Source organism: Gossypium hirsutum, chromosome D10 (genome assembly GCF_007990345.1).
Source record: "Gossypium hirsutum isolate 1008001.06 chromosome D10, Gossypium_hirsutum_v2.1, whole genome shotgun sequence".
In the NCBI taxonomy this organism is placed as follows: Eukaryota; Viridiplantae; Streptophyta; class Magnoliopsida; order Malvales; family Malvaceae; genus Gossypium; species Gossypium hirsutum.
Genome location: NC_053446.1, coordinates 12,225,413 through 12,295,572, shown reverse-complemented (window position 1 = coordinate 12,295,572; position 70,160 = coordinate 12,225,413). Strand labels below are relative to the sequence as shown.

Below are 70,160 nucleotides of genomic sequence, written 5' to 3'. Positions count from 1 at the left end.
GTCTATAGCTTCACAAATACACATACAGGAAAAACAAGCAACATCTCTTTATCATTGCTCTGGCTTCCACTTGCACTAAGGTGAGTTTTCTCTTCCCCTTCCCTCCTAACCTGGTTTCCCACTTCCCGTATCATGATCAAGTTCAAAATTAATATAAAAAAGAACAAAAAAAAATCCTACATCTTTATGAAAGAAAATTCAAAAGCATACTTAAAATTAAGTCTAATTATGCATAATCTTTTTCTTTTTGGTGGTGGGTGGGGTACATAGAAAAGTCTGGTCGATATGTTTTGCATATCTTTCGTCTTGGACTGCAAGTTTCACGGTGATGCCACTATAAAAAAAAACCCTTTTCATCCCTTAATTGTTCTTTTTTATCTTAATTGACCTCTGGTAAATCGTTTCTAACCATTTATATCATTGTGATAAGTTTCTACGTAAACCCGTGCTGTTTTGCTGTTTCTTTATCTTAATTGACCTGCTTGACTTAATTTCTGTTTCTTTAATCAGGTTACCATCTGTTGAATGGGGACTGAAGCAGTGGAGGCTCCATCGTATCCTTGTTCCTTTCAGGTAAAATGGTAAATTTTGTCGATCAGTTTTCATATAAAGGATCATAACATTCACTGCTTTAAGGTGTCTGATATGCTTACTACTGCGGCACCGCTGAATGATTGTAGGTGCATTGCTTGATGTGCACAGAACTTACGAAGTTTGTTGAAAGGATTATGAATATATTTCCAGAAATTGAAGCTGCTCGACCAAGATGCTCCTTGGGAATAAAGGCACTCTGCTCATTGAACAGTGCAATTGAGAGAGCAAAGTTACTTCTTCAGTACTGCAGTGAATCCAGCAAACTTTATCTGGTGCCCCTTTTTTTTTTGTAATTAATCACATATTTTTGTGATTATTGCAATGATTGTGTGTTTATGATCCTTTTTTTCCTTTTCATCTATTTTGTCTCACTCATTTGATTTACTTTTCAGGCTATAACCACTGATTCCATGGTTGCAAGATTTCAAAAAATAAAGAATTTGTTGGAACAAGGTTTATGCCAAATTCAGAGTATGGTTCCAGTTACGCTGGTTGCTGAGGTTCGTAAAATCCCATGTGCTTTTCAATAGCTTGTTCTTGATAAAATCATAACTTATTTTCTACAAGCTTATGTTGAAATGTTATTGCAGATATGTCAAATTGTCGATGATCTGCGAGCTGCAAATTTTGTCCCTGATAAATTTGATGAAGAGGCCGGGAAAGTTGTGCGCGAATTACTCCATCGAGGTGCTGCGGCATCTGATTCAATGGAATACGCCGAAATGAAAGCTCTTCAATCTGCAGCATCACGACTTCATATTACGTCTCCGAAAGCTATCTTGATAGAGAAAAGATCTATAAAGAAGTTGCTGGAGAAAGTCAGTGACTGTGACCAACCAAAGAAAAAGATCTTAAAATATCTTTACTACCTGTTAAGGAAGTATGCTAACTTGATTATTGGAGCTCAAACAGACAACGAAAGAGCCTTTGCAGTTAAAAGCCCGAGTACCAGTTTTACACATGCTCGCTCTGCCAATGTCGAACCTCATACAGAGTATAAGCAGTCCAGTGTTCAAGCTGATATGTTAAATAGAGCTATACCTCCTGAGGAATTTAAGTGCCCCATATCTTCAAGGTTGATGTATGATCCTGTTGTCATTGCTTCTGGACAAACATTTGAAAGGACATGGATCCAGAAGTGGTTTGATGATGGTAACGATACGTGCCCGAAAACTAAGATGAAACTGGACCATCTGTCATTGACCCCAAATGCTGCCATGAAGGATCTGATATCAAAGTGGTGTATGAAGTATAAAATCACCATTCAGGACCCAAGCATGCAACCAGATGTGCTTCAATCATTGGAAACTTCTTCCGCTTCCATAGCTAGTTTTGGCATTTCTATGAATGATCTGTGCTTTCCGGTAGACATCAGCAGTATATCAATTGGATCTTTAGATACGAGTTATACTTCGGACGGATCTCATAACAGGATTGCAGGTGGCTTAAGTTTGATGCCTGAGCAGACCGGTGATGATTGTTTGCAACAACAATCGGTCTGCAGCACAAGAAGTAAGATTGATTTGGAGTGTCTATCTAGCCTTGCCATGCTCGATCGAGAAGCACAATACAAGATGGTTGAAGACAAGAAAAACCTTTTGAAATGTGATGATCTAGATTGTGTTTCTTTGTCATCCAAGAATTTCATTGAGCCTCTGCTTAAGTTTTTGAGCAGTGCTCATGATTCACATGATATAAGAGCACAGAAAGCTGGATTTCAGTTGTTATCAACCTTTCTGAGCAAAAGCAGGTAATTGTCGTTCCATGTGCAGCTGGATTTCATTATATTTTACTTGACCTTATTTATGATCATGGATATTTTGAAATAGAGGACTTAATGCTAGCCTTTTTGTTTGTTTTTTGAGCTTCTTGCAGGGATGGCATACGATACTTGGACCAAAACGCATATAGTATGCTATCGTTGTTTATAGACTCGGAAGTAACTAGAGAGGTTCTTGACATTATGGAAGTATTGTCTGAACATAGCAGCTGTAAATCTAAGATTTCAGCATCTGGTGCTCTTGTTTCCATGTTAAACATTCTCGATTCGAACATCAAAGATTTCCAGGATCAAATCATCAAAATTTTGGGCAATCTGTCCTCTTCAAGCACCGATTTTTGTTCCGATTTGGTGTCTCCAGAATGCATCCCGAAACTTATTCCGTATTTACAAGACACCTCTCTTGCAAAACACTGCATAGTGGTGCTGAGAAACTTGTGTAATAATCAAGAGGGTAGGACTTGGATCACTCAAACACCTGGCTGCATTGCTTCGATTGCTATGTTACTCGAGACTGGTGGTTTTGAGGATCAAGAGAATGCACTGGCTATTCTCCTTACGTTGTGCTCACAAAGTATAGAATACTGTCACTTAGTTATGGATGAGTGTTGCATATTTCCTGTCCTTTTTGATGTATCTGTTGAGGGGAATGAGAAAGGAAAGGCAAGTGCACTAGAATTGCTACGGCTCCTTAGGGATACCAAACATGATGCTGATGATGATGATGCTGATAAACAAGAATGCTCAAACTCCAACGATGTCGAATCCGAAGATGCTAACAACTATTCCAAAGACAAGGTGTCTCATAAGATATTGTTTGGGGTGAAATTACCAAAGTTCTCAAGATCCACGGCACCAAAAAAGAAGAAATGAAACTTGGAATTATCTGCTTTCTCTATCAATTGTGCTTATCAAATGGGATTTGGCAAAGATATCTTCATACTGTAAGTAAATGTAGTTAGTAAATGATTTTGTCCGGTCCCAACACTTACTTTCATGATCTATTTTTCTTAGAATGATGTATCTGCAGCCATTTTCTGTATTCTATGTTGCTTCTGACTCTTTTCTTTTTTGTTGGAGTTTTAAGTAAAGGAAAGAAGAAAATAAAAATATTTCATATGCAAATCTTTCATCCAATTCAACCGCTAAAATTTAGAATTAAGCAGCTAACATTACACGTGATTTCATGATCAACAAAGAACCTAATTCAAAACAACAATACAAGACCCCTAACAATCCCAAAAGTCCAATAAAACCAACATATGGTCTTAAATCATGCCCTAAGCCATCAAACCAGCATGATCCCAAAGCAGGACATATCCGCAACCACGATGAATCGGTGCGAACACAGCCAAACAACCAACCTTTCTGAGTCCAGTAAGGAATTTCCACCACCCCCTCCAACTCAGAGAAAACAATCCTCCTACATTTCCATGTGAAGTCGATTTCAACCAATTTCTTAATAATATCCTCTTTATTTCTGATCTCCCTCAAACCCAATTTTTTTCGAGCTCCCAAGCCTCATAAGCTTCTTTCCACAAAATCTTCTTCCGATTTCCCCCAAAAAACATGGGAAAAACTAGCAAAGTTGCTTTGACTTTTCTTTCTACAGTAGCTCAGGCAATTTTCCAAGATTATGTTCGAGCTCGAGAAATAAAGTTTATAGCTTTCCACCCTAATCTTCAAGAGTCTTGTATATGCCATATAAAACACAAATCTAGTTTATGTCCCGTAAGAATGCAGAAAAGAAATTTTCAGCCCCCATAGAGTAGGCTATGTAACCTTTCCTTTTACCCTATCTTGCATAAACCTTCTATCACTTTCACCTCACTTTCGGAGCTCAATGCTTCCTTACGAAATAATTATAAAGCTACATACGTTCAAGTTCTCACGCATGATATTCATGTGTGATATGTAATGGGACATAGGTATGAAGTTGATTTCTCTTTCAAGTTCTCATATATGATATTCATGTGTGATATATTGTCGGACATAGGTGGAAGTTCCAATCGTCAAAAGATTCTTTGAATACAACTTACCGAACATAAGGATGCACCATATGGCATTTGGGATCAGCAACTAAACTTTAATAGGCAATTTGCTGTTAATTCATTTTTTATTCTAATTAAGGTGACCAAACAACATACAAGTAAGATTGCATGACGCACTGAAAAGCTAGAAATCAGCCGAGCAAAGTCCTTACAAGAAACGCTTCCATCCGAATACAAACACTAGTAATTGGAATACAGGAAGCATTCAATCTGAGAAAGATGTGCATCTCCCATCTACAACCTGCTACCATTTACATGCCAGCCGGTTTGCCAGTTAGGCATAAAGCTGCTCTGGTAGGTTGAGACTTACAATGGCTTGCAAAATGAAAACAAGGAACGATGGCACTAATCCATGGCACATCAATGAATCTCCTTCCGGTGGCATCATTCACAAGCCGGTTTGGTGTCAAAGCTGCTTAGACAGATTGCAAAGGCTTGGAACGCAGAAAGAGGGTATTGATAATCCATGGTGAAGATGTCCTTACCAATTTTCCCAAACTGTAAGATTACCTTCTCCTGATCTTCAGGTGATACATTATGTTCTGGCTCAACAGCTGCTACAAGCTGGAAATTCTTAACAGAGGCCACCGTCACACGACCCTTGAAGTTAAGGCACCAGCACTGTAACTGTTCATGCCATCTAGGAGCCTTGTTTTTAAGGGTTAATGGCTCTCCTGAGCCTGGCGAAAATAAAGGTGTGACTGCTGGGCTCGTGGAGCTGGTGTCCATCAGTGGTTGCTTTCCTTTTGAACTAGGTAAAGGAGAAAGTTGCTCATCAAAGGATTGCGGTAATGCCAACAGCGTTGGGGCAGTGCCTCCTTCCTGAATAGCAGAGACAGGAATTGAATGCAAAACGCAATGCATTCTCCTTGGTCCTCGGGTTCGCAGAACATTGAGCTCATAGGTAATGGTACCTATGCTGTAGTTGCATGCAGGTAATCTTGGAGATACCTGCTTAGAGTGGAATCTTCGGTGGGTGGTCAATGGGATCATGGAGTCACATGGAGGTTGACTATCATATACGGTGAACTTGGTACCCAAAAAGTTAGACCTGAAAAAGAACCCAGCATGTCATCATTGACATGAAGCAACTGTAATCAGGGAAACATAAAATATCGAATCACAAGACTTGCCTTAGTTTACCAACATACGTATAGCTGGCCCTAGCAAAATCATCGGCAGCCAAAGATATAACAAAGTCAGTGCATGTTGCCCTTCTGACCTTTCTTGCTGCCAATAGCAATTTATCACCCTCTCCCTCAGCTGTATATCAAAGAAGCAACACAAGTCATTACATCTCAAAACATAAGGAAACTTCATATTCAACGTATTTGGAGGCTCCTTGAGAAGCCATATTATATCCCCATATATTCGAATGTGTCAGATATGAATAATTCAAGAAAAATGAAGAGTAGAAGCAACACAACACAAAACCTTCAAAAATCAACAATAAGTTCAAAACAACACAATGACTGGGACAATTATTTTTCAGATAATAATGAGAAGTATAAATTTATCACAAATTATAGAAAATAAAGACGTATAATGGAGACAACTTACAAGGTACCAGACCATAGAACAAAAGATATGTAGACGTTGCTCTGTCCCTTCTAATATAGCATTGAATCGGAGACTCGCGAGGACCAGGCTGTTCATGGGCACAAACAAAAGACCTAAACTTTTTAGGATGAGAAACAAGAAAATAGTAATTCCCATTATTTATACGGACATGAGACTTATCGTCAAATGCCAACTTACACAGCAGGAAACGAAAATTTAGATTTAGCTTTATGTGCTGCATTTGAAAGTTTTTATCAAGCAACTATCACCCCAATGATCATTTCATGATAGAAATGCCAGAGCAAGACATATTAAATTACAAAAATTTAGTAAGTTCTTGACATAGATGCATATTGTTGATGGTCTTCTTCGAAGATTGTACAAACAGTAGAGGAAAGTCGATGGGCACTGGAGTGGATACTCCGAAACATGCTCTAATGCTCAAGTCCGCAAATATTAGAAGGAGCACTTCCCCGATATCCGCTGACTTAAATCAGAGCACGCCCGGGAATACCAACTCAGGCAACCCAACTAACTTTCTTCAACCTTATGCAGCTTTGTTTATCCTGTATTCGAAGGGACCAAAACACATATAGGAGTGTTTCTTTTCCCTCCCCTTAATATAAATTACCTACAAATCCTGTAGTTTGGATTGGAATCAAAATGGAAAAATTTTCAATAGGAAAAGTGTATAACCTGCTTCAATGAGATTGGAAAGGTGAGCCTCCCACATTGCTCGGGAGTCTTCACAATCTCCTTTGTAATTTCCCTCCAAGACCTACAAACTGCAGCACAAAAAACAACAGCAGCTCGAGCAGGCCAAGCTGTTTCACTCTCTTCCACTCTGTGGATAATATCTAAGAGCAATTCCGGGGGCAGATTCGCCCACGGGCTTTGCTCGGCAGATTCCTGTGGCTGGTCCGGAACGACATGGGAACTTGTCCGGCTTCGCCAAAGCTTGCTTTCTCCACCTCTCTTTGATATGTTCCCAATCCCATCTTTCATTTCCTTCAACTCTCGCATCATAATCTTCAGTGACATCTTTTATAAGCATACCAAAGCCAATCTCTATATAATCAACTGCGTATATATAACAAGAGAAAACCAAAAAGATAAAATTTCTGAATTATTTTATATCTCAGCTAAACTAAAAGCAAATTCCTATCAAATCAAACTCCATAGATCAAAATTTTGCAACTTTAGTAACAATAACACCCAGAAAACAGAAAGAACTGAAACCCAAAGATCAAAACACCAACAATGACATAAAAGTAGACACAAACGAATCTCCTTTTACCTGAATCACCAACCCAAAAAGATAAAAGCTCGAGAATAAAGAAATGTGGAAACCAGTTCTAAGCCCACCGGTTCAAATCAATCAACCCAAAACAGAACCAGCTCAGATACATCCCCACACGGCCCACAGTATAATCAATACGTCAAACCAATAGGAATATATATATATATATATAGCAGTGAAAGAAATTGTTATTAATGGTAAAAAAAAAAAAACGCCAACTTTTCTTCTTTTTTTTTTTATCAGTGGGAATCATAAGATGGCTAGGTCATTGCAAGCCCCTGCGCCACCCTTCAACCACCGTCAGAGCCGGCGTTCCAACAACCCCTGCGCGACCACCTCAACCACCAGCTTTCTCCCAGATCAGACAGTCAAAGTGCTGTCTCTCTCTCTCTTTTCAGTTACTTAAAAGCAGATCCATAGTTTTTTTTTTCTTTTAGGGTTTAGAATAATAATATTATTATTTTGGATGAGTTTTTGGTTAATTGTTGCAATGGAGGATGATATGTCAGTCTTATCACTCACACTGACCATTTTTTGAGAGTTAAAAGTATGATGTTAAAACACGTGGCAATGAATCAATCATGTGTTGATAATAATTCTTCCAATCCGATCAGTATGTGATGGGACATCTTTTTTTAAAAAAAGCTTTCAAATCAATGTTTTCCTCCTTCCCTAAATTCATTTTTCAAATTTATTAAAATAGAAGAAAATCTCTTTTCTCAAAATATCCCTTAGCGTATTTCGACTGTTTTAGATTTGGATATGGTTTTTTAAAATTATGTAAATTAATTGATAATACACATATAAATTAATTTATGTGGATTAAGTTTTAGCTCGATTGGTATTAAAATTATGTCCAATATAGGAGGATATGAATTTGAATATATTAAAGCGCATTATTTCCGAACTTTTTAATCTTTTAACCGTTAATCGAAGTGAAATTTATATATTTTTGTTTGTTTGGTTAAAAAAAGTATAAAACATATAAAAAAATAAATTATCTTCATTTGACCGAATTAAAATTACATATAATTTATATTATTAATTATAAAGTTCAGTTAATTCGATCAATTACTCGATTTTGAATCGAATTAACCGATTGCTGAACTTTCCAAAAAACATTAACGGACCTTCAATCGAATTAGATCGATTAACCGAATTAAATTAGTTTAATCAATTAATTTAATTTTAACCGATATTTAAATACCCTAATAAACATCACAACTTAAACTTAAATTTTAAACTGAAAAACTTCTTAAAACCCTTTGATTCAACTCATAAACACCTTTACACCCAATTTAGATAAAAAAAAAAAAAAACTGGTTGCTTGACCTTGCTTTTACGTCTAAAAGCGATGCTTAGGCCTTAATGCGAAAAGACACAAAATTTTAGTTTTCTTGTTTATATTTTTATAGATCCATAAATTAAATTACTTCGTTAAATAATCTCCTTATACTTTTGTTGTACCCAAATAAGCCCCTAATATTTTGATTTAATTTAGCTTTATTTTAAACAAAATATTGATTTTTATTTAGGTATAAAATAACTTTTAATTTAAGGGATTACTTAGATAAAATTTAAAAAATTAAAAGGTTTATTTGGATTCTAATTAAAGTTCAAAGCTTAGTTAAGTGTAATATAATGATTTATTTATCTGTGTTTGATTGAGGTAATGTTATAAGTCAATTAAACATCAATTTAGGGTGTATTTGTTAAAGCATTAAAAATTTTCAATATTTAATATTTTAAATATATTTGATAATCATTCTAATTTTTTATACTTAATATAAAATTTCCAACAAAAAATAATAAATATGGAGGTAGCTACTTATTAGAAAATATTATGCTGATTTTATTTTATTAAAAAAATTAAAAAATATATATTCTTTATTTTAAAATGAGATATTTAAATTACCATATTTATATTTTATCCAAAATAATATCATATATTATATTAATCAGTTTAAAATTAAAAACTAAATAATTTTTACTTTTATCAAACAATATAATTATATTCGATACTTATATTTACTAGTTTATCAAAAAAAATTCTAATATAAATTCAGCACTTATAAAATTTAGCAATAAAAATTCAATACTTAATTTTTTCAGTTTATCAAACACACCCTTAGTTGGAGAATGACTAAAAATCCATTCTTTTATAAAGTAACAAATATTATTATGAGATTTTTTTATACATTTTTATATAAAATCTATAAGAGTTAATTCAAACTAGAATACCCACACATAATGGAACTTAATCTTAGGGACATCATAATTGTAATAGGCCAATTTAGCCCGGGCTCATAAAAAAATAATAAACCCAAAATAATAAAACAAATTCCAAAATTATATCATTTTGCCCGATCGGGATGACTCATTACTTGAAAAGGTTGAAGGTCTATCTACAAGTTTGATGCATAAGGAAACATAATCTTCAAGGATATGCAATCTTAGATATGATATGTAATCTTAGATATGATATGCAATCTTAGAAGTTATGATTTTGTAATCTTAGAGATTTAATTTGTAGATACCTTTTAATCTTAGCCGTTGATGTAATTAATCTGTACCATTAGATTTGGGGAGGCTCAACTATAAATAGATGCCTCTCCCTTCATTGTAAAGGGCTGAAAGTGGGGAGTAATAATAATTCTTAAGAGTATTTATTCAAATTTCTCTTTCTCTTGCGTTCTTATTTTGTTGATTTGTATATAATTTATTTATTGATTTGTATATTGTTGATTTCAAATCTCTTTTTCCCTTATTATTCATTTTCAAATTCATTATTTTCAAATTTGTTTACATTTTATTTGGCCTTATATTTTTTTTATTTTATACTCTTTGTTTTAAATTCATTGGTCTTTGATTATTGATGCTATTTAATCCTCTATTTGTTATTTTAGTTTTTTTATTATTAAATTAATTATTTTAATATTATTAATACTATTATGTGGCATCATTAATCTTGTATCATTATTATTATTATTTATTATTATTATTTTATTCATGCGCATGCATCGTTTTTATGTAATATATATATTGTTTTATATATAGTATACATATGCTTATATATATATATTTTATACATATGTTTTTATTTTTATTTTACTTCCTAACTATTATATACATATATATACTTTTATATTTAGTTTCAATTTTTTTTTACTTTTGTATATATGTACATGTATGTATTTATATATTTTTCTAATGAATATTTATATATATATACGCACATGTCTATGTTTTTTATTGCTTAAATACAAACTTATATTTTCAACACATATGTTATAATATATATGTATATTTATATATATTTCTTTATTTTCATAAATGCATTATATATAATTTGTTATAAATTTTATAGTCCAAAATTTTATATGTAAACCCATGTGTATGTCTTTTATTCTTTATAATTTCATGTATATATTTTGTACCTTTTTTTCTCTTTATATTTTTTTGTTTATTTCCTTCATTTGCTTATTCATTTATGTTTTCATTTATATTTTGTTCATTTGATACTTTACATGTCGTTGTTTTTTATGTACATTAATTTCGTTTATTTCTATGCCATTGTTGTATTTATTATTGTATCTTACACTTAATGTAGCATTACATCATTTTTTTACTCGATTTTAAAATTTTTAAAATTGAGATAATACTCGTATTTAGGATTTTCAAGGAAATTGAGCCCTAACGTATTGAGTTCCAATTTTCTTCGTTAAATCTAACAATCGAGAATTGCTCATTAATCAAAAAATAAAATGAAAAGCTTGTTGTCGGGAATTTAATATGTTGTATCCTAACGTATTGGATGTGACGTATTGATTTCTCGAGACAAAGATTTTTTTTAAAAAATAATAACAAAGGAAATATTCCAAGTTTAGGATTTTGAGAAATTGTGCCCTAACGTATTGGGCCGCGATTTCTTTATAAATATTAAACAAATGAATATTCTTTTAAATTTTATTACACGAGTATTTTGGACTAATTCATTTTTGAGGAATTAGAATGTTGTGCCCTAACGCATTGGGTGTGACATTTTCTTTCTCCGAAATGATAAGAGTCTTAATAAGTAATGTTTTTTAAGTTTTTATTAAGGATCATTTTTTTAAATTTTCGACATTAAAACACTAATTAATTAACTAGGTACCAATTTTGGGCGTTACGAGGGTACTAATCCTTCCTCGTACATAACCGACTCCCGGATCCATTTTTATAAAACTTGTAAATCAAAGCTATTTTTTAGGTGATCCAATCACCTCAAAAAAAAATTGGTGGCAACCCTCAATTTTTGTTTTTTTTAAAGTCGACAACTAATTTTTATTTTTTTCCAAAATAAAAATTGGTTTAGACAATAATCTTCAAAGTCTCAATTTTATCATTTAAACTAAAATCTCACTTGTTTTTCATATTATTATTTTTTAAGTATATTTGTTGCAAAAAAAAATTAACTACTAGAATCTAATTTAAATATATCAGCAGAATTTAATGAGTTATTTATTATATTATCCATTTTTATTTAAATACACAAAACATTTATTTAACTCAAATTTTGAAAACAGAAACTATCATCCATGCCTCTAAAATTATGCTAAAATAGAAGTTATTGTTAGGATCGACTTGTATAAATAACGAATAAGTAAAATAGAAAAAATTAAATACACAAATATTTATATGAAAAATCTTCGATTAAAGAAAAATATCTTTTTCGATAAGTTGTTGAATGTCTTTCTAAATACTTACAAAATATATGAAAAATGTAAGACACACTCTACAATTATAATTTTAAAAAAAAAGGAACGGACAAAATGATACCATTATTTAAATAATGCATAATTTAAAATTTCAATTTCGAATACTTACCAGAAGATGTAAAACAAAAGTTCAAATTGACATCTACAAATACAATCAATGTAAAAAAAATGAAAAATAAAAAATCTGAAAATCCCAATAATTTCTGTGATCTTGTCTTGAAATAATCTTAAACAATCGAAAATGTGTGGTTGGTTTATGGAACCAAATCCAAGCCTAGCCCCATTGATAGGAGACAATGGTGTAGTCTAGCCCTGGCCTAGCCACCCCACCCCACCCTTTGGTGAATTCATGGCAGCCAGAGCCCCGGCCCCATCAGCCAGCCTTGAGGATGAACCCTGGCTCAACCACCATAACCAGTGGTGGACCACCTTTTTGTAAAAGCCAACACGTTATCCCTTCACAAGTTTCTAAGAACCTGTTTTTATATGATCTGATCCGTATTTAAACACAATTTTTTATTCATATTTCTTATTAAAAAAAGTTTGGGTTTTAATTGAACTTTAATTGATTCTTTATTTATATTTTGGTAAACTATCATTAAATTATTAAATTTACGTTTTAATAATTTAATTTTAAAAAATTACAAAATGATTATAGAATTATTCGAAAGTTTTTATTTAAATTACTAAATTATTTAAAAATTTTATTTAAGCGATTTGATTATTACTTTTAAAAAAAGTCAAGATAACGAGCTCCAAACGATGATTGATATGATAGATTAGTACCCATCAGCTATTAGAAGAACTTTCCAATCATGGTCCTTACAGATCAAGTCATTCATATAATATACAAAAAGAAACTCTAGATATTTGATATCTTTCTCTTTAAATGAGATTTCCATTCTAACGACAGTTTCATTAAATATCTTACAACTAGAATCCCTCTTTTTTTTGATTCAGCTCCTCCACCATCGCGAACCCCGATTAGATTCAAGCATGATACAGTTTTTAGTTATTGAGAAAACCCAAGTACACTTTTTCAGTTCCAAGAAACAATTTTCAGAAAATTTTTTTTCCTTTTGGAAGATATAGGAGCGAAATAATCAACCTATAGATATTGGAAGACCCAAAAGATTCAAGTCGATCTGACGGTTAGTATTAGCGATTAGAGAAGAAAGTTGCTTAAATTTTAGTTCGCAAATTTGTGACATTCAAAGTCGTTTCATGAAAAAAAACTAAACTATAGAAGAGAAAGGAATGAGACCTTTTGATTGGTGTAGGTGGTGCGAACAAATTGGTATGGTAACGATTTTAACAGTCCTGATTTAAACGAAAATTTTCGATGATTTTTTATATTTTTAAAGTTAACTCGTGACGTTTTTCTAAAGTTTTTGTGACATTTGTGAAACGTCACTAAAGATCATTTCTAGTGTAACCACGAAAGTCTTGCAAATATATATATTTATATATTTACCAATATTTGTCTTTTATTAAATAATTTTTTATTTTATTTTTCAAAATAAAAAATAGGTTGGCAAAGTCTTGGGTGTACTACTCAATCAAATACAAGAAATTTAAGGCCAAAAACGAGCTATGTAATTAGAGTGAAGACCGAAAAGATTAATTGTAACTAGTGGGTGTGGAAGATGTCTCCATGCATGATTGTATGTGTAGGGATTTGAATGTTTACACACACTTCCATTTAAAGTAATATTATTTTAAGGGTATGTGAAAGGATTCATTATTCTTCAATTTCTCTCAAGTTGCATTTCGCAAGTATTGTGAGAACCTTATTTATATTGTTTTCTTTAAACATTTATTCATTTTTCAAAGTTGTCGCTAAAAGTATACTTTTTCATATTCCGACCTAAGACCTCCTTCTAAATCGAAAAAGAGACTTTTATATAGGCAGGTTCAAGAGTTTGAACTTGAAGAGATATGCCATTGGGTAACAACAGTGGACACTTGAAGACAACAATGTGTCATTATAGCACATCTTTTAATCTTTAAGAACTTGTCATTTGGGTCTTATATCATTTATAACATTTGTAATTCAAACTAAAAGTAAGTTATTTTAGAGTGATAAATTTGGTTCGAGGAGGTGAGATGTTGTTAGGGATCAACTCGTATAAACAACGAAATAGAAAAGATAGAAAAGACCGAATACACAAATATTTACATGGAAAACTCCTCCGAGAAAATCACGGGCAAAGGAGGCTTCGGCTTTTTACTAATTGAGTAAATAAACGAGAGTACAATTTTGAAAAAAATAAACCTAAATGTACTAAACGTACAAACTCAAACCCCAAAAATAAAGTCCCAACTCGGGAACAAAATTTTCTCTATAGCTATCACGAAAACTCTCACCAAAACTCATATGCGACTACATCTTTTCGCCCCCAAAAGAAAAGTCTTGTAATACTACATCTTTAATTGCCCTTCAATTAGCCTCTCAAAATTGAGATATAAGACCCCTTTAAATAGGTTAAGTTTAGAGGTCTAATCATAATAAAATATATTTAGAGTAATCAGAGTTTAACTGAGAAAAGATAACAGAGTTCAACTTAGAGAAGAAACCTGACTTAATAGGGAATATGTTGCCACGTCACAACCTCGAAAAACTTTTTGTCGTAACGTTGTCGTTCGACCGAAAATATGAGACACACCTCACATATGTCCAAGTTAATTTAATTTAATTGAATGTGGATCCCGTGGCTTTAGGTTTTTCTTCATGAGTTCTCTCAAATATATAATTTAAGAAAAAATAATTGAATGAAAGGGGGACTACTCAAAGGTTCAAGCTCCAACTCTCCTCATTTTGTGTGTGAATTTGGATTAGCTTTTTTGGATAAGGTTAGGTACCCATTCCCTCCATTCTATTATATTCATGCGCTGAATTCCAAAAAGGCTAAAAAAATAAAAATCATATTCATGCCCTATGGTCATGGGCACATCTTCAATTGGGAGATGAATTATAAAAATCTTATAATATTAATTTTTTTAAAAATAATAATTTATTAATCATTAAAATCAATCATTAAATTGAATAATATAAATAATTCAAATGTAAAATTTTAAAAATTTCAAACCTGTCACTAAATTAATTATGAATACAATAAAATAAAATTTCACTTTATGCCATCATTTAAAAGAAATAGTGTGTTTATTGTGAGAATCATAAAAAAGTTTTAGGGAAACAAACTTAGTTTTGCAAAAAGGCAACAAAAGAAATGTCTCCAATGCAATCTCTTTAAATTAATGGCTATGGATTAAGGAGAGAACTGAAATCTTTTGCTTAATTAATTGAGGTTTTATATAATTAATTCACGATTTAATCTATATTTTTGTCACATTAATATTTATTTATTTTATCCAATTTAGTACTTTAAAGTACCATTTGGTCCAATTTAACGCAATGTGACATTTTTAATAAAAAATACAAAAATTCTTTTATTTAAATATATATAAATTTTAAAAATTTATAAAAAATAGAAACAAAAATATCAAAAGGTATATAAATAGAAAATTTTAAAAATATTTATAAACTCTAAATCTATATGAAGTAATTAAAGTTTTTAACCAAAAAGATTAAAAATGTAAATAATTTATGGGTTTTGAACCCAAATCTGAAATTTGGTACACACTTTTGCATATCAAATATCACAATCCATAGAAAAAGCTATTAACCAACGAAATTTTGAAATGGTTTTAATTATTTAGAAAATGTCAAAAAAATCTATTAATTTAACATTGAGCTCAAAATTTCAAGAATGTTATTGTTGTTCTTTAAGCTTCTTAGGAAGCAAATAAGAAAACATGGGTGTCCATCCAGAACACGCATTTTGCTTTTCTTCTTCGTTCAAGTCAAGAGTGGGAGATGAAATGTATTCCAACTTGCAGTTTAAACTCAAGATCAATTTTGTTAGGATTTGGGAACCGATAGTCCGTAACCGATAGGATCCGGACCTCCGACCTAAAAGAAGAATGTTCGCCTATAGACACAGTCAGCTAAGGACCTCATGGGAATGCAAGATGTTCGCAGAGAGAGCTCGCGTAAGCCTAGCACAAATGAGGTCGCAAGAGGAGAGCTCGCGTAAACCTCGCAGGGACGAAGTCGTGAGCCCTGTCTGCGAAGAGAATCCCCACTCTTGACTGGCAGGTGCGAGGTTTGCTGGGAGAGTCAGTCCCAGGGTTAGAAAGGACCGCGTGCTCCGCAGACAAGCGTGCAATAAACCAAAGGAGGCCCAGAGAGTGTTAGCACCAGGAACAGGGAATGTTAGTATCCTCGACCCAAAGATCAAGACAGAACAATGGGTCCTATTGTGAACTGTAATAGTAACAGTAGGAATGTATATAAATGCCTCTGTGTTTTCCTTAATATAACATAAGAAAATATTACTTAACAAATCACAAATTTAAAAACCTTCACCGTTGAAGCAGAGTGAGAAAAGAAGATGATTTTAAAATAATATTAGTGATATGGAAAAGGGACGTTGGGAACTTGGGATAGATAGAATTTGAATTTCGATTAATTAAATTTAATTTTAATAACTGCATTTAAAAAAGAAAAGAAAAGAATAGTATCCAAATTATTTTTTGAAATGGAAAGTTAAAGATAGGTAGTACGATATAATTGGTCAGATTTTTTTTGAAAATAATATTTTAAATACTAAAATGAAATTAAAAATATTTAAATACGAAAGTGAATAAATGAGTATATTTTAAAAATCAAATCGTGAATAAAGTTCAATGTAAATGGAATTCAAGAAATTCAAGCCTTAGTTTACCGTAACATTTACTTTTCTTATTAAAAAATTATTTATTCGATAAATAAAGTTTAAAAATGACACATTGTTTTTAAAGTGTAATAAAAATATACAGTATAAAAAACATGTTATCTTAAGTTGTTTGTTTGCTTAAAATAATAAATATAATGGAAGTGCTAGACTGCAATAGCCACTACGGCTTGGCACTGCGAAAAACTATGCAAACTAAACAGAAATAACACCAAAGTTTGTCTATGCAATTCAATGTTCCTATGTTTGCGGAGTCTAATTCAGTGAGTAATTTCACTATCTTTCTCACGAATACAACAACTAATTCGCATTTTATCACTTTCCAAGTATAGAGATCTCACATTTGTACCTAAAGACTAGAACATTCATCTAATGACCCAAAAGTTAGTGATGTCAAAAAATGCGGTTTCGGAACCCCATTTCCAATTATCAAGAGGTTAGAATAAAAATATCTTGAAGTTTGGTCCTTTAATTTTGTTAAATGGGTATTTAATTAAGATATAAGGACTAAATTTTAAAAATGGTAAAAGTTAATCGCTAAAAATTATTAATTGATTGAAGGACTAATTGAGTAAATAGGCCACTATTATTTTGTGGAACGGTGCTGGATAACAACAAACATCCACCAAATCTTGTTAATTAAGCTTAAGTTAAATTATTAAGGTTTAATTAAATTAATTATAATTAATTATATGTTAAACTAAGTATATAAGTTAAAATTAAAAGAAAAACATAAGCCATTTGTATTTTCATTTTCTTCCCATGAAACTAAAAAAAAAAAACAAGGTTTCCAATGTTCAGCATTTGACCAACAATTTCTAGTCTATTTCTTGTAATATTTATGTTTTTGAGGTCCCAAGAGTTTGATTTAGCTAACTCGAGTATCAATTTGTAAAATTGTTAAAGTTTCTATTGATGAATTCTTGAAGAAATTGGTATTAATTTGTTAGATTTTAAGCTTAGCAGTGAAAAAGGACTAGTTTGTAAAGTTTAATTGTTAGTTTTGAACATAAGGACTAAAGTGTAAATATTTAAAAATTGGTATGAATTTATGTAATTATGGACAATAGAGGGATGTAATTGAGATTGATTTCAAAATTGAAGCTCAAATTTGAAAAATATTGTAATTTCGGTTTTCGGGACTAAATTAAATAAAATATAAAATTTTAGGGGCATTCGAATAGTGAAATTTAATTGATATATGTTTATAATAGGATGATATAATATGTATATAATTGATAAATTGAATTGAATTATTATCTAGATCGGGATTTGAACCAAAACAACGATAATCGGGGAAAAGGTAAAATTACTAATTAGTCTTTGCAGTTCAATTTGTTTGCTAATTTAATCAGGTAAATTCATATGGTATGTTTATTTTAAATTTTTTTGTATTTAAAATTATGAATGTATATATGTTTAATTGAAATTTAGATTGTTTACGATTTGGTACAAAAGGTGAAATATGGACTAAATCATAAAAAAATGATAGATTGACTGATAAATTGAATATAATGAACTACAATAGGAAATGTTATGTGTTGAATTGATGATTTGAACTATGAACTGAATTGATGAATTACGAATTTAACGAAACGATGATTTGAATAAATTTTTACCCTATTAACTGTTCGGTAAAGTCGGATATAGTTGGCATGCCATAGGATAGATTGAGTACGGGTTACTTTGACTATGTGTCAATGAGTATCGGACATAAATTTTACTTTGGTTATGAGCGCTGGGCACAAACTATTTACTTCGGCATTGTCTGATGAGACACCGGGTGTCAAATTGGTGTGTTGGTTGGATCCGTGTATCCGTTCGAGTCTGGGTTAATAGGGGTAAAAAATGTAAATTGGATAAATGATATACGAACTGAGTTGATATTATGATTTGATGATACAAATACATACTGCAATATACGAATATCGATAGCATGTGAAAGATCATACGAACCTATTATACGAGCCCCGTGAGTCGATATGGAAATGTGATGAATCAATGAATTCGATTTGGAATTTGAATGACGAAACAAATTAGTGATTGACATTAATTTTAAATTGGATGTATTGTTGATAAATGGATGGAATTATATGAATATGATAGTGAATTTGTCACACCCCAAAATTAGCGGATCGAAAAGAAGGCCTGTAGATATGAAGTTATTTGTTTGCGCACTATAGTATCATAGTCTGCAAATTACAAACTTCTGGCTAGCTAAAATTTGACGTAAAGTATCCGCTATAGAATATGATAGTGAATTTGTCACACCCCAACTTTAACGGATCGAGAAGAATGCGTGTAGATGTGAAGTTATCTGTTTGGCGTACTATAGTAGCATAGTCTGCCAAATTACATACTTCTAATGAACTAAGGTTTGGCGTAAAGTATCCGCTGTAGAAGTATCTAAGGATTTATTCTCATAGTATACTTGAATTGAAGAAAAAGTACGACAAGCGAAGAGTACCCCTCAGAGTTTGGGTTGAGCATGACACGTCTACTAAGTATATGTTAAAGTTGTAAGAGACTAAAATGTCTTTAAGGACATGCCATATACAAGTTACCACCATAGGTATGGTACATCGGTTTGCTCGATTAATGTGCAAGATGGATTCTTTAACGTGATTGATTGAGAGTCAACTAAATGGATTGACTGGTCAAATATCATCGACATCGAATTTTCTTTTATATTTTCTCCGATTTTTGTAGGACATTCAAGGGAAAATTTTTATATACATTTCAAACTTGTCAAGATCCACTAAAAGGTACTAGGTATATATATATATATGGTAAGAAAGGGACGTTTGGATGGTTTTCTTCCTTCCATTTTACACTCTAGTTTTTCATAAGATTAAATATTCTCTTCTTTTTCATTAATTGGAAGCTGAGGTTTCTAGGGTAATCAGTGGATGTTTCAACCTCTTATTAAGTCTGGTAACTCTGCATGTTAGAATTTTGAAAGAGTAAGGATGTTAAAAAGTATATGAATAGTAAGATATGAATAAGAGGCCCTGCATGGGGGTCGTATATAATCGAGATGATAGTAAATTGTCTGTAAATGGGTTTTTAATGGTGATTCCATGTTCTTTTACGCAGTTGTTACTGCTAGTTCGAGAAGGACGGTCGAATTTAGAACTTCAAGTTACAGTAAAGGTGAGTTTCAAGTGAGTCTTCGTCCTGACTCATGCATGTTAATTTACAATGGGAAAATCGTATATTGATGTCATTTCGAATGTCTGGTGAGTGTAAGTGTGTGTGAAGCATCATAAAGTTGTTGCATGTTTACAAATGAAATATATCAGTTACTGCATGAACAATAAGATGTGTGGTATTTATGCATATGAAATCAAGTGTGGGAGAGTATGAATTAGTTAGGTGAGTGAATAAATCTGGCTAAGTGGATTCAGTGGTAAGTAAGTAAAACATTCATTTGTGATGCCTCCGGTAGGGCAAGTATATTGCTAACCGGATAGGCAGATCACAATGACAACGAAGACACTCATGGTGTAGCCTCCGGTGAGATGTGAATCGAACTGACAGAACACAACATGAGGATATGTAAGACCATGTGGCTAAGACCCATGACACAGTATGTCAATGAAAATATTCATGGTGATACCTTCGTTGAGATGTAAATCGGACTGACAGATCACAATATGAAGATATGGATAAGCCCATGAGGGAAAAACCCATGGCATCCTTTGAGTTAGTTCGTCGAGACAGTAAACATGTAACTCTCTATGAAACCTTTGTGTCATATTCTGTAACGCCTTTGTGACGTATTTTGTAACACCTTTGTGGCGTATATTGTAACGCCTTTGTGTGGTGTATTCTATAACGCCTTTGTGGCGTATATTATAACACATTTGTGTGGCATATTTTATAATGCTTGGCGTATTCTGTAATGCCTTTGAGGCAAAATCTGGAGAACTGCTCTTGAGGAAACGATCTGAGTAAGTTTGAGGATATCTCGATTGGATAACCTTATGATGAAATTTTATATTTACCTAAGGTATTTCCTAAAATAGTTCTCAATTGTGTTTTTGAAGAGTGAATCTGCCATAGTAGCCAGCAGTATAGAGAATTTAGTGTATACGTAAATTATCTAAGAGCTCACTAGATCTGGATTTGTCTACGCTGTGAATGCAGGTTATCAAAGTTCTATGGTATTCACCAATCTGAGTATTTTCATGTTATGTATAGTGCTTATCTGGATTCTAAGTTTTCCACCAAGATTGGTGCTCTCGTGATATATAACATAGTTGTCTGGAATTCTTATAGATGACTTAAATCGTTTCAATCATCAGAATAAGTTATGATTTGGGGTTGTTTCAAGATATGATTTGATTGGTATTCTGATAGTTGCCAACTACAGTATGAGAGTTCGCCAAAGGTAAGACCCGTATGAAGGTCAACTTAAAAGATCAATTAGTATATGTATTCGCCAAGAATAATATCTGTGAGAACATCATCCTAAAAGATCTATGAGAACACCCTCTTGGGTGAAGTATTCTACATTTGTCTGAATGAGAATCCGCTGAAGGTAGGTTCTGTATTGATATCCTTCTAGGAAGTACATTTGTCTTTTAAAGAAGGAAATGAGATCTGTATCGACTGGTGAAATCTGGAATTAGCTCAAAGAGTGACTTGTGAGTGGATTGGTCAAGTATAGAAGTTGTCGTATATATATATCCAATATTAGGAAAGTATTCGCTAAAGACAGATGTGAAATCCAAATACTTCAAGATGTGGAATTCAACAAAAAATGCTTTAAGGTAATCTAGGTTAAAACTCACTAAGTTCGCTTGAACTTACAAATGTTTGTTTATGTTCCAAGTTCTACTGTAAAAGTAGGTACGCCAAGAGGGGCCAAGCTAGGATTGCGCTATGGTAGCTGTGCAAGTTGCAATATTATGCATACAGAGGGCATCATAGGAGTATGGCGTATAGTACATTACGCCAAGAAGAGTCTGCTATTAACAAAGTTTTATGTTGTAATGTTGCACGTTGTTTAAAACTTTAAGTATGTTTTAAAATAGTTGTGCGCCAGTTGTAAAATTTTTTTGTTAAGAGTTTGTGTTGTAACATCTAATATCTAGATTTGATGATTCGGGTCGGGTAGAGGATGTTACAAAATTGGTTAAGTGTTGATTGATTAAGTGAACTAGAATGTTATATCTTTGAATTACTATATGGTATGATAAATTTTGAACTCGCCTTCTTAATATGTGGTTGCTATGTTAAGCAAACTTGATAAGCTAGTAGTTTAACATATTAAATCGTAAATTGAGGCAAGTTGTTGTTTAATGCCTATGAACTTACTAAGCACTCGATGTGCTTACCCCGTTATTCTCCCTTTCCCTACAGATTACCAACTTGCTGAGTGTGTCAAGCGGATCATTGAGAAGCTTACACTAACACATTATCGGTTTGGTAGTATTTAATCGTTTCAAAACTTGGTTTTGTGACATGCATATAGATGTTATATATTTGTTAAATCTTGATTGTTGGTATAGTTTGAAACCTTTAATGCTTGGTTTTGGTGAGGTTAATGCCTACATGAAATGGTGTGTTTTGGTAATATGATTAGGTTATGTACTTTGACATTTTAAATAGCATGAATGCTCATAGATTAATATGGAATAAAATTTGATTTTTAGATGATTAAATGGTTGGATAAATGATGTATAATTGAATAAGTTAAAATAGTATGCTTTGTGAAAAAGTAAAGCTATGTTGAATTTGTTGATTGGGAATGAATCAATGGTTTAAATTGGTTTGATTAGGTGTCAAATTGTGGCACATTGGATGGAATGTTGTGAAATTGGATTGGTTTTGTTTTGTTGGCATGAGAAAGATATCAAAATGCAAGATTTTAACATTTTTGGCACAGAGGTATCGATACTTTAGAAAGGGGTATTAATACATTAATGTTTTTTCTTTCATTTTTAAACATAGAACCTAAAAATGGCATTGATACAGAGATAAGGTATCAATACCTTGACAAGGGTATTGGTACTTTATGCCTGGTATCGATACATTTGTTCTTAATTCAATTTTTCTAAAACATCAAAGTTCAAAATGGTATTAGTACTTTATATAGGGTATCAATACCTATTTTGGAAATTTTGTAATTTTATCCTATTTCATGTTTGGAATTGCAATTGAGCTTTTGTAACCTCGATTAAGGCTCGAATTTAATTCTATATCATATTGTGAATGTGTTTATGACAAGATGAAATGTTTGAATGATTTATTTACGGTGTACTTGACAATATTTGTTGCAACAACGAATATGTCATCCTGTAGTTCAGACTTGGCGATCGTGTCAGGCAATGAGTGTTACAATTCACCTCCAAATCCTCCCCCTGAAAACTTGGGAAGTAAACACTCAACAATGTTTACAGTTTAATTTGCACTCTCTCACAAAATAGTTCCTCAAATAAACAGACTAGAATGCATTCAATAAACTCATATACAAAACTTGTACAAGCCCCAAAAGTATATATCAATTTCGGCTTACTAACATAAAATCTAAGTTAATGTCGAAACCATTTTTTGAAAAAAAAAACGGGTATAAATTTTGAAAATGGAAATGAGAGTCGCCACCGATCTTTTATTAAGGTGTGATTCGTTCACCATTAAAAAATTTAGGTCTGCGAGACTTGAGAAAATAGGTCCGAGAGTTGATTACGCACGAGGAAGGGTTAACACCCTCGTAACGCCCAAAATTGGTATCGAATCGATTGTTTAATGTCTTAATGTCGAAATTTTGAAAAGATTTTAAAATCCGATCCTTTTATTTTGAATAAAATGAATTAGACGATGAGAGTCACTTATTCCAAAGAAATAAAATGACACACCCAGTGAGTTAGGGCGCAACATTTTTAATCTTCAAAATTAAGTTTATCTTTTAACTTTAAAAAACCTTGCATTTGAGAAGGATATTTAATTATTCAGGTCAAATGAGAAAATCAAAACCAAATAAGTTAGGGTTCAATTTTCACAAAATTCCTAAATATCGAATATTGCCTTTATTTCCATTTATTAGAAAAATACTCGTCTCGAGAAAACCACATGTTATGTCCAATACGTTAGGACATTACGTGTCGAATTCCCGAGAATGAGCTTTTTATTTGTGTGTTAGTTAAAAAGGATATTCGGTTTCTTAGATCCCGAAGAAGATTGGAATCCAGTAAGTTAAGACACAATCTTTTAGAGGATCCCAGATTCCGAGTGTCGTGTTGTTTTGAAAGACTTTTGAATGAATTGCTTTTGATATTTAAATAAAATGTACTCCTTTTGATGAATAAAACGCCATGGAATGACAATGTATAACGCAAAAGGATAACTCATAATCCTAAAAATACATGCTAATGAACTCGAATAATCTATCAACACAAATGAAATGATATAATGTACATAATATCCATAATCACATATCACTTGGAAATATTAGCACCAACACTTAAAAATTAAAGATATAAAAGTCTATCACAAACACAACGAAACTAGACTAAAGTAGCTAAAAAGAAATTTGAAATTATCAATGTATGCCCACGAAATTACATATAAAAATTAAAAAAGTAATAACTAATGTGAAGATTTAAAATATTTTAAAAATAGAACACAAGATGAATACTATATGAAATAATATTTAAAAGAATTTTAAAATGAATATTGCATGAGAAGAAAATCAAAATACATGAAATGATATATAGATGTTACATATGGAATGAAATATTTAATATAAATAATATATATTTATATAATAATATATGTAAAAGGGGTTGAAATGAGTAAAATAATAATAGAAAATTTAAAAGAAATAAAATATTTATATAGAGAAAATAGATAAAATTTACAATTCGAAATTGGTGGTATATTATTATATACATACGTATAAAAAAATAATTTAGTATAAATTATATATCCATAGATAAAATAGAATTAGAATTATGAAATATTATTGTATAAATCTTTAAGGTTAAAAATATACATATATATGGTAAAAAGATAATCATAAAATGTACAAACTATACTAATCAAACATAAAATCTATAAAATAATATATTACAAAAATTAAATAATAATATATGGAAAACACCAAATAATACTATATAATAAAATAAAATAAACGTATATAAAAAGGTTAGGAAAATTGATAAAAGGAAAATAAATAAAAAAATACTACTACTACTACTACTACTAATAATAATAATAATAATAATAATAAAAAAGATAATAAACCAAACAATTTTAGCAATAATAACAAAATAGAGGACTAAATTGGCATTAAAGCAGTGATTCAGGGGAGAAATCTAAAAATAGATAAAAGGAAAGGCCCAAATTACAAAGCGCGAATGACATGGGGGACTGAAAGGGGAATAATCCCCACTCTCCAAAACGCAGCGTTGCATGAGGACCGACATGAAAATTGCAGGAAAATAGGCAGCCCAATTTAAAAGAACGATAGAAACTAAATTGAACCCAGACGCAAAAGTGGAGGACCTGGCGCGCAAATAGCCCTCCCCTACCAAAACACGCGGGTCAAGCCGCGATCGGATCGGGTCATCGGGTTTGGGGCCAATACGACGCCGTTTCAAGGCCACTGAAGCAGGCCTTAAACGGCGTCGTTTTTCACGCAATAAATACCCTACTTTAACCCTAAAATAAGCAATTAACAGCCTTAAACAAATTTAAAAAAAAAACTAAACGTTTCTCCCCCCCCAAAGTCGTGCCGCTCAGCAAAGATTGCTCAGAGGCCTTTGAACCGTCGTCCGACTCCGATTGCGACGGAGCCAACGAAGATCCGGCCAAACAGGTAAAACCCCTTGCTCTCTAACCTTATTTTCTCTTTTATTATCTTATTGCTAATGAATAACAGAGCCACGAAAAAAGAACAAAGAAATGCGAAAATAAATGAAATCACCTTCCAAAACTCAAAGAAAACTCTGTTTTCTCGATTCTTTTCTATTGATATTGTGTATATTGATATTCTCTCTGTATTGATTCCCTTACAAACATTTTGGCCTTTTGTTTTATAGGCCGAGAGAAAAGAAAATAAAAAAAATACAAAATCCCCATTTTTCGTTGTCTCTGCTGCTTGTTTGTTGTGCAGGTTCGGGTACGGAGGTGCGCGGGCGCGCATGTACGGAGGCTATGCGTGAAGAGGCAGGCGCGTGTGGGGGAGCGTACATGTGTGCTGGCGTCGACGGCTTGATGGCTTGCTGGAGCGGCGGCTGATGCGTGTGAAGGCTCATGGGGCAGAGGGAAGGTTGGAGGCGCACTTGTGGGGAAACGGCGCTGGGGCTTCTAGGGTTCCTTGCCTCTGATCTTGTTTTTGGGCTGCATGGTGATTGGGCTAGGGTTTAATGGGTTATTCGGTTTAGTATGTATTGGGGCTGGAGAGTTAGGCTAAGTGTAATTGGGTTTGAGCCATGTTGGGTTTACTGTTGGGTCTAGTGAGTTTTTGTAATTTGGACTGCTATTTCATTTGACTTTTTTTTTTATTTTATTGGTTTATGGGCCGGGCAAAAATGGGCTCTTACAGTTAATTCAAAGTAACTTCTTAAAAATAGCTATTACATCAATGACAATCAAAATAAAATCACTCGAAGATATGCTTTCCAAAATCACCACTACTATCTCGATCACATCTCAGCATTCTAAGGATTTAATTGATTCACAAGAATCCAAATTAAATGCTAAGGATTGATTTTTATAACTGGACCAAGAATATCTTTAATAAAAAATACATAATCAAGTCTAAAAATTTTCTTCATTAAATTATCAAACCAAATAAAATAAGTTTTTAACCATTTTGATGGTTGTAAATAACATTGTGGAATGTCATTCAACAACTTTCTAACTCATTTTACTTCAACAAACACTAATAATTTTAAATCTTACTTTCAAATTTCTTTTTATTCTTAAACCACGAGTTTGTTTTCTAAAATTATGTGATTCTTGACATCAAATTTGTTTGTTTTATATAATATATAGTATTCAATGTCATTATGTCTACATATTTTTGAGCCCTGTCTATTTTTGGAAGAAACTTCATTGAAAAGGTTACATAAGTTTATTGAATTGATTTTTCTAATAAAAAAAAGGGTCAAAATAAGTAGCCGAACCACATGAGATGTGTAAGTTGAAGGATGCATGTGATATTGTGTCAGGGGATGCAAATAGGTTGAAGTTAAAGAGAGGATAGACTGAGATGAGATCCTTAGTCAAATGACAACAACGACTTCGCTTACTAATAAGATATAAAAATCTAAATTGGGCGAGTAAGTGGATGTTTTTGAATGACATGTGCCAACTTCTAGAACAACATCCACACTTTGATTTTTACTATTTCATTTTTTTTAATATTAGTGATTACATCATGAAGTTCTGTTCTTCTTTTTTTAAACAATGGACTAAAAATTGAAATTAATAAATTTTGTGTGGATCTTGATATTAAATTAATTTTATCTAAAAAAGCATTTCAATTTTTAAAATTTTAGGTTGGGTTTGATTTTAAGAATTAAAAATTATTTTTTATCTATTTTAGTAAATAAAAAAGGATTAGTATTTGATACATTGACAAAGTTTTTTTATAGTCCATAAACAATTTTAAAAAATTGTTGTTTTTTTAATATTTTACTATACTCTTATAGGAGACTCGTCAACCCCTAACCTTACTTGTGGAGTCTAAAAACTCAATTTATGAAATATTTTCTCAATAAAAAATATTGAAGAAAAATTATTTAATATATTTTTAAAAAATGAAAATAAAAATGAAAATTAAACAAAAAAATTGTTTTCACTACAAATATTTTGTAAGACCGAAAAAAGCTAGAGGATTGTAACTTTAAAAAGTAAATTGACCCTTTTTTTAATTCATATAAAACACAAATATATTTTTTTTTCAATATTTTTTAAACATCAAACTCTACAATCCATATAAAATGTAATGCATTTATTTCATGAGAAAATATTTGGGAATTTTTTAAATTTCACAAACAGAATTAGAGTGATGACAAGTGTTTTATAAAATATAGTAAAATATAAAATATATATATATATACAGAGCTAAAAAAGGACATTGTAAGTGTACTAAAAAATAAGCTTTATTTTGTTTTTTTATGTTTCTATCATAAAAATGATAATAAGTACCAAACATATTTTTATATTTTTATTATTGAAAATAAATTTCTATTTTTATTTCTATTTCTATTTACTAAATATGTTTTTCAATTTCCAGAAAAGAAAAATATTAAAAAAATCAAAAATCAAGGGAAATCTTATATTTTAAGATCAAATCTATTACAAATTTGTGTTCTATTAAAAAGGAAAAAATTATCCCATACAGAAAAGCAAGTTAAGGGTAAGATATGTGGTTTTATAGGACATATTAAAAAAAAATATCCAATACATAAGTGGTAAAAAATTTTAATTTTAAAAACGAGGTTGAGATTTGATCACATGTCTTATTTATTTATTTATTTTTAGATACAACTTAAGAATACATAATAAAATCTCAACCCATTTGTAGTGTTAAAATATTCCCGCACCAACCAAATAAGAAATGAAACATTTGCTATACTTTAAACTTTGTCTCCCAAATTTATAAAACTCCATAAGCTATGTCTTTATAAAAAGGAAAAAAAAAAACCTCACTGATCAAAAATTATGTGAAGGTTTGCATCCAAAAAAAAAATTTAAACATATAAATTATATAAGTGATGTGGAATTGATGATTGAAATGCAACTTCAGTGTGGATAGGAGGATAATGCGCTTCAACGCAATTAAATTCATGTCTTCCTACATTGACAATAATATCTATACCAATTGAACTAAGACTCAATTGACCATTTCCTCTAACTTCTTTTGCTTTTCTTTTTTGAATTTAAACTTTTAAAATAAATTTATTAATTTAATTTTAATAAATTAATACATATGGTTTCCAATGCATTTTAATATTTCCGTTTCCGTTTCCAATTGCAATTTATTTACTTTTACTTATTTTGATTTAGAGGTTTTTTAACTTTTTATTTATTATTTTAATATAATTATATATTGATTAAACTATTTAAATAATGTTACAATAAAATTTTTAATTATGTATTAAATTTTCAAATAATTTATAAATTAAATTATATAAAACTCTTAATGTAGTGAAGATAGCAAGGAGCAGCGATTAAAATTATGTCGATAACATTTTAAACTAATGTTTTTGATATTTTAAACACTTTAATATTTTTTTAACTATCAGTTAACATTGATATAAATTTAATTTATATTTATTATTTAATATACATATATTTTTTAATTTTTATTATATATATTTATTTTAATTTAATGTCCTTTATAGTCATTTTCTACTACTATTTTGTGATTAAATCTAAACACATATCTCATCACTATTTTTAATTTCACCAATGTAGTATTTCATCTCACTGTGTCAATAACTAATCTAATCGCTACTATTATTTTTAATCTCTCTGAATTCAATCTCACCGCCCATCCAAAAGAAACCTCAAGTTTTGAAGTTGGCGAGAGGGAGAGGTTTGTGGGTTTGATGCACAGTGCTCAACAATGGCCCTTTTAGTGATATGGTTTTGTTGGTCTCTTGGGCTAATTGGGCTCATATAAGTTAAACAGTTTGGGCTTTGCTAAATGTTTGGATGTCTAATATGTCTTTGCGGGCAAGGCATCCAACTTTGGATAGTTGCAACCCAAAAATTAGGGTAAATTCTATAATCAGTCACTTAATTATTAGTACTTTTTTGGTCATTTAGTTTTAAATTTTTTAAATTTTTTTGTATTAGTTACTAATGTTATCCAAATTTAATATTTTGGTTACTCCTCCGTTAAACCACTAATGGAATAACATAATAACAAATTTAGGCCTTCAATGTTTATAAAGTCTATCAGTTTGATCCTAATTCTAAAAAATATTAATAAATTTAACCCTCAATTTTACACATTCTGTCAATTTAATCTTGATTCTTAAAATTTAAAAATAAAAAAAAATATTTAGAAGTTATTTTTAGGATAAAATTATTATTTTAATAAATAAATGTGATGTTAGAAAATGAAAAGAATATATTTATAATTTTGTATGTATTTTTTATAAAGTTTTATTGAAAAATGAATTTTTATTTATAAATTGGATTTTGATATTTATGCGATTACTATTTACAGCTTTGAGAAGCAAGATTGTGATTGTTAGTGAAACCCATATAAGGAGAGTGAGAAGGATAATGCTGAAATGAAAAAATTGCTAAAAGAAAGCGGGTATTTCGTGATTATAATAAATCCATCCAAAAACAACTATTCCACACAATGTTTCTCATTTCTTTACTTTAAGGTTGATATTCCTCCATTTCCATACTTCTTTTCTATTTTCAAAATGGTTTGGTAACAAGCAATACAAAGTTTCTCTGCAAAGCATATGTGCCCATTAATAAGCAAACTCAGACTTACAAAGAAATGCTACAAAATGCTTAGAAGTAAGCTTTTCTGTATTAGATTTTTAATCAATAAACAATGCTAAAAAGCATTCCACTAAAAATTTTGGTTAATTCTGATTGAATTCCGAAAACCAGAATGCTAAATATTTACTTTAAAATATAATATATCATTTTATAAAGTAGAAAGGGGCATGCAACATGAGGTTAAAAAAAGTGCCTTCCTTAGCGGTAAAGCTTGGTGTTGTATGTAGGATTAGGTTGGTATATACCTTTCAATCTCAAATTTTTGAATCGTTTAAAAAAAATTGGATACCGGGAGTTTCTTTCAGCATTTTGCTTCCTTAGATTCACAACCTCAACCTCTACGCCTATCAATGGCACTGAAAGTCTCTTTCAGTATTTTGCTTACAAGCTTTGACATAAGGAGACTATGCAACTTTTACCTAATCAGCTTCATTCTCTTCTTCTTATATTCCTATAATTTTACCCCTTTCTTTTAAAGCTTATATAAATACTTGATACGTTCAACTTCATGTCTCACATCCATACAAGCACCGAAAAGTTTTAAAAGCTTTTAGCTCAGCTAGAATGGCTATCAATGGTGATTTCGTTTCCAAAACGACCCTTTTTCTGGTCGGTTTAATTGCATTCATTTCTTTTCCAGCAGAAGCTGCTGTAAGGAAGTACCAGTTTGATGTGAGTCAATCAAAAACTGAGCATTTTATATAATTTTTGTAATATTTCAGCTGTTTCACTTGATGATGTGTTTTTAAACAGATTCAAGTGAAGAATGTTAGCAGACTGTGCCATGCAAAGCCAATCGTAAAGGTAAACGGGAGGTTTCCAGGGCCTACAATCTATGCTAGAGAGGGAGACAGAGTTATTGTCAATGTTACAAACCATGCAAAATATAACATGTCCATTCACTGGTAAGATTTTTTATTAATATGCAGGAAAAAAAAATTGCAACAAGGTTTCTTATAATGTGTTGTTTGATGATCTGTTTAGGCATGGATTGAAGCAATATCGAAATGGTTGGGCGGATGGACCGGCTTACATAACACAATGTCCGATTAAGACAGGGAATAGCTACGCTTACGACTTCAATGTAACAGGGCAAAGAGGAACTTTATGGTGGCATGCACACATTCTTTGGCTAAGGGCTACGGTGTATGGAGCCATTGTCATCATGCCGAAACAAGGAATGCCATATCCGTTCCCGAAGCCGAACATGGAACAGCTTGTTGTTTTAGGTCGGTTCCAGGGTTGATGTTTTTTGATTGATAAACGAGTTCCTTTCTGTGATGATGATGAAAACTGTGTTCATGGTGCAGGGGAATGGTGGCACAAAGATGTTGAAGAGATTGTCAAGCAAGGAAATAACATGGGATTGCCACCAAACATGTCGGATGCACACACTATCAATGGGAAACCTGGACCTCTTTTTCCATGTTCTGAGAAACGTAAGTTGAAACTTTGAAGAAATTTTGTTGGAAAACATGTTCTGTTACATGATCCTGAATGTTTTCACTTTTCAGATACATTTGCAATGGAAGTCGAATCCGGGAAAACATACTTGCTAAGAATCATCAATGCTGCTCTCAACGACGAGCTTTTCTTCGCGATTGCCGGTCATAACATGACAGTAGTTGAGGTGGACGCAGTTTATACAAAACCGTTCGTCACTCAAGCGATACTGATTGCACCAGGGCAAACCACGAACGTTCTAATACAAGCCAACCAATCCCCTGGGAGATATTTCATGGCTGCTAGGCCTTTCATGGATGCTCCAATCCCTGTAGACAACAAAACCGCGACAGGGATATTCCAATACAAAGGAATCCCCAACACTGTTCTTCCTACACTTCCTCAGTTACCAGCTTCCAATGACACAGATTTCGCTTTGAGTTACAACAAAAAGCTCAAGAGCTTAAACTCTGCAAATTTTCCTGCAAATGTTCCCCTTAAAGTCGATCGAAAACTGTTCTACACGGTTGGTTTCGGCAAAGATTCTTGCCCGACATGCGTTAATGGGACAAGAATCTTAGCCTCGTTGAACAATATTTCTTTTGTGATGCCTAAAATTGGACTTCTCCAAGCTCATTACTTCAACATCAGTGGAGTTTTTACAACTGATTTCCCTGATAAACCTCCTAAGCCATTTAACTATACTGGTGCACCCTTAACAGCCAATCTTGGCACTGCACATGGGACAAGGCTTAGCAAAATAGCCTTCAATTCTACAGTTGAGCTAGTGCTACAAGACACTAATCTCCTTACTGTTGAGTCACATCCATTCCATCTCCATGGCTATAACTTCTTCGTGGTCGGAACCGGTATCGGAAACTTCGATCCTGTCAAAGATCCGGCAAAGTACAACTTAGTCGATCCTGTTGAAAGGAACACAGTTGGTGTTCCGACTGGAGGTTGGACCGCCATTCGGTTTAGAGCAGACAATCCAGGTACCATCACGAACTCAATTTGTTTTCATTATTGAATTTCTCGAGTTCAAGTAATATAAGTTCAAATTTCATTGGATTTTGCCGGGTTTAGGTGTTTGGTTTATGCATTGTCATTTGGAGCTCCATACTGGGTGGGGATTGAAAATGGCTTTTGTGGTTGAAGATGGAAAAGGAGCTGATCAATCAATTCTGCCTCCACCCAAGGATTTGCCTCCATGTTAAACTGTTAGAAAGAGCTTCTCAATGTTCAACAAACACCACCCAAGTTTGCTTATAAATGTATTTTCAAAAACCAAGTTTGTTTATAATATGTATTTCATGCTATATGTATGTTCTGCAAAAATTGCAGCACATATGAGGAATCAAATTTAAAGAAAAGAAAAAAGTAAAATTTCTAATTGTTTTTATATCCCAATTGTAATGGACTCCAAGAAAGTTTATTGTTTCAGTGATGTAGTTGAGTTGCAATGAATTATTGGAAAGGAAAATGAATATGTTAATATTTCTCTACTATATTATTTATGGCAGATTAAGCACTACGCACAATAAGATTATGCACGAAATAAAACAGTATCAGTTTTATCAAGTACTTAAGTCATTTTTTTAAACAAAATTTTTACTTTTGTTCTCCCCAAACTTCAAAGTTGCTTTCATTCTAAAAGTTGGCCACCCACTTGCATTTAAACAGTCGGCTCTAATCATGTATAATTACCTAATAAAAGCCTTATTTATTTCGACATTAAAAACTCTTTGCCAAACTAAAATCTTGTTAGCATTAGTGTGGCTTTTAACCACAAGAAATACATGCCTGCTAAATAACCACAGCAACCCAAATGACAAGCCAACCTAACTCAACCAGTTTAGGCAAAAAATAATTATGAAATCAACAAAAATATCATAATCTTCATTTCCATGGCTACAAACAGCAGTTAAGTTTATAGCAGTGGCTAAAATATCTAATATATTCCAACAATCTGCCTCCAACGTTATGAGTACTGAAAGAATGCATCGATATAATAATAGATGCCGATGCATGGTATCTTTTTGGGGCTGTTCTGGAAGAAATATCAGAATACAAGAAAAAACTAATGGACTGACTCAAGTATTTGGAGAGTTCATCTTTGTTTAACAGCAAAACATTCTTTCAAAAAATTATGAAGCTGAGATGAATATATGTTTGGAAAAGCCCGATAGTGGTCGACGTGCGGAGATGTGCCAAAGTTGAAGGAGAATACTTTTATCCCCTTCTTTCTCATCTCTTCAATACACAACTCGATTGATTTATACGGAGCGACTTTATCAGCTGTGCTATAAAGATATAGCTGAGGACAGGGAGGAGTGTGCTGCATGATAGCATTGATCGTTTTTCTTAACCTTCTGCATATAACGAGGAAAACGTAATAGTTTGCATCAGTCCATCATTCCTCGCAGTCGCAAGATATGATCATATTCATAGAGCGTAGATTGTATGGCATGTAGGTGTGAAAGCATATTTAGGGTCATTTAAAGTTATATGGAAACCAATAAATGGCATAAAGGGAAACGTACCGGTTAACATCGGGCATATTTAGAACAAATTTGAAGAGCTTTTCCAGGGCAGATAGCAGCACAGATTCAATTATCCCGGGTTCCACTTTCTGTAATTTTGAATCTGTCTCTGCACTTTCTAGTCCATTTACTAAAGAGCTCTGTTTCTTCAGTATAGCAGCAGCAAAACCGGCTGCCCAGACCTGCAAAGATGAAGAGAATATGTAAATCATCACTACTTTCCCAGTTGATTTAATTAGAAAGGCCATTGTTTTCAAAATGAGCATACAATTACTTCATCAAAATCATATTACAAAGTCCAAGGCCGGAAACCTACGATCTTATATGGCAGCAAATGAGGTCAAAGAAATTTAACTGTGTTCTATTTTAATGCTAGAGATACAATGTGTAACTTCCCAGATTTTTCAAGGGAACAAAAGAAAACCGAAACAACCAGTCAGCTCAAAGTAGTATGATAGAGAACTTAACAAAGTTGGAATAAGTAAAGATGTCAAAAAGTTGGAAGCCTATTATTTGAACATCCAGAGGACAGAAACATTTGCATCTGCCTGTGAATCAGTAGTCGCAGGTATAATTTTTCAGAACCAATATGAGAATCTAATACACATTCCAGTCTTTTCCACTGTTAATACCTGAATCTAAGGTTTCAAGAGAGAGTAAACAAAGCATAACACGGAGATGTTAACTTTGATCAAATATATAGAGCTGCCAGCTGCAGAAATTTCCCAATGTTCATATCCACAACCTGGACACATTCTCATTCTCTTGGATCAAAGGCCCGATTAATCACAATCCATCATTTTTTTATTTTACACAAGCTTGAATCTTATTAATTTCATGGTATGCTATTTAGGACCAGATCGATAGTAATATCAGCTAAACTCAAGTTCACAATTTGACATAAAGATTTATTTCAAGACTCAAAGCTAACTCAGTAATCATCCATCACCCATCAATCATACCCAAAGCTTGGATCTTATTAATTCCATTGTATCCTACCTAAAACCAGGTCTTTTGTAAATATCAGATAAAAAACTCAAGTTCATAATTTGAGATAAAGCTTTATTTCACAACTCAAATTCATGGATCAAAAACCATAATTAACATTAAAGCATCGTAATTAGACCTCATAGAATCAACACACAAAGCAAAAACCTTAGGATTTAAAGGGTCAGCAGCTCCTGAATCAATAATTACTCCTCTTATCTTCTCTTTCAATCCCTCTCTTCTCTGAAAGCTGTCAAGAAGTGAACCATATCTGCCCCCCCCCCCCAAAAAAAAAAAAAAACCAAACGATACCCAAATTTACTTTCCACAACCCAACATTTAAAATGAAAAAGAGAAGAATAAACCATTCATTAAACTTACAGGAACCAGCCAGTGTTGCTAAAAGCATGGAAAATGAAGCACCTTTCACGACCATCTTCCTCTTCTTCCATAACCCACTTGGCCAACTCATTTCCCAATTCAGATACACGCTGCTCAAGCCTTACACCAATATCAAACCATAGCAATTCCTTAACATCTACTAAAAAAGTAACCGCGTGGATTCCTCTTAAATTGTTCCATTCCACATATCGCTTTAAATGCTTGGTTTTAGCCCCAAGCCATCCCAAAAGAACCACTATTACGACCTTGTCCCTGCATCCAAAAGCCTCGGCTTTTCCATCTCCATTGATAACAATCTCCGGCGCTTTGTTCCAAGCTACGGCCGTGTCGTTTGCATTGGATTGAAGGAATGCGTTGAGAGAAGAAGAATGAATGGGTTTAGCAGAAACGCTGGAATAGGCGTCGTTTCGAAACCTTTGAGGGAGTTTGCGAAAATGGGTTATTGTATGTTTAGAAAGAAACGACGGTGTTGGAGCCGTTTTGGTGATGATTGAAGAAAAACAAAGAGCATTGGAGGAAGCAGCTCCCATGGTGGAAATTTTGAGCTGAGGATTTAGAAAAGGGAAAGGTTTATATATTGGCCTTCTCCACATTGAAAGTATCTAAAAGGGCTACTAAGAGGACAATTGACTATAGTTCCTACTGAATTAGAAGGTTGAAGATGATAAAATTCAGAAGAAAAATGTCATATCCGATGCTGTTAGAGAAATTTAAGTGAAAATTAATAAAATAATTTCCTGTCCTGTTAGTTTAGTGTTGGTTTTTCTTTTATATATACTATATATTATAAAAGAAAACTACTATGGTTAGCCTTATATTAATTAAAATTTTAAATTATTGGGAAAAATAAAAAATTTAAAGGTTAAAATATGTTTTTGATTTAGTCTTAATATTTTTATTTTAAAAAAAATTATTTATTTATTAAATTTAAATTTTAGATTAATTAAAAATTGAGGTTAAAACCGTTAAATTTTTTTATTAAATTTTTTGAAGTGATCTATTGAAATTTTTATTTTTTTAAGTAACTTGAATTTTGATAATAAAATATTGTATTAAAATGAAAGTCAATTTGAATAATGAAAATTCTTTTGCCCATATTCATATGCATTATGAATTAATATCAAATAATAAATCTAATAGTTGAACCTACAACATATAAATCCATGAAAAATAGATGAAATAGTATCGAATATTTATTTTTTGTTATACTAAATGTGTTAGGGACGCTTATGTTAGCTACTGTTTATTTTCAAATATATGATGGTTTCGATCACTTTAACGTACTTAAATTTGAGCTTTAATCCCTATACTTTTATTTGGTATAATTTATGTTAGGTATAGTCTTTAGTCATATTATGATTTTAATCCTTTACTATGTATAAATTTAAGATTTAGTGGGCAAATAATAGTCTCTCTACTATTATAACAATATTAATTAATCTAAATAATTAAAATTTTTAACTATTTCAGTAAAAATGTTAATGCAGATTTGTTGTTAAAAACATCCAACCAACAAAATACAAGCCAAGCTGATGGGTTTATGGAAAAATAACGAAAAATTTTGATATATTATTATAACAATATATGATTTGAGATAACGCCATGTTTGTCTGGGTCACTATGTTAGTCACGTTGTAAGTATTTTGGTTAGGAATCAATTTGATAGACTCATCTAATATTTATTATTTTTGGATTCTCGTTAATGTTACTCTCAGAATTTGTAAACCATTAAGTAGGACAAACTCTGAATTCAAGTGACACTTGTTGAATTATAGTAAGCGAGTTAAGGCTATATATGTTTGTGGGAAAGTCCTTGAGAAGAGTTTTCTTCTTCTTGAATATACTATTCTTTGGTTCCTCTATTATGATCCAACGATATTTCTTTCTCCGTAAACTGAAAGCTCAAAATCTGGATTTAGTCAGCGGTTATTCCATCCCCGGGTAAGTATTACCATTTTGTATGTTAAATTCTGAATGAGTAAGTCGGTAAGAGGTGCATAAACAGTAAGATGTAAGTTTAAGGTTTTGCATGGAAATTGTCAGTGCTTGAAACAATGATAAGAGGTATTTGAATTAGTTTAAATGGTGTTCTTATGTTCTGTAAGTAGTGTGGGTGTTGCTGTTGTTTCATGATGGATGTTGGATCTAGAGTTCAAGATTCTGTAAGTGAGTGTCAGATGAGTCTCTACTCTGACCCTTGCATGTATACTGTCCATACTAAAGTATATCCACATGAAAATGATCAAACTATGAATTGGAAATCATAGATAAAATAGTATGAATATGATTCTTATATGACTATATGAATGAAGTTATGTTAGAATTGATTGAGTACATGAATGATTGTTGAAGATGGTATGTGCAATGGATATGAGATTTGATGAGTCCAAATACATAAAGAAATGTGTATTGAGTTATGATAAGGTTAAGAAATAAATTAGTCTGTTTGAATGTGAGTTCTATTGGATGTATAATAAGTAATATGAAATATTGAGTCTGGGATGTGTTTGAGTCAAAAGAGTTGTAAAGTGAGTCGGGTCACTACGGTGGTAATTGATGAAGTCCGTCGGGATAGGAAACACGAACTCTGATATGAAATTTTGAAGGAAAAGTCCATAACCATGACACACTACTGTTGAACGACATTTATTTAATGGGGTTCTCTGCGTGTCCCAAGGCGGTGATGGGCAAACCTCATGCTATGTGAGTTTAGGCAAATCTATATTGCAAATATAACAATCTTGGGGTGCCTAAGTGCATCATGTGAGCCTTTATGGTGTACTTTGAATGGATTGCCTTTGTGGCATACTCTGAATGGATTGCCTTATGGCGAATTCTATATAATTGCCTTTGTGGCGTATTCTATAATAAGGCCTTATGGCATATTCTGTATATCGTTTGTTTGCCTCTAATGTGTATTCTTAGTATAGCCAGATGACATATTTTGTTTGGATCTCTGACGTGTTCATATCCATAAGTATGGAATAAAGTGATTGATCATTGTATGGTGAGTTCAGTATAAGTTTGATTAGTTGATAAGAAGGATAAGTTAATTGAAGTTGACTAAGAAAAACAGATTAGTGTGCAAATGTACAAGATAGAAGATGTTTGTAAATAGTAATGAAAACTCGTATATGTGAAAAAGTATCCGCCAAATCTGACTGTATAGGGTTGACTTTGAGGTCATGATAACTGAATAATATTGTCATCTGGAAAACAATGATATTTTGGTATAATGATTCGAATAACGTTTGAAAGTAAAGGAAATTATTGGGATAGTAGGAGATGGTATAAGACTTAGCGAATTGGTGGAAAATGAATGGCTCAAGTATCCATCAATCGTGTAAGTATCTGCTTATGATTATTGTCTGCGATAGTTGTTCTGATTTAATTGAGTAAAAGAAGATATGTTCAGTATGTAAGGGTCTGGAAAAGGATAATTCATAGGTTATTAAGCAAGATAAGAGTATAGAAATGTATGTTCAGACTATAATTTAATTTGATAGATTGAAGACCTGATTCACGTAAGAATGCAATAATTGGTGTACATGAGTAAATCTAGAATTGTGATGGTATTTGCTTAAGCTAAGTAAATGAGTAATAGTGCTTGCATTACATAAATATTAGCTAAAGGTACAATGACTTATCTCTCACTAAGTTCTTTTGAACTTGTTCATTTCGTTTTTATGTATCAGGTTTTAGAACAAGGGTCTGCGCCTAGAGGGATACTATTAGAACTACGCCAAGGAAGTGGCACATTGGATTACTATGCATACAATGCTGCTGTAGAGTTGTTAGGTAGGATTTTAATATAATAAGCTTGTATTTGTCAAATAATTGTGTTGAGAACGATTTATTTTGTATAATTATATATTTTTAAATACCTTTTTGATTTGTTGAAATTTAGTTTTGGAATGTAATTTTAAACTAAGATTGTTTGTAATTTGGAGTTGTTCGCCAAAGTTTGCTGTTATAGGTTCTGTGTTCTATGTGGGACTACCCAAGATTCAAACCTGGTGAACTGAATCGGGTTGAGGGTGTTACATATAAAGTCATCAACAATGCATTATAACCAAATACTAAGTACATATCAACATCCTAACATTTAACCATTGAACTTCAGCTCGATGAACTATATGAACAAATATAGATACGCATTTATCCACAAAAAACACGCCAGAATGCTCAATTAAGCCAATCCAACCAAGAACACACCTGAGCACTAAATGCCTAGCCTGTAGGCTAACATTCCTCCAGAAACACACCTGGGCACCAAGTGCCAAGCTTGTAGGCTTTATATCCGCCCCAGAAACACGTCAGAATCACTGTAAATATAACTCGATAATCTGCAACAAATGATAGACTCCAGTATATTCAGTGTATAATAACAAGTCAAGAATCATCATCTCATCATAAGTCAATCTCGTACAGCGCACAAAATAACCTATTGACATGCCAATTGTATCCTATCCTATGTTCATCCGGGCTAGATACATAAAATCGTATAACATTTTACAATTCAATTACTTTCTCACCTTGTACCAATTTATGACAATTTTATTATATATACACATATTCAATGAACTAAAATTCACAAGTCAATATAGTATCACAAATTATACTAAAATAAACTGTATGAACTTACCAATGCTAAACAACAAAGATTGTAATGTCAAATACTAATCAACAATTTTCTCTTTTCCACGATTATCAACCGGCTCTTGATTTAAACAATAATTTATTTCAAACATCAGCCTCAATTACATAACCACATCTAATTTGATGCAAATGACCTTTATTAGCATTTTTTACAATTTTCTAAAATTTTTCACTTTGTTCAATTTAGTCCCTAAAACCGAAACGAGCTTATTTTTCATAATTAAGCCCAAAACTATTATGCTGAATTCATTATCATCCTAAAACAGCCTCAATTCATGAAAATTACAAGAAATTCATGCCATTTTCAACAATTTAACAATTTAGTCCCGAAACTCAAAACCATGCAAACTCACTTTGCAAATTAGTCCAAATGGTCAAACTTCAAACAAAACTATTAACAACTAAAAAACTTCAAAAATATCAATGACAAGTTTTGAAAACTTTGATAAAATCACAAATTAATCCCTAAGCTAGAAATATCAAGCTACAACAATCTTAAAAATACAAAATTTATGAAAAACCGATAACTGGAGCACTTACATGCATGAATCTTATATTATTCGAACTTCAAGCTCTATTGATGGTGTTTTTAGTCTTAGTATTTCGGTGGAAAAACAAATAAATATAATGAAAACATTGTTTTACTATTTTAACGTTTGTTTAATTTAATAATAATATTATTATAAAACACATAATCTTAATTCAATTCTTCCATTAACCGTCCATGCTTTATCATTATGGTTTAATTACCATACAAGTCCTCACCCATTAACTAAATAAGCCATTTAATTAATAAAAACCAATAGCGAGTGAAGTTTGCAACATTTACGATTTAAGCATTTTTCTTTAATTAACTAGCCAAACATTAAAATTATTGGACCAAATTTTAATAAACTAATATATTAACTCTGTAAATATTTAATAAAAATATTAACAGGCTTGGTTTACAGAAATGAGGTCCCGATATCTTATTTTTCAAAACCACTTGTACTTAAATATTTGTTCAATTAGCAAAAAAAAAAAATCAAATGGTCATATTAAAATTCAATATAATACTATATTTGAATCGCAAATATTAAATAATAATATTTACGGACTCACTCGTGGGGTTTGTGTTCCCGAAACTATTATTTTCGACACCACTAGAAAATGGACTGTTACAATTGCCCTCCATGAGATGCTCTTTATGCATTAGTCACGAATTTTGATCCACGAATTGTGACATTAGGACCTTGTAATATATATATATATGTGTGTGTGTGTGTGTGATTTGGCATCCATGTGGCAAAAAATTAGGTTGCCCACGTCAGTTGGGACCCTAAGACCTTATACTATAGAATATATATGATTTATTACATAATTTTTTTAGATTTTATATAATTTTTTTTAGAAATTATATATAAAATTTGATTAATTTTAAATTTTTTTTATATAAGTACAATTTTAAAAAATAAATAATGAATTTTTAGAATTTTAAATATTTTTTATTGATATTTTTAGAATTTTCTATAATTTAGAATTATAGTTAAAAAAAGTTATAAATGTACCAAATCAAATATTTTTAATTATGCTTTAGGGGTCAAATTAGATATTAACCCTTGAACTAACGTGTCACACCACTTTTCCGTTAATGTTGTAACGACTATTAATTGATGGTGACCAAAATGTTATAATTCGAAAATATTATTGATCAAAATGTAACTTTTTATAATTTAATGATAAAAAAATTAATTAAAATTGAGTGATTATTTCCATAGTTTATCCAATTTAAAAAAAAATCAAAATACATGTGGTAAGTCATCGAATTGAATTGAATCCACTAGTTGGAATAAGTTTCGTCCATTTCTTTGAAGTTCTTTTCCTGTTTTTATATAACATTTTAATTATTTTGCTCAACGGTTTGTTTGATAATTCATTAAAAAAATGATTTAATTTTTAAACATGATTGATAATTTATAATAAAAATCAAATGAAAAAATATTTTCAATAAAAAATTGTGAAAATTGATGAATAGATAAGTGACTACTTATCATTTATGTTACATTTGATAGGATTATTATTTATTTACCATGTTTTAGTAGATGAGTTAGAAATAAATTAATTTCAATTGATAATTTTATTTTATTCCTTTAATGATTATCTTTTAAAGATTTTTCTTTTAAAAATTTTAAAATTATATTTATCAGACGATCTAATCATATTTTGTACTTAATTTTAAGAGTTATAACAAACAAATTTTATAATTTCATTTGGTACTTAAATTTTCAATACTTAATTTTTTAATACATATTTTTTTAGTATTTAGTTTTTTAATTTATCAAATAATATTTAAGTTGAAAATAAAATTTTATTACTATAAATATAGAAAGCTAATTAAAATTAAATAACAAACAAAATATGATTTTGTTGGATCATTGTGATTGCTTAACTTATGAATTAAAATCAAATTTGAATATTTAGGAACAATTTTCGAAATTTTAGATTTTTTGCGTTAAGGAAGAAAGGAAGTTCCACATCTCGAACTTTTGAACAGAAGAACACAAACCTTCCAAAACGACAACCATCTTCCGAACACTTTGGAGACATCCCATATATACTACACCTAAAAACTCGAAACTACCCTTACTATAAAGGGTGAATTCGACATTTCAGTTAATTCACAGCTAGGCAGCTAGGCTAGGAATAGCCAAAAAAAGAAAACTTCGTTCGAAACATTTGCGGGGATAAGCTGAGGCGGTCTTAAATTGCAACAAATCTAAAAATAAAAAGCCTCCCGTGGCATCTCTTTACTTCGCGCGCTCTTATTTGATCCGGTTCTCTCTCGACGCGCCATCGTCTCCATCACCATCGCCGCCGCTCCCACCTAGTTGTTTCTTCTATAAGTACGTATAAGGTAATGAATCGTCGCTCCTCTTCCATTGTTTTAGCCTTTTCTCCGCTTCCAAACGGAGCTTTCGCAAAAGAAAAGGAGTCTTGGATTCTTCAAGTTTTCTTTATCTCTACTTCTTATTTTTTTTTTGTTGTTAACTAGAAGAGGCAATTTTTTACACGGTGTTTTTTCCTTTTCAATTTTTGCATTGGTGGTCGTGTTGTTTCTCGGTTTGTGATATTTTTTGAGTTTTCTTTTCCATTTTCTGGATTCATCATGTAAACTTTTTTTGCTAATAGATTCAATCATGTAGTTGGCATATATATATTAATTTTCTTTATTTTTCTGTTGGGTTTGGTTGCTGTTAAAATTAAGAGGAACTCTCATGCATTTCGCCTTTGCTGTTTCTAATAGGCATAGCACAATTTTTTATTCACCTTTTCATTTACTTATATGAGCTTTTGCTTATTTTATGGTTGGTGTTTAGCTCACAGTCCGAGGCAGGAGGAAAATGTTAACAAGTACTAAAATCTGAGTTTAAATGGTCCATTATTTTCATCTTTTACTTATTGCAGGCAAGATTTAAAATAAAGAGTTTTTAAGATTTTTTTTTATTTTGAAACTACATACTCATTGTCGTTAAAAAGAGGAAACTTCACTTATTTTGACCCTCATTGTCGTTAAAAAGAGGAAACTTCACTTATTTTGACCCTTTCTTTGGATTCTTATTTAATTTTAATGGTGTCAAAAGATAAAATTACAAGAAAAACATAAAAATGGTGTTATATTCCTATATAAGTTTAGATTTTCTAGTGGGGTCAATGTGCTAACGCCCCTGGCTGTAACTTAGTTAAGTGAACCTTCTCAAGTTCATTGAAAATATAATGTTCTAAAATGTAGTAAGAATGATATTCTCGTCCTTCGCTTTCCTCTAGTTCTTCTCCATGGATAATGATACATATGGCTTAGTGACTTTTGCTTTTGTTTGTTTGATTATGCCGGGCCATGCCACCGTTTACTGCTATAGCTTTGGATAGGTTAATTGAATCTGGAGATTCAAAATCTGTTCATAAATCTTCTCGTTATTTAAAACCACCTATCCCTCCTAACTCAAAGCTAAGGAGGAGGAACAGTACATCAGCTGCAGAAAGGAAGGGTAACCGCCCCCAAATTTCACCTGCCTTGTATGCTACTCCAGATGCAACTCCACTACCTGATTCAACATCTTTTTTCCCTTCTTCTCCTTACATCGTCAATCACAAGCGACGTGGACCTTGCCTTTCGAGGAGCTCTTCCGAAATATTATCACGGCAAATAACCCTTGAAGAAGATGAGGTTAACAGCAAAGTAAAGCTAGCAGACAAAGCATCACTGGCAGAAACAAAATATGTTGATTTATCGAAGGATGTTCCTTTTACTTCTAGCGTTCGTAAACCTAATGAAGAGAAGCATCGAAATGGTGTTTTTAATGGTCATGTCAATGCGGAGAAGGCAAATGTCCATGGTGGCTCCATTCAAGATGAGCACAAAAATGGTGTCCGGGATGGTGAATTGGGAAGCAATAATGGGGAAGTTGGAAGCTGCCTGATGAGTAATGGTTTGGCCAAGGATAGAGCTGTGCCAAAGGTTGGACCGCCAAACTCGGACAGATGTAGTGACAAAGAAGATTTCTTTGATCTGAATGAATCAACGAGTGCCACAAGTAATACTGATGGAGATGATCATACTGCGGCCGAAGGTGCTGGAAAATCTGCTGCATCGGGGGTAGAGTTTTATGATGCATGGGACGGTATGTAGAGTGTTAGTTTTATCTGCGTGTAATTTCATATGGAGATGCATACCTAATAATTTAGGTGCCAATTGTTTGAAAAACTCGATATATAGGAGCATGGTAGCATTGATTGTGCTGGATTTCTTCTTGTTTAATTGTGTCTATGATCTCTATATTCATGTGTGCATTTTTCATAGGTGTCCCGGTTTCCCTTTTATAGTAGAGATTATTGTTCAACTAATGAGAAATATGAAAACTTTCCCCATGGCTATTTGCTTAGCATTGGATAAGCCAACTAATGTGATGATTTTGTTGTCCTTTTAGCTAGCTTACCTACCTTTCTTGTTTCCTCCAGAGCTAAGCTCCGATAATGCACCACATACTTTTGTTCGCGACATTGAAGCTGAACAGCATGAAATAAGATCGAATTTACTCGTAGAGATCGAGAAGAGGAAGAAGGCAGAAGAAACTTTGAACCAAATGCGATGCAAGTGGCAAAGAATCAGCCAAGAGTTTGCTGTAGCAGGATTGGCATTGCCAGTAGATCCGGTTGATGCGACAGATGATGAACTGGTGAAACCAGTTGAAGAACTGAGGCAGCAAGAGAGTGTTGCACGACTTGTATCTTTATCTGTGGGAAGAGGCGTTGCAAGGGCTGAGATGCAGATGGAGATGGAATCTCAAATTAAATTGAAGAACTTTGAAGTCGCCCGATTGTTGGACCGGTTGCACTATTACAAGGCTGTGAATCAGGAAATGTCTCAGAGGAACCAAGAGGCTATAGGTGAGAGTTCTATAAGCATGATGTTTACAAGTGTAATGATGCATTATATTTACAGGATTCCTTTTTCTGATATTTGCAATTTATCATTGTTTAATTACAGAGATGGCACGGCGTGATAGACAAAGGAAAAAAAGAAGACAAAAATGGGTCTGGGGTTCGATAGCCGCAGCAATTTCCCTCGGCATGACAGCCCTGGCATGGTCTTACCTCCCATCAGGAAAAGCATCATCGGCATCTTCTGCCCGCATTACTCAGGCACCTGTTAGTGATGATGCAACCACAAAAACAGCTAAGTGAAAAAAATTATTCTATCATTAAAGCTGTGGTAGCCCCAATCTTGAGCTTAATTCTGCTGGTTAATATAGTCACTCCATAAAAGTGACATTCAGCCGTTTTGTAGTTTGAATCTCAACTTCTGCACCTTTCTGTATCCTCACCCTTTTGTATCCCAAACTATAACCTCCTTTTTACAAAAAGAAAGAAAAAAAGAAATGTTGCCCCAAGCCAAAGCCAAATCTGAAGCGTTAAACACTTTAACCATTAAGCTAACAGACGGGTTAATCTTTTTCTTCTTTAACAAAGACGCCTTCGTTCTTCCCCAGAAATAGCAATATATAAAATTCAATACAAAACAATAAAGCTACTCCGGCATAAGGATATTAACATGAATTTATATAATAATGATTATTAACACATTAAAATTTATTAAATGAAATATGAAATTACAAATTTAGTTCTTAATGTTTATATATTTTATTAAATTATTTTTAGTTAAATTAATTTTTATTTATTTATTATTAAATTTAGTTATTAATGGTTTAAAAAGAGTCAAATTATTATATTTAATGGAAATGTTAATTAAAACATTAATTTGTTAGTGATGTTGACATAATAGTTTACATGTATTTTATGTTAACGTGACATTATTTGTTTTACATGTTATATTAATAAATATTAAAAATTAATAAAAATATGTAAAAAAATTCAAAAATATTCTATAAAGTTCGTAAAAATTAAAGAAAAACATAAGGACATGTTGATTGCCATGTTTAAAGAAAACAATGTTTTAGTTAGTGTTTCTATTAAAAAATAATAATTCATGTTTTTTTAAAAGGTTGGTGGTTGAATTCGATTTCTTTTAAAAAAATTAAAGACTAAATTTATCTTAAAAAATGAATAAAGGTCAAATTTATAAAAGAGGTTAAATTTTACATTAAACCTAATGAACATCCTACATTAAAATTTAAGTTCAAAGGACAGGTCCAAACGCTGCGTTTTACTTATGCGAACCTGTATCAAAGGATAAATAAATACGATAAAAATCATGAATTATCCAATTGTCTGAAAACGCAGAAATGCTGAATCAGCTTCAGTGAAGCTGCCTATCAACAAGCGGAGAGAACAGCGGAGAGAAACGGACGGCGGTAATGGAGCTACTAGCTCTGCACATTTCTCCGACGTTAGCCAGAGAGTGTTTCTTAACGGCCAGCAATAGCAAGTCTTGTGTTTTCCCTCGCTACGTTCGAAATCGTCACGGAAAATCGCGGTTCCGATTCCAAGCTCGAAAAGGCGGTTCCAGGAGCTGGAATCCAAACAAGATTTCCAGGATAGATTTAATCCAACAAGTACTTGAAAGAAACAATCTCATTGAAGATTCACAAGAAGAAGACGAAGACGAAATAAGTGGTGACGACTCGTCTTTTTTGTCTTTGAGTGAAAAACCAGATAGGAACATGGCTTTGCTTGACGAGTACGAGTTGGAAGAGCTTGATTTTACCTCTCCCACTAATCATCGCAGCGGTTCGTGAGCTTAGCTCATTGCTCCTTTTTTTTTTTGGTTTCTTTGTCATTTAATTCTCTGTTTTTGGTTATTAACTTATTATGTCTTTCAAAAATCAACGAGAAACATCATGTTTAATCCGCCTTTTTTATGAAAAAAAGGGAAAAGAAATCATAATTGATTAATACGTTAAGCAATTCTAATACACTTGGAGATATGGAAGTGAAATCTTGCTTTTTGTTACTCACAAATATTGTTTACAATCGGAATGCACTTTACCCCTTTTATCTCTTTAACCAAAATGCAAATTGTACAAGTACCGTGGCAACAGAGCCTTTTTTTTGTAAAATATACTACCATAAGAGATGGCGAGACTGAGAGCAGATTGAATTTTTACAGATTGCGGTCAACTCCTTTTGTTGTAGTACGAACTTGTCAAAGATTTCATTTGTCTGTTGTGGTTTTATATCTTGATGGTGGGTCAAATGTAGGGTATGTGGCTGTTCTGGGAAAGCCGAATGTTGGAAAGAGCACACTTGCTAATCAAATGATAGGTCAGAAGTTGTCTATAGTTACGGATAAACCTCAAACCACCAGGCATCGAGTTCTTGGTATATGTTCAGGCCCGGAGTATCAGGTTTGAAGATTAGTTTCTTTTGTCATAACTATTATTATTTTTTTGACAAACTTTTGTCATAACTATTGTTTGCCATGTTTTGGGTCATTTTTTTGGTATTGTCAATAACCTTAAAGATTATGTAGAAATTTTTGTGTCTAGTTTCTTAACCACATAGGACAATCATGTTCCATTCCTAATTCGTATGGCCCAGAGCTTTGCTTGCAGATGATACTGTATGACACTCCAGGTGTTATTGAGAAGAAAATGCACAAGTTGGATTCTATGATGATGAAGAATGTCCGAAGTGCTGCCTTGAATGCTGACTGTGTACTTGTTATTGTTGATGCATGTAAAGTGCCTGAAAATGTATGCTTCATGGTTTTTACATTCTCTGTTGAACATTCCTCCCTTTTTCTAAGTCCAGTTTCTTATGTCTAGATCAATGAAGTGTTAGAAGAAGGCGTAGGAGATTTTAAGTGTACACTGCCAACTTTACTGGTTTTGAATAAGAAAGATCTGATAAAACCTGGTGAAATTGCAAAAAAGCTTGAGGTAAGAATCTGTCAAGTTTTGTATGTGCGTTCATGTGGATGTCCTTAAAATTTAAGATGCATATTTGTTGGTGTCACAAGTGTGATGGTTGAGAAATAGTTACAGAAATTCTCTTATGTTGCCCTTTGGTTTCTTGCATTGCAAATATTTCTCACCTCATCTTTGTCTGTGAATAAAGTTTTGTGTTTACTTTCTGCTAGCAGACCTACAATAAGACAAAAGGCCATGGCTGTGCTTGCCGGTTTTCCTTGCAATGTATAGGGTATTTGCTTTACCATGTCCCAAAACGCCATGTTCCTTGCAATTGAACTACCATGTAATATGCATCAAAATTCATAAATGTTAATGTTTTCATTCTTGCAATATTGACAATTATCAAATTAGTTTTTCTTGTCATTGTAGTCTAGTTTTTGTAAATTTATGGTGCATGAAATGAAACAAAGAAACAATACAGATATGGTTAGTCCAACATTGGTCTTAAATGTTGCTTAAAACCTTATCCAAAGTTTGCAAAGGTGTTCTCTCTAAAATGTTTGCAGCAGTGTCTCCAGCATATTGTTATCACCACCTAGCATGCGAGTTCAACTTTGACTTGTCAAATTGTTAAGTTCATTCCCCATGTTCTGTACTTTAACATTTGTAACACCTCGAATTGTTCTTCGGTCCTCAAGATTGGTTTCCTAAATAGAAATCCTATGCATTGCAGTGGTATGAGAAATTTACTGATGTTGACGAGGTTATACCTGTGAGTGCAAAGTATGGACATGGGGTAGATGATATCAAGGATTGGATACTGTCAAAACTTCCTACTGGGCCACCTTACTATCCAAAGGTATGTAGAAACTCAACATATATGTCTGTGATTCTATTCCTCTCCAACTTATTTTCAAGAATGAAAAATGGTGGTAACTCTTGTTATCTGGGATGTTACCTTAAACTTGTCAAATATTTGAATTTGTTTAATATTAAGGTAATGGTATGATTTTAAAGTTGCACTATGTCGATAACCTAGTATTTTATTTGGCTTCATGTTAACTGTTGCCCAACTTTCCTCCCAAAATAAAATTTTTACCCAACTTTTGTGGGACTTGAAAAATAAATTGCTTTGTTCATATGAACTGTAGTGCTTTTTATGCATTGCCAGGACATTGTAAGTGAACACCCAGAAAGGTTCTTTGTATCTGAAATTGTCAGAGAAAAGATATTTATGCAGTATCGCAATGAGGTTCCTTACGCATGTCAGGTATGACTATAGTTATCATGCTTGCCAGCAAGATATAATCATCAGCAGAATGTCAAAACCCAACCGAACCAAAACTTCTTCAAAATTTTTCAGGTAAATGTAGTGAGCTACAAAACCAGGCCAAATGCAAAGGAGTTCATACAAGTAGAAATTGTTGTTGAGAAAGACTCCCAGAAAATCATTCTCATTGGAAAAGTAAGTATTATCCTGTGTCTTTATGCAATTTGCTTGATTCATTTTAGTGGTCCTTTGAGCTTGTTGAATATTTTTGACAAAAAAGAGTTTAATCTGACCAGTGTTTGATGTTTTCAAATTTGTTAATTTAAAATATGAAATCTCTACTAATATTAAATCCTTTACTAAGTATGGTGTCACCAGTCAACTGGGCACCAACTTAGTTGGTTAATAACAAAAATATCCGTATTTTACAAGGTAAATTATATTTATATATTTTTTTATAAATATATTTGATCCATAATTTTGTTTTTTACCCACATCATGGGTGTGCCATAATCTCATCTAAATAACATACATTTGCATGTCCATGATATATTCTAAGCCTTCCATTTGATGCATTGTGCCCTCTACTATTGAAGGGAGGGAAAGCTCTGAAAACGCTTGCGACAGCTGCTCGGCTTGACATAGAAGATTTCTTACAGAAGAAAGTCTTCCTCGAGGTGTGAACTTGAATCACTATGCTTCTCATAATTATATATGGTGAAATGTGCATGGTTTACTTTCTTTATAAGGTATTGTCTACTTTGGTGGTCAAAAAACAGTCCTCACGGTTTTCTTTGAAAAAAGGCTGAGGTTGGCCCTGCCTTTAAAATCCACAGTCCAATTCTTGGGTAGTTGATGTGGGATTGTTTTTCCCCAGGGTTCGATCCCATAGAGGCGCCATTGTTTATGCAAGGGTTGTTGGGCTGTATCATTATGAGGTATTGTTCATTTTGGAGGTCTAAAGACTTTTTTTGGTTTATCTTTCGAGGAAAATTTGCCTCATAAGGAAAGACTCTCACTTTATCAAGTCATAGTCCAATCTTTGATTAGCGGATATGAGATGTTTTCCTTTTAACACGTCGTTAACAGCATTTTCACCGTCATTATAACCAAAACGCCTGCATTAAGGAAATTCATTGATCCTAGTGATTTGGTCAAGCATGGTTAGCACTTGCCAGCCATATTAATCTGAAGCAACAAATTCTATATACAGGTTGAAGTGAAAGTAAAAGAGAATTGGCGGCAAGATGAAGGGCTTTTGAGATATTATGGTTATGGAGGGCAAATTCGAGCACTATAGCGTCTTTCCCCATTTCATACAGGTCATTTTTGTGTAATTTTAAAGAGTAGTTTTATGAAAATGTTTGAATCAGTTTTGACTAAGTAGGGGCTCAAGGAATGTGGCTTTTGTTTCAGATTTCATCTTACAATTTTGTTTTTCACCCATACAGTAGGTGTGCCATAATCTAGTGAATTATTATGCCGATGTACCCTTCCAGATCATTTCTTGACATGTCTTAAATTACTTCTATACTAACATTTGTTTGCCGTTAATGTTAATATCCTTTGTTGAACAAATGATGAAATCTGCCTCCTGCCTTGAGTTTCTCAACTTCCCCGTGTCTGTGGTCGATAGGGCATGGGCTCATTGGACCAAGCTTGACCGGCCGCTTGCCCAGTTGGTTGACTACTTGTAAGGTAAATTTTGTTCCTTCATTTGTTAAAATGATTTCTTACATTCTTGTAGTTATTAACAGCAACTCCAAATTCGAATCTCTATATATGAATTTGGTTTTCTAGTTGATTTGTTAGTAAGTTGTGTTTGAACTATCTTCAATTCCAATTTAAAAACCATCTTTTGTCCCAAGAACAAATGGAGAAAAACAGTGAGACAAGACAAACTTATGAAGAATAAACAGATTGTAATATTACATCCTTTGAGATTAGTGATAGCCGACATTGTCGTTGAAATAAATTAAGATTAAATTTCTTCTATTGGAAACGGAATTAAGGAAACAACTTCAGGGCGGCAGCTTTATAAAAGTGACCATCTTGGCATACCGAGCTGAATCCGGTTGAAAGCCGATTGCCTCGCAATCACTTGAGTTTCCAATCTGGGTTCATCACATTTGCGTTTAACATCTCTAAGCCTTTCTCCTATTTTCATTTGATCCTCTCTCATGCTTGTTTGATCTATCTTTCCTACTACTTTTTTAATTCCTTGGATCCTTGCTTTCAAACTCTGCAATTTTGGTTTGGAAGCGTCCTCCTTGATGCTTTTGCTGGGCGCCACCATTGTTATTCTCAAAGCTGAAACAGAGTGCGATATGAACTTGGATGGATTGTAATGAGTGAAATGCCGATGCCATGAACAATGGATTTATAGCTAATTTTAGCAAAACCACATCTCGAATTTGGAGGAAACAATTGAGGAAGATGAAGAGAAACTGGGGAAACATCAATTTTATAGTAGGAATCGGCTTACAATCGCTTCGTCTTTCAACTGGAATCGAACGATATCTTGGGAGAAATATTTAATGCACGTGTTGAGAAATGATTGGATGAGCCCGAAAATAAGCAGGATTTATGGTAAATTATTAGTACCTTTTATTTTTTTCACAAAAATTAATTAACATATATTTTGACACATGAATATCAATACGAATTTAATCCATTCAACGAATTTAATGCTTGATGAAATTTTGAATTGGTAAAGGCGTTGTAAATGTGATATGTAAGTTTAATTATTATTATTATTTTAAGTTTTATTGTATGGGACTGTTTCGATTTATTTTAATATACATTTGGATATATATTTTTTAATAAAAAAATTTGGATACATTTTTGGTTTTTAATTTATTGTGCTTTATAATAAGTTGATCTGATATTTGTGATTGTAACTTGTAAACTCCTTACAAAAATAAATTTAATTCTAAAATAAGTTTTAGATTAATAAAACCAAAACTAGGGAAGCAAGAATTTGGGAGATTTGATTTGGAAGGTGTCTATTAAGGATTGAAAAATTGATTTGTAATTTAAAAATTGTATGAAAAAAAATGAAAAGCGAAGAATTAAAAAGAAAAATATTTTCATGGGACATGTACTTTGTGGACCACTATTTTTTTAAAACATAAATTATTAAATATTTAATGTTTATAGATTGAAAATAATATATATATATTATGAGAATATGATACATTACTCTTCCTTAGATCATTGTTTAAAATTTTCTTTATTAATAGCTTCCGGTTTCAAGTTCAAATAATTTATGGTAGTTTTTTTTTGGGTAAATTATTCACTTTAAAATTACATCATTCTTATTTTGATTATTCTTTTTTTTTTGAAATATAGCACTATCGTTAGTAAGTATTATTATTTTGATCATTGTTCTATTAAAACTCAAATGAAAAGCTAACTAGGATGCTATGTATTAAACGTTTCAAAAATTAATTATAAACTCCATTGCCATGTAATGCCCTTAACTCGGCCCGATTAGCCAGGTTTGGATCTCTAGTTTTACTTCACATATCACTTAACCCTTTTTTTTTCTAAAACAGCTTACAAAATTCCAGTTCTCTAATTATTTTATATAACAATTTCACTGCAAAAATTAACATCTAAAAACAAAGGAAGTGTTATACAATAACCTGTTACATTAAATTTGATATGGATCTTTACAAAATAAAAGTTTATTTAAAATTAGACTCGAAATGCGTATTCCGAGACTACGTCACAATTCCACTGTATGCATAATAGCTCGCTTCATTGAAACTTAGACGCACACCTAACAACGTCCCTCTGGCATAAACTCTTCCCAAATACCGGAGACACAACAACAAACCTTGTAAGCACTAGAGTACTAAGTGAGCTTTACTACAAAAATACCTTGATGAATACTTTGCATTCTGGTATGAGCCATTGTGCCCAACCATTCTTCTAAACCATTTATTACGACGGATACCACTACAGTTTTGTCCACACATGTATGCCAGATATCATACTCTTCAAAATACCAATTCTAACTTATCTGGCTATTGAAGATTCTTTAATACATTACTTGATTTTCCTTGTTGCTTAAGTACTACCCTACAAAATATACCTTCAAAATCTGTTTCATATGTATTAGATTTTAATATTTATGCTCTGCTCTAGTTAATTGTTCAAAGACATGTTCATAGGCGATTACAACACATTTGGCGATTACTCACCCATAACTGATTACCATAAACTCTTATTCAAATCATTCCTTAGTTCACCATCACACAAATCCATGTTTATGATATACTACATATATCAATTAGAAGAATTCCACATCAATTTCATTCAACACCACAAATATTCAGAATACCCATATTCTAGCTTTCATAGGATTTTAGGAAAAGTCCTTAAATTCCAGACATAACCTCAATATGATATATTCCAAGAACTCTGATTCAATCATTTCTTAACCCAAACAAACTCATAATGAAAGATCATTAAATCTCGCATAGATACAATTATATATATACTCAACCTTTTCAAATTTTCATGGCGAATACCTTTACCATCATGTAGAAACACAATTCTTTTCAATAACTTAATCCATTAATTCACAGATCTTACTCAACCTTTAATTGTGAGCATAACAGTACTTTATCTGAGTCATACTTATTTTAGAACAAACATATTTATCCATAACTCACCTAGTAACAGATAGACACATCTTGCAAACACACATAACAGATTATGCCACAAGGGCCAAATAGAACATGCCATTAAGGCATCACACAGATTATGCCACAGAGGCGTTATACAAAGTCTCGTATTTACTGTCTCGACAGACTTCACATATGGTGTCATGGTTTCTTCTTCATGGACTTATATAGAGGTTCATGTATTGTGATCTGCCATTTCGATTTACATATTATCGAATGATACACCATGAATATACATACAGACATATTATATCACGTCATGGGTCTTAACCACATGGTCTTTCTCACATTCATGTATCGTGTTCGGTCTTTTACTCTCATTTTACTAGAGGCTACATCATGAATGGTTCCAGATTATACTAAGCTGCCACGAGTCTCTACCTCATGGTCTTACACTCGTTTTCAATTCATGATATGCTAGTCTGGTTAGCATTGTAACTGCCCTACCAGAGGCTACACAATGAGACATTTCTCATTATTTACTTACTCAAATGTAATCGTATTCTTAACTGACATTCCTCTAGTATCACAACTATATCTGCATTCTTACCAATCAATATTCTTCTCAACAGAACTTTTGACATATCATCATAATACTCACTTCATCTTTACTATGATCATACATTTACCGACTATTATAGATATCATCATCCTTTATATATATATCTTTCTACTTGAAAAGTTTATGTAAGAAAGTTAGAGTAGAGACTTACCTAAATTGTATTTCGAAGCTCCATACTTGGACATCTAACACGATCCCACAACAACAACTGCTTACAGAACATAAAAACACTATTAAAACTTATTTGTATACTTTCTACCATCATCTCAAACAGTGACAACCCCCATATAAAGCTTTTTTCTTACATCTTACTGTTCATACACTCTTTACAGACTTACTCTTTTCGAACTTAACATGCATAATTGTAATACTTACCCAAAGATGGAATAATCATTGATTAGACTTAGATCCTTACCTTTCAGTTTATAGAGGAAGAAATACTATTGAATCACAGTAGAGGAACTAGTGAATAGAATAATCAGGAACGTCTCCCCCTGAAACTCTTATACACATATATATACAACCCAAACTCACTTATAGAGATTCAACAAGTGCCACTTGAATTTAGAGTTTGTCTTTCTTAACGGTTTACAGTTTCTAAAGAGAACATAAATGAGGATCTTAATAATAAATATCAGATCAGTTTATCCAATTGGTTCCTAACTAGATTTCCTTACGACTTAACTAGCACAATACTTCAGACTAACTGAGCGTACTATACCTTTGGCGATAGCTCATATCATCGATACTCTGAAATAAAATCCTCCTCTTCGTATAGCAAAATTTCTGAAAGAAAGTCCTTACTTACAATCCTGACAATTCCTATACGTCCATTCTATTCACCAAAAAGAGACATTTAGGTGGACAACACTTCGCCAATAGGTTACTTCATACCTACATGCCAACTTAGACTAGTCAGATCTGGATGTTACATACCATCCTTAACCTTGAAATCAAACTCTAAACCTCTAAATCATTAAACCTTAAACCATATTATAATCTTTAACCCTAAAATCAATCCTTAAACCCTTAAACCATTAAGCCATACACCTTTTTATCATCATTATCCTTAAAACCAAACCCTAAACCTCACAATTATTAAACCCTAAACACTCTTTATCATCGCATTTATTTGATTTTCCTTAACATCCCAACTATTTGTTTGGGTATTGATGAAATGTGATGATGAAAGGGGTTTAATGTTTATTGATTTTGGAATTTAAGGTTTGATTTTAGGGTTAAGAATGATAATAGGGATTTAAGATTCAATGATTTTGGGATTTAGAGGTTGATTTTGAGTGTAGGTCGGATGGTAATAGGGTTTAGAGTTTAATGATTTTTGGGTTTAGGGTTTGATTTTAAGGTTAAAGATGGTAACGAAGGTTTATAATTAATTTTTGAAATATTTCATTATATATACAATTGGTAGAACAATCAACAATACGTGACATCCTAGTTAGCTTTCCATTTGGGGTTTTAATGGAACAATGCCAAAACAAGAATACTTACTAACGACAATGCCATATTTGACAGAAATATTTTAGAGCGACCAAAACAGGAATGAAATAATTTTAGAGTGACCTAGATAGGTTACCCTAGTTTTTTTTATACATAATTTAGTTTGATTTTGAAAAGTTTTTTTTTAAAATTTTACATAAACTATTAAAAAAACATAAGTTATGAATATAAGTCGAGTGATAACAAACTTGTATTTTAATATTATTGAATATGTGTTCATCTTTGAATTTGTAATTTGTAATTCTTTTATTTAAATATGATATATAAGTAGTCGATTGAGTTCTAACTTAATTGGTATGGACATTGTTTCCAATATAAGAGGATGTGAGTTTGAGTGTATTGAAGTATATTATCTTTCTATTTATGGGAAAAAAACAAATATGATAATAGAAAATAAGTTTTTGTTTTTTAATATTTTTTAGTACTACATAGAAATTTTATTAAAGTAAAATATTTTTTCTTTAAAAAATTAAAATCACTAAGAATAATTGTAATTCCATGACTTTATCATTCTATTGAAGCATTTGACCAAGTTTCAGATGATTTAACTCCATATCCGTACCCACTCTCTCTCCATATTTTTCTTATTCATTTTCCCGGAAAAACTTAAATCAGTTTCCAGGGAACCAAACGGAAATTCTAAACGTTTCAAGTTTCTTTCGGTCATTCAACGTTCGTTGTCATTATGGATTCGTATGATTTCGATAGCGTGAAAGAAGAGAAAGCTAAGGCGATGAAGAGGTACAATTGGCTTCGAGCCCCAGCGAAGGTGTTCCATTTTTTGGAATTGCTTATAGCTTTACTGTTTTTAGCATGGACATTCGAGCGCCTGCCGTTCGCCGTCAAAATCTCCGGCGACTTCGTTCTAAAACTCTGCGGTGTCATCGCGAGTCCGCTCTTTGTTTTCCTCGTCTGTAACGTCATCATCGCCATTCTCATTGCTAAGTCTGGCATCTTCTCCACCGTTAACAATGCAGATCCCAAACTCTACGAGGAAATTACCAAAAATGTTGAGGAGGATCGTTCCAAATTGGAGTCTCAAGAAGAAGATGAGGATCGTGATAAGGAAATCATCTCTGAAGTGAAGAAATGCTCTCGCACGAGGGAAGAAATGGAGCGGCCATCGGAGTCCGACTCCGAAGTGGATAATCCGGGAGTGTATAGAAGGAGTAAGTCGGAGAAGTTGGCGGTAAAAAAGAAAGAGGAGAAAGCGAAAAAGGAATTACGACGATCAGCGAGCAAGAAGTGCCGAAAAAATGAAAACATCGATGATGAATTGCTTCCAGAAGACGAACTGAGTAACGAAGAGTTTCAACCAACAATCGAAGATTTCATCAATAAACAATTGAGGTTTCGCCGGGAAGAGTCCCTGTCCATTGTTCTCCAGAGGTATGCTTGACAAATAAAAGTTTTCTTTAGTAAATTTTAACCACCAAATAATTCAAAATTTCACTTAAATTTTGATTCATTCCGTAGTATGATCTAAAAATTTTAATTTGGTGTAAAATTTTCATTTTAAATAATTACATTTTTTTCTATAAAATAATTATATTTTTCCTCGTTATACAAATGAAGGTCTTTGAATTAAGCGTGAATTTGCGTTTTGCTCTCTTTACTCAAAATATGAACAACTTAATCTCTATACATTAGATTAAAGAATAATTAAACAGTAATATGTGTAATTAGCAATAATATAAATGAGTGAAATTTTTTTTATTAAAAAAATTAATTTACTTTTTGAACTAACATATAAAAATTAATTTATATATTCTTTTAATAAAAAAATATAATTTCTATTATAGCAACTTTTATGATACTTTTACCCATATCTTAAACAATAATGGAATACACACAAGTTTCAAAATCTGTTTACCGAGTTTACTGAAGAATATTGAAAAATTAGAAAGAAAAGAAGATAAGACATTTTTAAAAAATATCACGTTGATTTTGAAAATTGCTCCGAATGTGTGTTTTTTATTCAAAACATTTTTGAATAAAACAGAACATTAGAGAGATTTCCAGACTATTTTGTGAATATTTCACAAAGAGAAATTCCACTAGTTTATACTGAGTGGATTGAGTAGAGGCTGAACCGAAAGGCTGTGGAGTACGGTCGGGTTTAAGGATAATATGGTTGTCTAAACTTGGTTTGGTTAAGAATATAGGTTTAAAATTTTATCACGTCCCCTTATATTTGTATATAACTAATATAGATTCTCCATTCAAAAAAAAAATCTAATATAGATTCATTTTAGGTTGATTCAAAATTTTTAATTTAAAAAAATATATTTATAATTATTTTATTTTAATATTTATTAATATTTATATATTTTTATATATTATAATTTTATATATAGTGATCTTATATTTTTTTAATGTCTATATCATAGTAGTATTATATATATATTTAAATAAATTGACTGGGGTATTATTATTTTAATAGAAAAACCAATACTACAGCCCAAAAAACATTGAGCTCAGTTATGCTAGAATGGACAGAAAATTAAAACATGGACTACACTTTTTATCTTAAGTGAGAAGCCCACTGAAATTTAACTAAGAAATAAACATAAAATAAATACTAAAGAAAATAAGAGAAAGTAAACCAACGGTCATTTCTCAGCCAAATCAAAGCCTGGACGCCATTATTATTTTCGACTTTTCATGTCAAAACGTCAGTTCTGTTCAGAGGATAGCAACTTCCAAAAAAAAATCTATCTCTATTTGCTATCTTTGTCGTTTCATTTCACCTTTAACATCTTTCTTCAGTCTGGGTTTTGTGGCCATCTTTCTTCTAGAGTAGTTTCATTATAGTTCAGCGTCTCCCCCACCAGGTACAGCTCTTCCCCTTTCTTTAACGCATCCTTTGCTAGTTTGTGGGCTTGAAGATTCTCTATTCTTTGAATAAACCTAAAGGCAATTTCTTGAAAGTGAGATTTGTTACTCTGGATATCTTTAATAATCGCTCTAATAATCGATTTATCCCAAACTGTCGTTTGACATTTGTTGATAACTGTTTTTGAATCCCCCATATAACTGAGCCTAAACCCATTTCGATGCCTAACTTTGTTGCTTCTAAACATGCACATGCCTCTGCAATTAACGGAGATGAGATGTTGGAATGAAGAATCGATTTTGAGGCTTTAATCACACCTTTCTGATCCTGAACTACTAGTCCTAACGCCAATCTGGAAATTCTTATATCAAAAGCTGCGTCGAACTGTATTATATCCCTCATTGACTCCCCTCGTCCTTGATTTCTAGTGGACGTAAAGGTAAGCTTTTTTTCACGCACTCCTTCAAGTTCTAATAAATAGCTCTGTATTTTGTGTGAAAGGTCCTTTCCTGATGTGATTTTCCTCTCATGAACCATCTGATTCCGCGAGCCCCAAATAACCCATAAGGCGCAGCAGAACATTAGGATCTGCTCCTTTGTACCCCTTCTAAAAACCCAGGTGAGCCATGTCCATGTATTTTGATCTGTGTGTGCTGTTACCGAAGTCATATTAAGACTATTCCAAGCATCAATGCTTGTAGGACATTGCCGAAACACGTGGTAGCTGTTTTCTTCTTTGGAGCAGCATCGAAGCCAACTAGCATTTGTAATCACTCTCTTGTATCTAAGATTAACTAGTGTAGGGATATAGATCCAGGAAATCCGCCATATAAGAATTAAATTTTTTGATGGTAGTTGTAAATTCCATAACTTCCTGTAGAAATCTTTAGTTTCGGCCTGTACTAAATAACTACTAGGATCCAAGCTAGCATCTTGTAATAGTTTGTAGGCGCTTCGTACTGAAAACTCGCCAGAGTGTTCACCTTTCCACACTTGCATGTCTTCACAGTCTGTTATCGCAAGAGGAATCTGCAATATTCTTTGAGCAATGTCCATTTGGAAGGTAGTTGTAATTATCTTTGTTTTCCACATATTAGTTGTACTGTCAATTAGATCTGATACTAGTTCCAGCTCACCATTGCCTCCTCTGTTGTGCCATGACTCAGGTTCAATCCCTGGTATCCATCGATCAATCCAAATAGAGATTGCATTTCCTCTTCCAACTCTCCAGCTTAGTCTTTTAAGAAGGAGACCCTTCGTTGCCCAAATGCTCTTCCAGGTAAGAGATGGTAAGTTTCCCAACTATGCATTTAGAAAGTCAGAACGTGGATAATATTTAGCTTTAAGAACTCTGGCTAAAAGAGAATTTGGATAATTAAAAAGTCACCAGCCCTGTTTGGCTAACAACGCAATATTATTCTGGCTAAGATTTTGAAAACCTAACCCTCTGTTTTCTTTTAAAATGCAAAGATTTTTCCAAGTACACCAGTGAATTCCCCCTTTCCACGACCATTTTGCCATCAATATTTCGCAATAATGCCTTCCATTTTATCGCATAGTGACTTTGGGAGTAAAAAGCAAGCCATTGAATATGTCGGTATGGCTTGTAGGACAGCCTTAATGAATACTTATTTTCCACCTTGCGATAGAAATCGAATACTCTAGTTTTCAATATGCTGCTTTAATCTATCTTTTAGAGCTCGAAAAGACTCCTTTCTTCGACCTACCATGTTTGGCAAACCTAGATATCGTTCTTGCTCATCTGAACTCCAAACTCCCAACAAGTTGACGACTAATTGTCTTTCTTCCTCCAGCATGTTTTTACTAAAGAAAGTTGATTTATCAAAATTTACACACTGACCCGAACATCGTTTATACTCACGTAGGATCTCCTTGAATACTAAAGCTCCTTTTTTTGAAGCTTCTCTGAATAAAATACAGTCGTTTGTAAATAATAAATGTGACACCTGTAGGCCGCTTCTACTTGCCTTGACTCCTTTTAAAATTCCTTCTTTTGTAGCTATTCTCATGAGACTAGGTAATCCCTCTCCACATATTAGAAAAAGAAACGAACTCAATGGGTCACCTTGTTGAAGTCTCCTGGTTGGACGAAAAGTTTCTCCAATACTTCCATTGAGCACAACTTGATAAGAAATAGTAGACATGCAATTCATGATAGAATCGACACAATTTTGAGCAAATCCCATCTGCAACATTATCTCCCTAACAAATTTCCATTCAACCCTGTCATAAGCTTTACTCAAGTCCAGTTTTATTGCCATATAACCCATTTCTCCCATTCTCTTCTGTTTTAGTGTATGCAGTAATTCATAAGCTAGTAGTACATTATCTGAGATTAATCTTCTTGGAACAAAGGCACTTTGCGCGCTATCAATGTATTTATCAATAACATCTCTAAATCTGTTTGCTATAGCCTTAGCCATGATTTTATAAATAACATTGCATAAACATATAGGCCAGAAATGTGTCATATTAAAAGGATTATTAATTTTTGGGATAAGCACAATATGTGTTAACTGAACTGACCTCTATTTTTTCATTCAAGAGTTGTAAACAAAAAGCAACGACTTCCTCTCCAATAAAGTGCCAACATTTTTGATAAAAAAGAGCTGGAAATCCATCTTCACCAGATGCCTTCATGGGTTGCATTTCAAACAACGCTTCTCAAACCTCTTCTTTCGTATATTGTATTGTAAGCTTTCTATTATCCTCCTAAAAATCACATCGATCAATACCCGAGAGCAAATGATCATAGTTTTCTTGATTCCCTAAAATGAATAAAGTCTGAAAGTAGGATCGTGCAATACTCTCCATTTCCTGAAGGTTTTCCGTTTCCCATCCACTATCATTTTGTAGCTTGTTAATTAGATTCTTCTTCCTCCTCTGTGTTGCTTGGCTATGGAAAAAAGCTGTATTTCTATCACCTAGTTTTAGCCAGTTCAGTCTAGCCTTTTGTTCCCAGTATCTTTCATATTTTTCGATTTCAAAGTTTAGCTGAATCTTCGTATCAATCATCCCAGTCAAGTTAATATCATCCCTTTCAGCTTCAATCAGTTTTGATAACTTTGCTGTTAAAAACCTTTTTTCCATTGTTTATTTCTTTGCATTTGTCTCGCCCAATTTTCTAGGTCCTTTTCTAAAATTTCCAGCTTTTTCAGAAAATCTCCTGATGCCGTCTTTCATATGTGTTTAGCTCGTCAACAAAGGAGTCCTCCAAAATCCACCAAGCTTCAAAATTGAAACGACTCTGTCCTCCTTTTGTCTTTCTTATTTGTGTCAATTAAAAGGGGACAAGGACCAGAAAAAGAATACACCAGATGCTGAACTTTTACCTTAGGAAACATAGAAATCCAATTCTCATTTGTAACACCCCTGTCCAGACGTTCTTGTATGTTTGTTTCAGGAAAATTACCTCTCTCCCAAGTAAACCATCTGCCAGAATATCCCACGTCAATCAATTGGCAAAATTCCAAAGCTTCACGGAACATCTCTATTCTTCTTTCATCTCTAAGCAAGCTTCTTTTTTTTTTTCAGAACCATACATAATTTCATTGAAGTCTCCACAAACAAACCAAGTAATGTCTTCATCCTTGTGGAGATTTTTTAAGACTGCCCATGAATCTTCTCTATCTTGTACATACGAGGTTCCATAAAATCTGGTAAATCTCCATTTAACATCTCTTTCATTATCAGCCACTACCACATCATTGTGTCTTTTAGAAAAATTCTGAAGCGTGATGTTGACATCATTTCGCCATGCCAAACACAAACCTCCTCTAGTGCCCTCTGAATCGACTTCAATGCCATTCACAAAACCACATCTTCGTCGACCTCTTTCCATCTGATTTTTACAAAGCTTAGTCTCTATAAAGAAGACTATTTGGGGGTCATAAGTCCTCAGCGAGTGCTGAAGTCTTCGAACTGTCCACTCCTTAATCCATGGGAATTCCAACTTAAGATTTTCATTGCGCTTGGCCAGCTTGTCATTTGGCAACCACCGATGATAAGTGATTAAGATCCACCATTCTCCTACTTGCCATAATATTACCCCTCTCTTTTTTTCCTGTTAAATTTTCAATCTCCCATTTAGATCTCTTCTTCCCCTCCTCCCCTACAAGGGCTACATCCTCCAGATTGTGGTCCATCACATTTAGGGCGTGATTTGTCAGTGAATTTTCCTTTCCTTGGCCTACAGATGATGAACCTCCTTCCAAATTAAAACCCAGAATTGGATCAACAGGCTTTCCATATTTTATTTTCCATCCCATCTTTTGCTGGCCCATTTTGAATCCTCTATTTTCCTCGATTCCTCCCATATCCCCATCACCTTCCTCACGTAACCAGACACTATTCATGGTCAAAGCCCTTCGAGATTATACTCTTATAGATATGTGCCAATCCATTTCAGCAATTTCCACTCCAAGATTCATTTTCGCTTCACAAAATAAATCAATGTGGCCCAATCTTCCATAATAAAAATATAAAAGTGATAATCGATCATATTTAAAAGTAATATATGAATGTCTCCCACCAAATAAAATTTGTTTCTTTCTTTCCAGAGGACGCCTTATATCAATTTGGACCGTTATTTGCATAAAATTTCTATTCTCTTTCCCTAGATTTGAAACATCATATTCCAAAAAATTCCCCAAGAAATTACCCAATTGTGTTGCTAGGTTTTCAAAAAACAGACCAATAGGCACATCATGAATCTAGACCCAGAAAGGTATCAAAACTAGAGGGACCTGTAACGAATCCTCCCCCAATTGCAATTTGTAAAGTATTAGCAAATGATTATTAAAGGTCCAAGGGGAACCCTTTAAAACCTTTTCCATATCCATATCGTGAAAGAATTGAAACAAATACCTTTTTTCCCCAGATCTCGAATTAAATGCCTCGAACCGGATGCCACAAATTTGCCATAGTACTTTTGATGGCTGGAAAGTGAATTATACTGGCTGTGAGAAAACAACCCACAAGTTGAAAAATCTCACCCCCCTTTCCTAACCTGGATCTATTTGAATGTGAATAGTATCCTTTTCTTCTTCATTAATCGACAATTGGGCTAATTCATCCTCCATTATTTCCAAGTATAAATCACCAACTTGTGAATTGCACTTTTCGTTGAAAGAAGATAGACTTTCGCGAGACACAAATTTCAAGGAAAAAAATACAAAAGAACAAGGAAAACCTAAAATTCTTGCCAGGGACGGGAGACAGAGGTGTGCTAGGGTAACAGACTTAAAATCTCTTTTAGACCTTGTTTTGAGATGGAATTAAATTTTATAAATTTATGAGAGTTAGTATTATATATTCTATAGATTTAAATTTTATGTGTTATAAATTATATAATATAAAACATTACAAATTTGAAAAATAGGTTAGACTTGAGCCTTGAATGTTCAAGCTTGATCTTAACTCACATTTTGAACGGACGTAAATTTTTTATCCAAATTCAATTTTTAAGCCTAATATTTCTATTCAAATCTTAAATTTCAAATGAATCTTTAAATCTAAATGTGTAACCTAATTAATCAAGAGGTATATTGGAAAAAATTACTATTTGAATCAAATGAAAGCTCAAAATTGTCTACTAAAAAGAGAGAGTATATTTTGAACCTTATTCTATCTCAAATTCATCCTCTTGCACATGGATTTGATCGCTAGAATTTTAAATTTCGCTGAACCGACTATCATCCAACAATCCAACGTATGTTTCCTTTTATCAATACTTGGTTCTATATATGTATGGTTATATTTAGAATATATATATATGTGTGTGTTTTTTTTATATATTATATGTAAGATAAATTTGGAATCTTTTTGTTGCCAATTAAAATTATAAATTAAATAGATAAATTTTAGAAATCATCAATTAAAATATTATTATATATTTAATGCAAATATTTATTAATAATAAAGATTGTTGTGAAATAATAATAAATATTATTGTGGTAGATACCTTGATTATTGCATGAGATATTGTGAAATATTATTATATATTTAATAGTTTTTGTAATGGTATGTAATTAGGGAGAGTTCCGTCACAATGCTATAATAGACTGACTTCGTGACTAAATGCATTTATAATTAATAGGCAAAAAGTTGAAATTTTATTATAAATTATTTGATCCTGAATTATATATGTCCAATCGGTCCCTCTGCTAGCTCGTTGAGACAAAAAAATGAATTGCACAAGGAATCAAATGAACAAAAATGGATGGAAATGATGAAGTTAGAGAAATAAGTCAGATTCGAAAATGAATATATTTTTTCACTAAGTATGAAAATGACTTGAGAATTAATTTAAAATTTTCGAATTATTATTTAATCAAATACTTGAAGTTCGAAAATGGAATTAAACTAATTGGTCATTGTGAATCTGTTGAATATGGAAATTAAATATATTTTCTCATATATTCTTTTATGGTAAAGTTATGTTCGATTAAATTATAAAATACTGGGTTAACAGTCCAATAAGCATCTATAATTGGACTCAATACATGAGAGGCCCAAAACCCCTCTCTCCTAGTTGAACTAGAGGACTAGTTTTTCTATCATATAAGTATTATTTGTATTCTACTAATTCAATCAGGATTCTTTATCTCTCCATATAAATAGATAGCACTGGTAGGGCTAAACACACTCAACTTTGAGATTTTGTTATTCTACCAAAAAATAGTGAGAATTTATTTTATATGTTTAAATTATATATTCTAAGAATAAAAATTCTATCGATTTCTATTAAGAAAGAGATTTACTTTCCTACCGAAAGTAAGAAGTTACTGGTTTTATGTTTGATTCGTGATTGTTCGAGTCCACACTCGAAGCGATTCGTGGTATGAAAATAGCGGAGAAAGTCATTCAGTTGAAAGCAGTGAATGTTAAGGATCTGTCTTGCACAAAAAAAGTGTACTTTTTGGGAAAAGTTATTTGCTATAAATATCACAAATTGACTCGATTTTCAATATTTTAATTTTTCGCTATGACAATCATTTTCAAACCATATTTTTTTCCGACATGAAGTTTTAATGAGTGTGAATAAGTTGTGCTTAAATATTCTCTAGTGTTATTGAAATTATAATGGATTATTCTCTGAGAAAGGCCCCGCAAGTGTAGGATTGGATCCAAACTACATAACCAATTGGCCCTATTTTTTTTTACATTTCCAATTTTAGTTGTTTTCGTAAATGTGATCATGTAACAACTGAATCAACAACTCAACTTTTACAATTGGTATAAGATCTAGACGCCAAATGAACTTGGTGAAGATCCTGTTGATGATTTATTGAACCATGTAAGGAAGCTCAATCTCCATGCCACCTATGCTTGATGGGTCAAACTATGCTTACTAATATTTGTCTTAACTTGTAGGGATTTGAGAAAATTGACATACGGCTATGCATTTGTCTTAGGTTGCGGGAGCCATAATTTAGAGTGTGAAGCAGACTTGTACTGTTGACTCTACTATGGAGGTTAAATATGTGACTACTTTTAAGGTAACAAAAGAAGCAATTTGGCTTCACAAGTTCTTAATAGAACTTAAAGTTGTTCTTATATGGAAAAACCTATCACATAATATTGTGATAATGGTGCAATAATGGCTAATACTAAGGAAATAAGAAATTTTAAGAGGAAAAAACACTTTAATTATAAATTTCATATCATATTAGAGGCAATAGATGTAGTCAAAATAGCATTTGAGGATAACCTTCTAGATTTGTTTACTAAGACTCTAGTAACTAGGAGTTTTGAGAAATATGTTGAGGACATGAGAAAGTGAAATGTTACTCATTATAGTCTACTTGTAACTTTTCAAATTGATTGAATAAAAAAAGTAATACATAATTATTTAATATTTTTTGTATGTTTGTCCTTGATTTTTGAAAGTAAAACAAAATGAACAAGTAAATATTGACTCACTAATTACCTAAATTATTAAGTTGCATTATATGGTCAGATCATAATGCAAGAATACAACTTATATAAGTAGGTAATCTAAATTGTTTGTAGTCCATGAAATCAGATTGAGATATGATTCATATTAAGACTATTATGTTGTCTATAAGTTCAATTGAGGAGATAACTTGTCTTGGTTATTAGAGTTGTATTGACTCCAAAAAATAGAGACATATATGTGATTGTCTGGACTAACAATATATCGAATAAGATCCAAGTTGAATTTAATTTAGTTTTTTTATAGATTATTCACTTGTGGTGTTCATGATGCAACTTACCTAAATCCTAAGTGAATGACCATGTGTATAATTTATGTAGTTTGATATGTTGTAAACATTCTCATGACAGCGAGCTGAAAATTGGAATGTTGGGTACATGACCTATGCATGGTATGACTTTACCCACAATAATAGCATCATAGCTTGATTAAAAGAGAAAATGATATCCTTTCATTGGCATTGTATGAATTATAAAAATGAAGCATGATGAATCATTTGGTTTAGCACAAATGATTAATAATTATCGGGACCTACTTCCCATTAATTCTCAAAATATTAGCTTAGTGTAGTTATTTCTATGTACCTATATGTCGAATAAATTAAATTGGATCCTAATAATGTTAAAATTTTCCTTACATTATACATTTGTATTTAAATAAAATTAAAGCTTAAATGTTAAAAGCTTAAACCACAACATTTGGCCTATTGGTCAAGGGTGTTCACCATATCCATAAGGTCATGAGATCGATCCACAGGCGATGCTATGTGATAATTTAAATGGGTGTGTAACACCCCATACGCGGCCTAGACGTTTAGACCAAGTTTGGAGGCTACATCAAAATGTTTAGGTAAAACCAACCTTAAAGTAATTTAAAGTTCGTCATTTAGAAACACCAACCAAACCAACGTGGAGTTTACAAATCAAAATAAAACATATATTAGTCCAAATGTAGACAAATAGTAGAGTATATAATAAAGATAGAGGATCGAGCTCCCGACACGCTAAGCCCCCTAAGTCTGTGGGTTACCTGCAATGCAGTCAACAAATAGAATGAACTAATAACTCAACGTGTGTAACCAATATATAGGCAAGACAAAAATATAGATGTAATAGTATTTGTCCAATTTTAGATACATAATTAGAAATACATGATACTTAATAATATTGTAAAAGTTTATATGTAGACGCAAAAAAGATCAGATACAGATGCAGAATAGATCGTAATTAGATGTAATTTCCTACCCCTATCTACTACACACCATCTTCGACCATCCCAACACACCACATAAGGTATCAAATACCCATCTAGCCCTACACATCAAATAGTGTCGGTATGACACATTACAGAGTGATTACAGACTAGCTGTCAGATCAGTATGCGATAAATCACCAGAATCAGATACAGAATTATGGCTTAACCACTCAGTTTGGCAGATCATTAAATTTCCCACACTTCCTTCTTTATACCATTCCCACCCAATGAAGATGCAAATTACTGATACTAGATATCAGGGATTTACATACAATTATTTAACTTCAATTCATAATCAAATAATATAGATCAATATCATTTAACAATTATTGCATGAATTATACATGTAGATAATCGATTATTCAGCCTCAGAATATTAAATATCAAGTTATATAGTCTAGTTCAGATCATACAGATTCTACAGAAGGCTTACATTCGATTTGGATGACACGACTATAGGGAAAATTTTAGTATTTTGGCTCACACGCCTGTGTGGATTCACATGGCCTGACAAACAGCCGTGTGGCTCAAAACAGTGAGTTACACAGTCTAATACATGGCCAAGCACACATCCATGTCATTGGCCCGTGTGACCCTAAATCCAAAACAGTGAGTTACACGGCCTGGATACATGCCCGTATGACCTAAAGTACAAATAGTGAGTTACACATCTTGGATACACGCCCATGTCTCTAGCCTGTGTGCATCTAATTCACAAACAATGAGTTACACAACCTACCACACGACTTGTCACACGACCATGTGGCTTACAAGGCTTAACACATGGTCGTCTGGTGTCGACAATAATATTTTTGGTGTTCAAAAATGGTAGAAAATCGGGTTTTTAGTACACACTTGATATAATTTCAAAGTAGGAATGACATAGAAGAATCCCGGGACCTAAAACGACCATCTAATAACCAAGTCAACAACTTATTCGACAAAAATCACACAGTTTAGCACAGAACTAAGTATGTCAAAAGTTTCGACGCAAATCCCTCAAATGAAACCAACACTTACCGTCGAATTACTAGTGGTTACTCAAATTAGCATATTGGGAATCACTACCTTCGATATCTACGCTTAAAAAAGAAGACAAATGATCGTTTAATAGAGAATTTAAGGGAAACAACAGAAAAACCCAATTCTGAACAAATGAATGAAGAACAACATAAATTTCACAGAAATAGGAGGAGATAACAAGAAAAACTTACACAATCACCTTCTGATTGACGCAGTGAACAACGTAAACCTTCAGTTAGACCCATTAGCAAAATTATCGAAGCAAATCGAAAGAAAAAGGAAAAGAAAAACAAAGAAATTGAAAAAGAAAGGAGAAA

At 32.5% G+C, this 70,160-nt stretch overlaps 8 protein-coding genes and 2 long non-coding RNA genes across 16 annotated transcripts in view; 8 read left to right on the top strand and 2 right to left on the bottom strand.

The window, feature by feature from the left end:
- The window catches only part of LOC107916327 (U-box domain-containing protein 5), a 4,157-nt gene extending 738 nt beyond the window's left edge, over positions 1-3,419 (top strand). Inside the window, exons 1-6 of the mRNA XM_016845573.2 lie at positions 1-80; positions 511-573; positions 681-866; positions 987-1,094; positions 1,185-2,344; positions 2,470-3,419. The exon at positions 1-80 is cut by the window's left edge and continues 738 nt beyond it. Coding sequence (XP_016701062.1) covers positions 526-573; positions 681-866; positions 987-1,094; positions 1,185-2,344; positions 2,470-3,247 — 2,280 coding nt within the window. The 5' untranslated portion in view covers positions 1-80; positions 511-525 and the 3' untranslated portion in view covers positions 3,248-3,419. The remainder of the gene's footprint in view (positions 81-510; positions 574-680; positions 867-986; positions 1,095-1,184; positions 2,345-2,469) is intronic.
- A 1,052-nt stretch (positions 3,420-4,471) lies between these two features.
- LOC107916328 (tubby-like F-box protein 2) lies at positions 4,472-7,842 on the bottom strand. The gene is made up of 5 exons (XM_016845574.2): positions 7,283-7,842; positions 6,682-7,065; positions 5,986-6,073; positions 5,559-5,688; positions 4,472-5,476 (listed from the first exon to the last, which is right to left on the bottom strand). The coding sequence occupies exons 2-5, from the start codon at positions 7,024-7,026 to the stop codon at positions 4,810-4,812; spliced, it is 1,230 nt and encodes a 409-aa protein (XP_016701063.1). The 5' UTR covers positions 7,027-7,065; positions 7,283-7,842; the 3' UTR covers positions 4,472-4,809.
- A 17,339-nt stretch (positions 7,843-25,181) lies between these two features.
- On the top strand, positions 25,182-26,350 carry LOC121222395 (uncharacterized). 2 transcript variants are annotated; one of them, XR_005919681.1, is made up of 2 exons: positions 25,182-25,662; positions 25,960-26,350. It is a non-coding gene; the product is annotated as an uncharacterized lncRNA (long non-coding RNA). The 2 variants fall into 2 exon arrangements; XR_005919682.1 differs by having other exon boundaries at positions 25,886-26,350.
- A 4,473-nt stretch (positions 26,351-30,823) lies between these two features.
- Positions 30,824-33,212, top strand: LOC107914267 (laccase-11). Its single transcript, XM_016843132.2, has 6 exons — positions 30,824-30,998; positions 31,080-31,231; positions 31,311-31,555; positions 31,637-31,765; positions 31,841-32,764; positions 32,856-33,212. The coding sequence occupies exons 1-6, from the start codon at positions 30,891-30,893 to the stop codon at positions 32,984-32,986; spliced, it is 1,689 nt and encodes a 562-aa protein (XP_016698621.1). The 5' UTR covers positions 30,824-30,890; the 3' UTR covers positions 32,987-33,212.
- A 430-nt stretch (positions 33,213-33,642) lies between these two features.
- On the bottom strand, positions 33,643-36,459 carry LOC107914417 (transmembrane protein 53). Its single transcript, XM_016843329.2, has 4 exons — positions 35,681-36,459; positions 35,468-35,570; positions 34,313-34,494; positions 33,643-34,141 (listed from the first exon to the last, which is right to left on the bottom strand). The coding sequence occupies exons 1-4, from the start codon at positions 36,292-36,294 to the stop codon at positions 33,880-33,882; spliced, it is 1,161 nt and encodes a 386-aa protein (XP_016698818.2). The 5' UTR covers positions 36,295-36,459; the 3' UTR covers positions 33,643-33,879.
- Positions 36,460-43,075: 6,616 nt separating this feature from the next.
- Positions 43,076-47,416, top strand: LOC107914379 (uncharacterized). Of its 2 annotated transcripts, XM_041103126.1 has the most exons (5): positions 43,084-43,253; positions 44,257-45,018; positions 45,356-45,784; positions 45,885-46,072; positions 47,138-47,416. In XM_041103126.1, the coding sequence occupies exons 2-5, from the start codon at positions 44,817-44,819 to the stop codon at positions 47,144-47,146; spliced, it is 828 nt and encodes a 275-aa protein (XP_040959060.1). In that variant the 5' UTR covers positions 43,084-43,253; positions 44,257-44,816; the 3' UTR covers positions 47,147-47,416. The 2 variants fall into 2 exon arrangements, with proteins under 2 accessions (XP_040959059.1, XP_040959060.1); XM_041103125.1 differs by lacking the exon at positions 47,138-47,416 and having other exon boundaries at positions 43,076-43,253; positions 45,885-46,287.
- On the top strand, positions 44,235-44,817 carry LOC121222025 (uncharacterized). Its single transcript, XM_041101910.1, has 2 exons — positions 44,235-44,733; positions 44,789-44,817. The coding sequence occupies exons 1-2, from the start codon at positions 44,235-44,237 to the stop codon at positions 44,815-44,817; spliced, it is 528 nt and encodes a 175-aa protein (XP_040957844.1).
- On the top strand, positions 47,138-51,777 carry LOC107914271 (GTPase ERA-like, chloroplastic). 4 transcript variants are annotated; one of them, XM_016843140.2, is made up of 10 exons: positions 47,138-47,584; positions 48,056-48,201; positions 48,409-48,549; positions 48,622-48,735; positions 49,442-49,567; positions 49,880-49,978; positions 50,072-50,173; positions 50,575-50,655; positions 51,192-51,300; positions 51,615-51,777. In XM_016843140.2, the coding sequence occupies exons 1-9, from the start codon at positions 47,212-47,214 to the stop codon at positions 51,276-51,278; spliced, it is 1,269 nt and encodes a 422-aa protein (XP_016698629.1). In that variant the 5' UTR covers positions 47,138-47,211; the 3' UTR covers positions 51,279-51,300; positions 51,615-51,777. The 4 variants fall into 4 exon arrangements, with proteins under 4 accessions (XP_016698629.1, XP_016698628.1, XP_016698630.1 ...); XM_016843141.2 differs by lacking the exon at positions 51,615-51,777 and adding an exon at positions 50,856-50,916 and having other exon boundaries at positions 47,212-47,584; positions 51,192-51,375; XM_016843139.2 differs by having other exon boundaries at positions 51,192-51,777.
- A 5,509-nt stretch (positions 51,778-57,286) lies between these two features.
- Positions 57,287-58,219, top strand: LOC107915325 (uncharacterized). Its single transcript, XM_016844491.2, has one exon. The coding sequence runs from the start codon at positions 57,438-57,440 to the stop codon at positions 58,149-58,151; it is 714 nt and encodes a 237-aa protein (XP_016699980.1). The 5' UTR covers positions 57,287-57,437; the 3' UTR covers positions 58,152-58,219.
- Positions 58,220-59,348: 1,129 nt separating this feature from the next.
- On the top strand, positions 59,349-62,019 carry LOC107914272 (uncharacterized). Of its 2 annotated transcripts, XR_001688761.2 has the most exons (4): positions 59,349-60,207; positions 60,290-60,651; positions 60,755-60,867; positions 61,609-62,019. It is a non-coding gene; the product is annotated as an uncharacterized lncRNA (long non-coding RNA). The 2 variants fall into 2 exon arrangements; XR_001688760.2 differs by having other exon boundaries at positions 59,359-60,207; positions 60,755-62,019.
- Positions 62,020-70,160: the final 8,141 nt, after the last annotated feature.

What these genes read in the sequence shown, in the direction of transcription:
- LOC107916328 (XM_016845574.2), bottom strand. Translation starts at nt 7,026, where the DNA reads ATGTCACTGAAGATTATGATGCGAGAGTTGAAGGAAATGAAAGATGGG. An exon ending in TTCCAATCTCATTGAAGCAG is followed by an intron (nt 6,074 to 6,681) that starts GTTATACACTTT and finishes GCCCATGAACAG; the next exon opens with CCTGGTCCTCGCGAGTCTCC. An exon ending in GTTCTATGGTCTGGTACCTT is followed by an intron (nt 5,689 to 5,985) that starts GTAAGTTGTCTC and finishes TTTGATATACAG; the next exon opens with CTGAGGGAGAGGGTGATAAA.
- LOC107914267 (XM_016843132.2), top strand. Translation starts at nt 30,891, where the DNA reads ATGGCTATCAATGGTGATTTCGTTTCCAAAACGACCCTTTTTCTGGTC. An exon ending in TAAGGAAGTACCAGTTTGAT is followed by an intron (nt 30,999 to 31,079) that starts GTGAGTCAATCA and finishes GTTTTTAAACAG; the next exon opens with ATTCAAGTGAAGAATGTTAG. An exon ending in GTTTAGAGCAGACAATCCAG is followed by an intron (nt 32,765 to 32,855) that starts GTACCATCACGA and finishes TGCCGGGTTTAG; the next exon opens with GTGTTTGGTTTATGCATTGT.
- LOC107914417 (XM_016843329.2), bottom strand. Translation starts at nt 36,294, where the DNA reads ATGTGGAGAAGGCCAATATATAAACCTTTCCCTTTTCTAAATCCTCAG. An exon ending in AGCAACACTGGCTGGTTCCT is followed by an intron (nt 35,571 to 35,680) that starts GTAAGTTTAATG and finishes GGGGGGGGGCAG; the next exon opens with ATATGGTTCACTTCTTGACA. An exon ending in AATATGCCCGATGTTAACCG is followed by an intron (nt 34,142 to 34,312) that starts GTACGTTTCCCT and finishes CGTTATATGCAG; the next exon opens with AAGGTTAAGAAAAACGATCA.
- LOC121222025 (XM_041101910.1), top strand. Translation starts at nt 44,235, where the DNA reads ATGCCACCGTTTACTGCTATAGCTTTGGATAGGTTAATTGAATCTGGA. An exon ending in GGAGAAGGCAAATGTCCATG is followed by an intron (nt 44,734 to 44,788) that starts GTGGCTCCATTC and finishes TGAATTGGGAAG; the next exon opens with CAATAATGGGGAAGTTGGAA.
- LOC107914379 (XM_041103126.1), top strand. Translation starts at nt 44,817, where the DNA reads ATGAGTAATGGTTTGGCCAAGGATAGAGCTGTGCCAAAGGTTGGACCG. An exon ending in GTTTTATGATGCATGGGACG is followed by an intron (nt 45,019 to 45,355) that starts GTATGTAGAGTG and finishes TGTTTCCTCCAG; the next exon opens with AGCTAAGCTCCGATAATGCA. An exon ending in GAGGAACCAAGAGGCTATAG is followed by an intron (nt 45,785 to 45,884) that starts GTGAGAGTTCTA and finishes GTTTAATTACAG; the next exon opens with AGATGGCACGGCGTGATAGA.
- LOC107914271 (XM_016843140.2), top strand. Translation starts at nt 47,212, where the DNA reads ATGGAGCTACTAGCTCTGCACATTTCTCCGACGTTAGCCAGAGAGTGT. An exon ending in GTTCAGGCCCGGAGTATCAG is followed by an intron (nt 48,202 to 48,408) that starts GTTTGAAGATTA and finishes CTTTGCTTGCAG; the next exon opens with ATGATACTGTATGACACTCC. An exon ending in AAATTGCAAAAAAGCTTGAG is followed by an intron (nt 48,736 to 49,441) that starts GTAAGAATCTGT and finishes TATGCATTGCAG; the next exon opens with TGGTATGAGAAATTTACTGA.
- LOC107915325 (XM_016844491.2), top strand. Translation starts at nt 57,438, where the DNA reads ATGGATTCGTATGATTTCGATAGCGTGAAAGAAGAGAAAGCTAAGGCG.